Raw genomic sequence first — 72,089 nt, forward strand, 5'->3', positions numbered from 1 at the left:
TGGGCACGGACATAATCTGGAATTTTTCGTGCGGTACTAAAAATCTGGATTTGTGGAAGAGGCTGCACGCATGAGAGACAGGGAGAGAGATGTGAAATAAATTGGCTTTTGTTTTAATTGATTTTGAAGAAGGGTGTTTCAGTATTTTAAGTTTGTTTCACCTAAGCAAGATGCATGTGCTTGTCATGTGTAGTAGCATTCTGTTAAACATAACAACAAAAGTAACATCGGGGTACAAAGTGTGATAGTTTATGGTGCAAAGTATGCGTTCGAATAGTTTAGGAAGTAAAGTGTAACTTAGTGCATAGTTTAGGGTGGTAAAATGTAATTTTCTCCGGAATTTAGCATAAGGGTATTTTTAAAATTGGGATTGATCATGCATTTCAATAGTTTAGAAATGAGAAAGTATAATTTTGCTCTCAAATTAAACTCTGTTTAACAACAAGAGGCAGTGGAGTTTTTTTTTTTTTTTTTGGGAGATTTAAATGGAGTTTTGTATACATTAAACGGTTTGGGTTAATAGAAGCAAGGGAATAGATATTTGAAGAATTAGGGTATTCTTTATTGCTGAGAAATGAGAATGGAGGTGCAATTTACAGAAGATAAAATGAGGCCAGAATGCTTGAACGTTTTGTTTCACTGTGTGCGTCTATAGTCAAATTTACATTTGTACGTACTTTCTATCAACCCTGTATTGTGAAATTTTAATAATCATTTAAGCACTCTAATTGAGGGGATAAATTTCTCCAAAAAAAAAAAAATAAATAAATAAATTGAGGGATTAAACTGAAATTGCAAGACTTTTGGAGTGCAATGGTATCACATATTCTTCAATAGGGTAATCATCCTACTCATTTATTGGCACAATATGCTAGGCATATTATTGGTTATGTAACTTGGATAGAGAAAACTCCTTATATGGTTGAGTCTGCTGTGACTGATGATGTAAAGTTGTTATCTTTGTCTTAATAAAGGTTACCGTCTTCTTATAATTTTTTTTTTAATAATATAAATAGGAATGCAATTTAAGTTTGGTATCTTAGCTAATTTTTAGCCAAAGAGATTAGTACACAAAATTTGCACCAAAAACTATTCTCCAAAGAAGCAGCCAAAAGTTTCATCTTCATCATCAAAAAAAAAAAATGATGAAGAAAAGTGAAACTGGGTTGGGAGGGAGAGAGGGAGCAATGATAGGAACTTACACAAATATTTTTATAGATTTTTATGTGAGAATATTTTTTCAAAAAATCAATTTTCATTTGTTAATTACACACTTAATAGAAATTTTTTAACGAAATTGGACAAAAGACCTTAATTGAATAAGTTTAAAACTCAAAGAACTCAATTAAACGAAAATAAAATTAAAGCACATAAATGAATTTCAGTCAAATTTAGCATGTACCATTTGCATTTCTGCAGCCTCTAAATACACTTGGGTTTGAGTTCAGCCAATTAATGAGATGGGCCTGAGCTTAAAAATACCCTTGTGTGCGCATACTGGGCTATTAGAGATGAGACTCTCCTTCAACTTGTTTTTATCATAAAAAAATTTCGAGCAAAGGAAGGGAAATATTGAGTGATAGGAAGGAGCGAGGGAAGAGAAATTTGAAGAACTAGTGTTTTGTGTTGTGTCGTTTGTTTCTGAGAAGAATGGAAGTGAAAAGCAGGAAACCCTTTTTCTTCAATAAGGCTTTACTTGAACATAGAGAGCAAGTTTTACAACGTCAACGTCCCGCTTTACCCTGCGTTTTGCCTGTCCAAAAATCTCTTCCTTTCATTGGTATCTACATTCTCTCTCTCTCTCTCTCTGTTTTCATTCATTGCACAAATGTTGTAATGCTAATTGAAGGAACTCTATTTGTGGTGGGTAGGATCTCGCAAGCCGTTCTTATATTCAATGGAAGAATTGGCAGATACGACTGACAATTTTAGTGAAAAAAATTTGATTGGAGAAACCTTATTTACCAAACTGTACCGTGGGACAATCGGACAAGACTGGCTTCCTTTTGAAGATTGGGTTGTCACTGTGAAGATTTGGGATTATACTCTACAATCCGACAAGGCTGGCTTCCTTTCATCGTGTTATCTCAACACAAATGAAAGTCTTAAAGTATATATGATTTTTACTTATAATTAAGTTCTTGCAATTATTTTTTTGTGTTTCCTGTTTTCGCATTTGAAAGTGATCATTTTTTACATGATTTGTGACAGGAAGAAGTAATGTTTTTAACACAACCAAGTGCAAAACAACATCCAAATGTGGTAAATTTGTTAGGCTATTGTAATAGACGCTACCTTGAAGCTGTTGTTTATGACCTCAATCCTTTGGATATTGTTCATAACTTGGCTACCACAGGTAATAAGGTATTACTATTGTTGTTCTATTTTTTTGCTATAAGATTGGCTCCATCTAAATGTCTCATTTGTACCCAATTCATTATAGGAGAAGTTCCATTTCAATTAAAATCCTTTGGTATAAAACTAAATATAATTTAGGTGGTGCACTAGACTATTACGATTTCTCGAATTTTGAAATAATAGAAGACGACTCCCAAATTATTGAAAATAGCATATCCTAAAATTACCAATGAGCTCTAGCTCAATTACCACCTCCTCCCTTTACAACTGCTATGTGGAGGGTGAAATTGTGGATTCATGACCCATTGAGTGTGTGAGTAGCTTACCAATTTAAAAAAATTGGCATTTGATATGTACTACAAATCCATTCTAATTTTATATTTTAACTTCTCTCCATGTTCCCGTTTTACTTTAAAATCTATTAATTGTCATTTTTTTCAAGCTTGAATGTGGATTTATATTATGGATGAAGCATCTTGGAAAACATGGGATGATCCAACTGGTGGTGTAAGATTTATTTTTTTTGGGGGGTGGGGGTTCCTTTTTTCAAGAAAAAACCTATTCTTATTTTGAAGTCACAAGTGATTCAGTTGTAATATGGTAAATACATTGGACTTCTGTTGGAACGTAGTGAATTGGTTGTCATTTATCTAGATATATTAAAATTTGATAGTGAAGCTATAATTATGAATCATTACTTTTGTAGATAAATTGTTATTACTGTCATTAAATTCCTTATGTTTGTGTTTAGGTAGTCTTACTTGGCTTCAAAGGATTAAAGTGGCTCTTGGATTTGCTCGTGCACTTGAATTTCTTCATGATCCAAAAAAGCCTTATTTAGTGCGCAACATAACGCGGCTCATATAATTCTTGATCAAGTTCAGTAATTGACTCTTGATAGCTATCAGTAAATCCATCTTTTTCCCTCTTTTTACTCTTTTTTTGCTTTATACTTGACTTTTTAATGTGATGTTTAGGATTGCAACCCAAAGATATTTGAATTTTCAACCATGAGTGGAGGTATTCTTGGTAAGCTGACTCACCTCAAAGAGAAATTGTTGACTGTTGTCTATGATGATCCAGAATCCTTTCCTTAGTTATTGAGGCTTGAAGTTACTTATATGTTTTCAATTCAATGCATGCTTTTAGATTTGCTCATCTAGTATTAGTATTCTATTTTCTTTCCTTTCTTCTCTCTTAATTTTTATGCTGTAGAGGTTGGACAACTTCATTATGGGCCAGGCTGTACACAATGTAAAGCATTCATCATGTTTTGACGAGCTATAACAGCATTATGATAAGAGCCTCTAACGGCTTACACTAATGGATTTACCTAGAAAATTTGTGTTTTTGAGTATTTCTTACTCACTGCAAATTGATTATTGTGCTTATCAGATGGACCAGAGGAAGGTGGATTTGAGGTAACCTACCACGATGTCTTCTCTTTTGGTGTTGTTCTCCTGGGGCTAATAACAAAAAGAATTGTGGACAAGGAAAATATTCTGAAGACTAATACCGTTGGGCCTGGAGGCAGTATAGGCCTAATCGTTATCTTGTGCATGAAAGCCTTGTTGAAGACCCTGGCTTTTATGCTTCTGATGGAATAATGATAACTGAGCTTGCCATGCGCTGCATTCAAAGGGAACTTGATAAGCGTCCTACCATGAAGGATGTTGTCAAGCGTCTGGAGGGGTTACAAGCTGTTCAACTTTACGGCAATGTAGTTGGAATGTGAAATGTGGGGGAGATTGACTTGCTTGTAAGTCGAGGCTAGGCTTTGGGCTAAAGTAGAGTATACTTGTCCTCTACCAAGGTAAAGTTTACTTGTCCTGTAATCAAAGTTTGAATTTGGGATCTTACTACGCTTTAACGGATATAAACTGGGCTGAGATTATTTAAACACCATGAAAGGAAAATGTTTCTTTTGAAAGCCGAATTTCAAAGGATTCCTATCTTTCTTTGTTTGATTTCATTTCATTTTTCTTGGTTTGTTTGTTCTGTATCAAGCACAATTACGAAGTTGATTCCTGGATATGTAAATGTTCTAGTTCTAGTCTAGCGCCAAGTCTGTAAATGTGATGCATATTACATAGGAAGCATTGGTCAAGAAAAAGTTACCACATTTTTGTTCTCATGAGCTTATAGGGTTGGGGGTGCATTTGATTGGATTTGGGTTCAACACTTCAGACAACAAATAGAAGCGTGAAAGAATTCTCCAAAGAAGCAGCCAGAAGTTTCATCTTCATCATCAAAGAAAATTGATGAAAAGTGAAATTGGGTTGAGAGTGAGGGAGTAATGCATTTTAATTAACTTAAGAATTTAAGCTAGATTTCTGTAGTCTAGTCTAGTCTAGCGGGTTTATGTGAGAAGAGTTTCCTAGCTAGCTTGTTATCTTTTTGTAATCTAAATAGAGCTTGAAGGTGAAGCTTAATTTGATGTTTTCAAAGAAAGAAAGAAGATGAAGTTTAGATCTCCCAAACGGTGTGTCGTTTTGCTAATTGAAACAACAGCCCAAAGAGAAAATGTCACCGTTTCTTTCATTACGGGTGTGTTTAGAATCTGCTTATTTTGCTAAAATTGAAATTTTTTTTGCTGAAAGTACTGTAGATAAAGGTAAAAGTTAGCTAAAATAGTACAGTGAGACCTATGAATAATATCAAAAAGTGTAGTAAGACCCATAAAAATAATAACAAAAATAAGTTGAATAGTAAAATAAGTTGACAAAATTAATATTGCCAAACGGACACTACAAGACTTCTTTTCAAGTAATGCATGTGACATGAAAATGACTCTCAACATGCTACCATTTCATTTAATAGCATATGAGAATGGGTTCCAGTCCTAAATTTTTTAAAAATTTGGGTTTTGGTCTGGGACTGAACCAAACCGAACAATAGGTACATATAATTTTTTTTTTAAACCCTAATAAATCCTTAAAACTCTCTTTGGGAATATAAAATATGTAAACCTTATATTACCTACTGAAGAAGACTCAATAAACTGTTTGGAGAAGTGTTTGTATAGTTTTAAAATGCTAAAATATCACATGCAATTCTAATAAAGGTTTTCCTGGTGTGCATGGGTTAGGTTAGGTCGGATTCGGGGGTTTTTCCAACCCAACCCACCATGATGGGTTTAAAAAAAAAAATCCAACCCACATGGATTGGGTTGACTTATGGATTGGACAATTTTTTTTTTAATTACTATTATTATTACTAAATTGAGTATTAAAACAAAATCACATTATTACTTGCTTGTATCTGATAAAGCTCTCTCTTCCAAATACGAAATACTTCCAAATGCAACGTCTAAGGAGAACAAAACTACCAGATGAATTGAGCAAGATGGTACCTCCTCATACCTAAATGCATGGACTGAGGGAAAGGGTGGAATATTTATATAGTAAATTTCTAACATAGTTATAAAAAAAAAAAAAAAAAAAAAAAAAAAAAAAACCCAACCGGAACATAGGTTACACAAGCTCATGCTTCTGCCATCGTGTACACAGGCCACACCGTTGGCGCTACTGAGTTGCTTTTCAACGCCGCCAGCAACCCTTTTAGGCACTAAGGGCCTGTTTGGTATGCAAGCTCAAATAACAATTTTTAGTATTTAAACACTGAAAACTCTAGGCCAAAAGGAAAACTATATTGTAAGAGTTTTTTATCAAGAGTGTTTGAGTTACAGTTCTCAATTTAGGGTATTTAAAACATGTATTCTGAAAACTCACCATCCCAGTTTTTAGTTTTCAAGTAAAGTTGCTGAATGGTCTTTTTGTAAATAAGTTGAAAATTGTGAGACCCATTGACAAGACTAAACTCTTTATTTTTTTTCTATAGGCCCACCATTTTATACTTCTCTCTCTTTTTTTTTCTTTCTTTTTCTTTCTTCTTAAATAAAATAGCATTTTTTCATAACTTAAAAAAAAAAAAAAAAAAAAACACATACACATACCAAATACACAATTATGTTTTTTCATATTTTAAAATATGTTATTGAAACATGGTACCAAACACATTTTTTTTCATTATGAGTACTTCAAATACTTATTTTCACAACACTTTTTAAACTACAGTTTTCACATTATTTTGAACAATAATACTTGAACACCACTAAAAACAGCCCTAAGTGTGCGTTTGGGAAATACGCTTCCCAAACGCACGTTTTGCGTTTCAAAGCTTTTTTTTTTTTTACTTTTTGAGCTGAATTGTTTGACTTTTCTGTGAACAGTGCATGGTAGGCACTGTTCACGGACTCACAAATTTCACTTTTTTAACAACGTTTTCATTAATAATTGGTCCCACGGTACTATTTACACATTTGAAAATTATTTTGCTACAGTGTTTTTTAGTTTTCAATTTTCAATTTTCAGTTGTATCCAAACGGACCATAAATAACTACACTGCTTGGGTCAACACCCAGACTTTAGATATTCACTTTTTGCACCACTAGCAAACTAATGTGTGAATTACCCAAATTGGAACCTGAATCCACACGTGAATATAACAGCTATTGCAAATGAACAGATGTACAAGATTTTAATCTATGAGAAGTATTTCCAAAACATCCTATCCGGCATTGATCCACATCAAGGACCGTTGTAAAATATTCATTGGTCCACCACATGCCGGCAGTCTATTTGGTTCAAGTCAATTAAACAGTTCAATATTCAACAAATCATTGCCAATGAAATATTCATTATAGTTTTTTTATTTTATTATTTTATTTTTTTAAGATTATAGACTTCGTGATAAAATGTTTGAGCTTGAGCCATTATTTGTTCACATTTTCTAGATTTGTTGTCTTTAGAAAGTTTTGTTCTTTGAATCCTTTTTGTCTACTAAAATTTCTTTCATATATAATTTCTGATCTTATGCTACTGCCAAGAAATTCAAGAAAAAATTTTCTTTCAAGTNCCACAAAAAATAGGAGCAACTTTATCACCAAATAATTTTGAGAATAATACCAAATCAATACATTTCAATAGCATGAGAATAGGAGTGGGAGTGGCATTAGAGAGAGAGAATAACATGAGATAAGAAGTAGATTGAAATGAGGAGAACTTGGTTTAGGTTTTATTTAAGAAGAGGGAAAAAATAAGTAATAAAAGCATATAATATATTTTTTATTTAAATATATATTAAATATATGTGAGTTGGGTCAGGTTAAATGGATTTATGAATTTGATGACCCAAATCCAACCTAGTCCACTGTAAAAAAAAAAAAAAAAAAAAAAAAAAATCACAACCCAACCCAAACCAGCGAATCAAGTTGGTTTTGGCAGGTTAATTGCACCTGCCTGTTCTAAGGATACACACTATTTGGTTAGCTCTCTTTAAGAAAATTCGTGCATAACTTCAACTCCAATTTTTGGCATCTCCCCCATTAATCTCCACAGTTAAAAACAATAAAATGGTCTCTTTCATTTTCAATATGAGATTAAACATTTAACTAACTCTTTATTTTCCATATTAACTCATATTTTTACATTTAAGTTATCATATTTATATTTTCTCAAAGAAAATTGTCATATTTATTCATTTTCATTGTGTAATATTAAAATGCTACAACAATCTTAATAAGCTTGTCCTACCCTGATTGTCCAATTTGTGTTGTCCAAGTCATTAGGGTTGTCTAACCTATGTTTCCTCTGAGCACACACTCACTTTTTTGGGCTTTATTTATCAAAATATTTTTTACTTCGCTCACAAATGCATAATTCTCATCACACCTAGGTATTTCTCTAATTGGAAATGTGGCAACTTCGAATTACGATGAATGTAAATCATTAAAAGTATTGAATCTCTCTTTCTTTTAGGTTACAATTTGTTCATTTCTAAAGGAAAGATCAATTCCACCTCCCAAAATTCAGAGATTTGAGTTTGTGTTCTTGCAACTTACTTGAATTTCCAATTTTCCTAAAATCTCAAAATGAATTACAATATTTAAACCTTTCCAATAACAAAATTGAAGGCAAAGTACCTAAATGGTTCTGGAATGTTGGAAAGGAGACATTGCAATTTTGAATCTTTCTTTTAACCATTTTAGTGGTTTTGAACAACCTCTAAACATTCTTCCTTGGAAAAATATGAGATATTTAGACTTGCGTTCCAACATGTTGGATGGATTGCTTCCAACTCCTCCATTGTCTACAAATTATTTTTTTGCCTCAAATAATAATCTAACTGGAAGAATCCCTTAGATGATTTGCATACTAAATGCTCTCCAAGTCCTTGATTTGTCTAACAACCAGTTGATTGGTCAAATTCCACATTGTTTAGCTAACTTCGACAATTCCCTTTCAATATTGAATATGAGAAACAACAACTTTTAAGGAAAGTTGCCAGAATCTTTTACAAAGGAAAGCAATTTGAGGACGCTAGACTTAAGTCTCAACATAATCAATGGGAAGATTCCGCGATCATTGGTAAACTGTGGAATGCTGGAGGTTTTAAATCTTGGAAATAACAACTTGAACGACATCTTCCCCTTTTGGTTGGAGTCTTTGCTAGAGTTGAAGATTCATATCTTGTGAGCAAATGGATTCCATGGTCCTAAATGGGGTCCTCATACCAATTTTGGCTTTCCAAGATGCATGTTATCGATTTCTCTTACAACAATTTCTCTGGTAGGTTACCATCAGAGTATTTCAACACTTGGAACGTAATGCTAATGGCCCCTGGAAAAATTAATTCAAAACCAGAGTACATGGGAGATCACTCTGGTTATTATGAAGACATAATAAGTGTGATGAATAAGGGAGTGGAATGCAGCTAGTAAAGATCTTGACCATCTTCATAGCTATTGATTTCTCTAACAGCAAATTTTATGGAGAAATTCCAAATAACATGGGGAATCTCAAGGATTGATTGTACTCAACTTATCAATTAACAGTTTCATAGGCCCTATCCCATCATCCTTTGGGAACCTAATATTGAGCTCCAATCATTTGATCTCTCCAAAATAAGTTCCAAGGGGAGATCCCTCAGAACTAACAAGTCTCACTTTTCTTGCATATTTAAACTTATCTCAGAACCAACTTACAGGTCCAATTCCTCAAGATAGACAATTTGGGACATTTCAAAATTCCTCATTTGAGGGAACTCAGGATTTTGTGGCTTTCATTGTTCAAGAAATCTGAAAATATCGAGACACCAACTTTGAGCTCAATCAAGAATCATCATATGGAGAAGGATTTAGTTGGAAAGTGGTAGTGATGGGATATGCTAGTGGATTGGTTATTGGATTGGTTATTGGACATGTCATCATCTCAAAGAGGTCAAATAATTGGTTTACAAGAACTCTTGGAGTGAACCTACACATGTGAAGATGATTGTAGTAGACTAGTAAAAGCTCTTTGGTTTTTTATTATAGTAATTGTAATAATTGTATACAAGTGCTCAATAAAATAAACTTGGTTTAGCCAAAAACCTTGTAGTTTAGTAGTATTGTATATTTATTCCAATAATAAGAACTTATTTTTTTGAGAAACAAACACACACACACACACAAGGGAGAGGGAAAGGGGTTCTAACACAAAGACACACCATAGCTCCACTCAAAAGCCAATAATAAGAACTTGATTTCAAATGGCACACACTTCAACTTGGTTCAATGTATCAAAATAATAAAATAATTAAGGTAAGCCTCTTTGTCTATATCTTGTAGTTTATGACACAAAATATTTTGTTCAAAAAGGGAAAATTAACTCTTCACCAATTTAGCTCTGATTCAAAGAAAATTTTCTTCTTCATAAGAAGTACTCAGGAAATTTTCTTTTCCCGTAAGAAGTAAACAACAAAGTTGTATCTTCAAAATACCTTTAGCACATGTATATCATAGCAATTATAAAAAAAGAAAAAAAAAAAAAAGGACAATCTCTTTTGTGAGAATTTTTTAATGAGTCTACATAGGTTAAAATGAATATGAGGAAACTAGTGTCTCTGGAGTGTGTAGATTCTTAACTTGGAGTGTGTCGAATATTCTCAAAATTTCCCACAAATGATTCTTAACTTCACTCTATAGCTAACCCTGTCAGAAAACCTATAATAAAATATGATAAAATATACCCAAACGCACGTTTTGCGTTTCAAAGCTTTTTTTTTTTTTACTTTTTGAGCTGAATTGTTTGACTTTTCTGTGAACAGTGCATGGTAGGCACTGTTCACGGACTCACAAATTTCACTTTTTTAACAACGTTTTCATTAATAATTGGTCCCACGGTACTATTTACACATTTGAAAATTATTTTGCTACAGTGTTTTTTAGTTTTCAATTTTCAATTTTCAGTTGTATCCAAACGGACCATAAATAACTACACTGCTTGGGTCAACACCCAGACTTTAGATATTCACTTTTTGCACCACTAGCAAACTAATGTGTGAATTACCCAAATTGGAACCTGAATCCACACGTGAATATAACAGCTATTGCAAATGAACAGATGTACAAGATTTTAATCTATGAGAAGTATTTCCAAAACATCCTATCCGGCATTGATCCACATCAAGGACCGTTGTAAAATATTCATTGGTCCACCACATGCCGGCAGTCTATTTGGTTCAAGTCAATTAAACAGTTCAATATTCAACAAATCATTGCCAATGAAATATTCATTATAGTTTTTTTATTTTATTATTTTATTTTTTTAAGATTATAGACTTCGTGATAAAATGTTTGAGCTTGAGCCATTATTTGTTCACATTTTCTAGATTTGTTGTCTTTAGAAAGTTTTGTTCTTTGAATCCTTTTTGTCTACTAAAATTTCTTTCATATATAATTTCTGATCTTATGCTACTGCCAAGAAATTCAAGAAAAAATTTTCTTTCAAGTAATAACAGACAAAGTGATGGAAATGGCTTTGTTAGAAGGTATACAAATTTATTTTTATTTTATATGGTAGCTTCTTGATGAAAACGGTGAAGAAGAAACTATGGTGATCACTGATCAATAAGAAAGTCTAGTTGTTTTCTCATTCTCTTTCACTATTGATGGTTTTTTCAGCTGAATTAACATTGTTTTGTGGGTGAAATTGGATTAATTCAATATGAATAGTAAGGACTCTGAGGAATGAAAGACATCCAAGGGAATTGGTCTGATTTTATCTCACTTATTATCTATATAATTTCCTTGAATAAGCGGCAAATTTGGATCTCAATGTGGTAAGTAGTGGTTCAGCGCAGTGACCCTTTAAGATGTCAGTACTCGGTACACTTGATAAATGAGATCTCTTTGTGAATGCCTGTTAAAACACCACGGTTTACCAAGTTGTTAAAATGATTTTGAACCCAAAAGCTTGAAAGAATAGCATATGGGCATGGAATAGAGGCAGTATATGCATGGTTTATCAGCCTATTGTATTTGTTCACCAAAAAAAATAAAAATCAGCCTATTTGTATTTGTACCCTTGCAATTTGCGATTTGCGTTAAAGTCCCACATTGAATATTTAGGAAGGAAGAGAGAGACGCAAGGAGATATAAATATGAAGCACTGACCAACTTTATACCATACTTACCTGGACGGGGTGAATGAGAGATCAAGAAGGTCCATGGCCTAGGATGGTGACCTCCACTGCACTTTAGGAGGGGTGTTAGAGCATCCGTAGCAGTCGTAAAAATTATGTCATTTTGCCACACCAAAAGTCTACTTTATTATCTTACCACATCATTTTACAATATCTCATTTATCAGATGTTCTATATTTTTACCACTTCATTTAAATATTATTTTTTAGTTCTTATTTTATTCTTTCTTTATTCTTTCTTCCCAACGGTAACATTTGTCCTACAATAGTCATATTTTCAAATCTCATTCTTAAAAAAAAAAAAAAAAAAAAAAATCAGAACCTGGGAACTTCAAAAAAAAACCTCAGAACTTGTCACCTTAAAAAAAAATAATAAAAAAAGAAAAGAAAAGAAAAGAAATGTTGAACCTGTCATTGAGTGAGAGCAAATGGGCAAAAGAAGCTGTCTCCAATATCAAAGAATTCAAACTGATCAAAACAAGACCTATCTAGAAACCAAGAACTCAAAAAGATATTGAGTCTGAACAAACCACAAGAGAAAAAAAATGAACAAACACCTGAATTTGAGAAATTCAAGAGAAAAAAAAAATGACAGACTTTGAGAAATTGGGCAGCAGTTTCTTGACATAAACATACACCTAAATTTTACATATTGATGACTTGCTCTGAATAGGAAGGATCACAAATGAACAAACAGCAGACCACAAAGTTCATACAGGTAGATGTTTTACAACTAGATTGGTATTGACACAAATGATTCACATGCACTAGAAGATGGCAAACAAACAAGAAATGTTCAAATAAGCACTCATATCAATAACATGTAGATGCAATAGCTTCCAAAAGGGAGGCTACAAAATGTATCTGGGTTTCCTCATCGATTCTTGAAAATAGAGGCACATGGACAAATAAAGATTTGTGACCCTTCTGTTTCGCAAAACGAAGAGAATGATAATATACATAATTGCACACAAAACGGCCGACATCATCTGAAATTGTCACATCAAAGTCCTTCTTCTTCAAGAACTTCAGGATTTCCTCAATGCAGCAAGAAGTCTTCAACAACCAAATGATGAAAAGTTAAAACACAAACACAGGAAAAAAAATGGAGAGACGGAGCAGAGGCATGACAAACAAAAAGTTGAATGTTTTCAATACTCAACACAATTTTGTGGTAATTATAATTATTAGTGTCTAGTTTGCTACTGAAATGATATAGCCAATTTGACAGTGAAACTTCCTGTAGGAATTGGTAGCGCCCCCTGCTTAGTTCAATTAGCCTAGTACTTATCAAATAGGTCAATTAATCTTTTGCAAATCTACAAACTCAACCATCATAGCCACAACTCTCCAATTCCCATGGGTTGCAAATTGACAGTCTTAAACTACATATGGTCCACCTACTGAGAAAATAAGATAAATATTGAAAATTCTATTCTCTCCAACATTTGGTCCACAAACTACATTTGGTTTGTTGCAAACTCAAGAATACAAACAGTATACTGGAGAACTCATCATTACCATCAACACCTCTACCGATTAAACCTAACATTGATTTCAGCCTTCAACTCCACCAATTAACTGTATATATCTTTTTGTAGTTCATTCCTCTAGCATCATGAGCATACTTTATGGTTAATTAGATTACTAAGACCTCACTGTTTTAATCCAAAAGGCTTAAAACTTGAACAATTCAAACAAACAACCAAACCCTCCCCACCCATTCGAAAAAAACCAAATTCAATCAAATGAGAATTAACCAATAACTATTTCCCAACCCCAAAGTCCATTTTTCGAATAAAACGATCATAATTCACATGATAGCAAACACAGTATTCAACTTTGAAAGAAACCCATCAAAGGTCCCCTAAAATCCAACATGCCCAGAAACCGAAAATCCAACATGCCCAGAATCAGAAATACCCAGAGCTCATTTTTGTTTCTTACAAAGAAACAGACATCAAACGGTCGAAACCATTTAAAAAAAAAAACCAAAAAACGGAGAATCACAAAGAAATTAAAGCAAACAAAAAAACAGGGAAATTAAGTCAAAATAACCTAAAAACCTAATTGGCAGACGGATAACCAAACAAATCACTTCATCATTCAAAACCCACAATTTTTTCAGATTCATTCAAACAAAAGTCCAGCAAATCTAGAGCAAAAATAGAAGCATGCATCAATTTTTCAAATTGAGAAGTAAAAAAATTGGGCTTACATTACTCCCTTTCCAGCGAATCAGCAACTCTGAGAATAGCGATCGGCAACTCGGCGATTCTGAGATAGAACAGAGAGGAAATCGGCGACTCGAAGAAAAATGGAACAGCGAAACGGCAGCGTCAGTGCATTGAACAGAGAGGATAGAGTGAATCGGCGGGGAAAGGGAAGAAGAAAGAGTATGGGAGAGTGGAGATGGAGGCAGTGAATAGCTGAAGGAGAAGAAGAAAGAGATATGTGAGAGAGTGGAGATGGAGGCAGTGAGTTGAAGGAGAAGATGAAAGAGATATGAGAGAGAAAAGAGGAATAAAAAAGAATAAATTCATATGCCACACCGGGTCCGTACTATGGCAAATTTATGAGTGTACTGTAGCATGTTGCAAAAAATATGAGATATGGCACATCTGATAAATGAGGTTAAATGGTGCTTGGTGTGCTAAATGTGCCAAATATTTAACATTTGGCACATATAGCACAGCTGATAAAGATGCTCTTAGCCTAAGGTCTCCCCAAGTGGGAGAGCCTACATCATTATTTGTTGCCTTGGGGGCCTGTGTTCGCGCGGTCCCTGCCTAGTTCAGTTGAAATATTTTCAATGTATTTTGTTCAATGAGTCAGTGTTTAGGCCTAAAAGTCCGGATTAAGGATGGTATTATTTCAGCGTTCCATACGAGTTTGGGGTTGGGTGGTGAAAGGATTATTTTTGGAGAAATGGTAATTTACCCATTACGAGTTGTTTAGGAAAAAAAGTTGTATAAAAAAAAAAGAAAAGAAAAGGGTGTATTTTGACATTTTGGGTGTGTTTCACATATTATGGTTGGGTCCAGCCAAAAAGTGGAGTCCATAAATAGTCTCCAAAAGTGTAGTGAGGTCCATTAATAGTAGCAAAAATACGCTAAATAGTGAAATAATTTTCATTTTTCATTTCCACCCAAACGCACACTTTAACTCATTATACTTATGATTTAATTATTAAAATCTACATCCTTCAAAATTTGAATTTTACCTCTTCTTTAGATTTTACACGTTTTAGAATTTAAATTTTAGCATCTAAAATTTAGGAGTGTTTGAATTTTACACCTCTAAATTTAGAAACTTCAAGGTGTAAAATTCAAATACTTTCAAATTTTAGGAAGTAAAATCTAAATACCTCTAAAATTCAAACGCCTACAATTAAACTTCAGGGATAAAATTTAAATTCTAAAATTTCAGGGTATAAAATTCAAATACCCCTAAACGTTAGGAGTGTAATTTGCAATTTACCTTCTTTTTTTAAATTTTTTTTTTATCCATACTTTTAAGGGTTAAGTTTAAGTTACGTCTAGTACAACTCTAAATAATGTTATACTAACTAGCCTTATCGCACACGCGAATTTGTAGCAACAAAAAAAGTTCTTATTTTATTTTATATATACATATATAAAATTTGTTTTGAAAATTTAATTTATAAGTGAATAAAACAATTTGAAAATCAACAGAAGAGTGACCTTATTTTTTAAGCAATGTTTTAGTAGGAGTTAAAGTTGTTTTTTTACCGAATTGTTTTTTAGTTTTGTCTCTACTTAAACATAAAAATGTAGAGGCATTTTAGAACTATGAAAATGATAAATTCAACGAGGGGAAACCTTTTAAATAGTAGTATAAATGAAATTTTATTAAATTAATATTTCAAAAATTATATCTATTTTATTAATATTTATTATGCTTTTATATTGTTTGTTGGTACCTTTTATAATGGTTTCGATGGAAACAGATGAAGGATTCAAAATCTTCACTCCCAATGACGGGTAAAAAAAATTATTACCCAAAATAAATAAATAAAAAACAGACCAAAATTTTTGAATTCTTAAATATAATTTAGCCAAAAATATTTTGTTGCTTTCGGCTGAAACATGCAACGCACACAAACCCCTCAAGTTCCTCCCTCCCTCACTCTTCCACACTTTCAGAGAGGAGAGAGCTTCTTACTTTCAGCCAACCAAAGACTGAGGAGTTAAGCAACTCTTTCTCCCTTTTGAGTTTAATTGAAGTTATGGGTGGCAAAATCATGTTTAGGATTCATTAATCTAAAAATCCTTAATCTGAAAACTATATGGGCGAAAGGGAATAGAGAATTTGATTATCACCCTTGTGTGAACACTACAAAAAAAAGCGCCTGTGGCCGTGGTTTAAAAACGCGGCTATAGGTCACAAAAACGTGGCCATAAATAGTGTGTATAATCACATTCAACAGTTATAAGATAGCTCATTTTTTTCAGGAAACAAATACCCAATTAATTTGGAAAAAGAAAAAAAGAAACTAACTCTATTGAGGATGATAGAGAAATTAGACTCACCAAGATATATCAGGATTCCAAATCGATGGAGGCTGACGGCGGCGTTCAATGATAGCGAAGGGATCTACAGAATCGAAACGACACCGGTGGTTTGGAAGAGAGGGTCGGAGGGAGGGATCTGGAGGAGGTCGGCGGAGATGGTGGTGGAGGAGACGAGGGAAGCGAAGGAAGATCTGCTGAGTGTGATGGGTTGCGATGTATTGAGCTTCAGATCATGGAGGCTGTGTGTGATAGCTAGGAGCTGAAGCAAGGTTTTTTGTACTTAAGATTATATAAAATAAAAAAAAAAAATAAAAAAAAAAAAAAAAAAAAAAAAACACAAGTCCTATAGCCGCGATTTTAAACGGGGCCATAGCTAAGGGGCTTGGGCCGCGTTTTAAACGCGGCTTTAGACCCATTCTATGGCACCGTTTTTAAAACGCCCAAAAAAACGCGGCCTAATGGGCTCGTGTTTTTTAGTGGAAGAAATGAAACAGATTAGTTTTAAACTATAAAAATTATGTATGTACTATGAGTTGTTGAATTGATTTTGGGTGTAGAGCCAAAAAAACTATAAACTTGAAGAATATCTAGGGGGAAAAAAATCTTTTCTTTCCTTGTGCCCAGTCTTTTTTATTGACTAAATCAATTTGGAGGGTGTTTAATATGGATTTTAATATAGGAATTTGATGATTTAGTTGCAAATGTGAATAATGGGTGTGTTTTGGAGGAGTTAGAGTTTAGTTATGCGTGTTGGGTACAATGGCAGTGTAGGAGGCGAAAATTTTAAGCCAATAATAAAATGCCACATCAAAGTGCCGGTTTGGATAGCACTTCTTCTCACTGAATGTGGCGTTGTGTTTTCCTATTTCACGTTTCGGTACTTTTTTTAAAAATTTTTTTTCAACGCATGAACAGTAAAATCATTATGCAAGAGACATTTATCACTGTTCACATACTGTAGCGCATTGTTCACGCACGCACTGCTGCAGCACTGCTCATGCATTAAAAAATATTAAAAATGGGTCCCATGGTACTATTTACACATTTAAAAATTATTTTGCTACAGTGTTTTTAGCAACAATCAGTTTTCAGCAACAATAAGTTGTATCCAAACGAACCCAAAATTTAGTGGCAAGTTCTAAATTAATGTCATTAAATTAATTAAATTACATGATGACATGTGTCACCCAAATTGATATTACATTGACATATTGAAATTTGCCACATGTCATTGGGCCCACAAGATAAAGATAAATTTCCTATACAAAATTTAGGGATAATTATCTTTATTAAAATAAATAAATAAGATAAAGATAAAATTTTCTATTCAAAATTGATAGATAATTATCTTTATTAAAATAAATTAAATAGAGATAATTATTTATCTTTATTGATTATTATCTTTATCAAAATATGATATTTATCAAAATAGATAAATATAGATAATTATCTCTAAGAAGAATTTGGGCCAATAAAAAATCTACTATATACTTTCAAATATATCAATACAAAATGGAGCTTATCCTTTGAAATCACTATAAATAGAGGGCATCCCCTCTCATTTTTGAGACGAAGTTTTGAAGAGGCCCAAGCTCTGGAGAAATTTCATCTCAAGAAACTTTGAAGAACTTGAAGGACATTCGAAGAACTTGAAGGACATTCGAAGGGCTTAAAGAACTTGAAGGACAATAAATCTCTAATAAGCTCGAAGCTAGAGATTTATTGTGAAGACCGATCAATCCATCTTCCAATTAAAGTCAAGAAGATTCTTGTTCGAGTCAAATTCAATGAAGATAGAATCAGAGGGTATTCTTTTGTAAAAGAATCGAAATAGAGATTATACTCATTATACATCAATACAAATTTATATTTGCAAACCATATTTCTTTTTGATTGTTCGATTTTCTGCAATTGGAAAAATTTGTGTTTACAGGCTGATTGGGGCAAAGAGATGGGCTGACTTTTGGGAGTTGTTATGGGCTAATTTTGAGGATTTTGGAGATGGATTTAAGAATTTTAAGGGCCAGCCAGCCTTGAGTGGAGATATGTGTCGATTCTTTTTTGATAATTCAATAATTACAATAAATGAGAGAAGATTTGAATACTAAATGTCTCTATTGGAAATACTAAAAGGCGTTAGTCAGTCAAGCTACAAAGCTCTTGGTAATTTGAGAAGAAACGTGTTATTCTTGGGTTATATTATCAAATTTTGGTTTAGAATGCTTGATGTTGAGTAAATTAGAGAAGGAAGTGTGAACTAAAAGCTTAGTGGTGAATCTTGTAGCTTAATTAATTGATGTTTTTGGATTGCCAAAGGCTTAATTTGGCAACAAATTAAGTAGCTTAGTAGGAACCAGCTTATTATTGTACCTAAACCCATGACAAATAGGGTCTAATCCTGGTCACCACCTTTAACAGAAAATTTATCACTAAGGGTTTATTTTTTACTTTTTATTTTGTTATTGTTTTAGTATCCTGAGATAGTGTCTAACATTGTGATGTGTTGCTGTGTTTATTGAGGTATCATTGAACTAATCCTTATAGGTTCTAAGTAGTGGTTTCTAGAGCGCACAGTTGTTGGCTACCTAGTGAGACACATAAGGTAAGAGGTATTTGTAATTTTGGGATTTTTTCCCAAAATGGTTTTGGCTATCAAACTTTTGTGTTCATAATGGGAGAGTCATTTATGCATACATATACATGTTTCTCCTCTACTCCTTAAATACTTGCCCAGGATTCAATAAGAAAATCTTTGGATACTTGTTTTATTTGAAAATTTTGTGGGACAAAGTAGATACCTTACGTATCTGATATGTTGTTATTTTCAAAGTTCTATGTGTTTCTCTAGATAATGTGACTCAAGTTACCCATCATGCTTGAGAAAATTTTTTTATCGTTGGTGAATGTGGATAATTTATGAAAATCTTCATGTTCAGATGTTTTCATCTTGAGAGTTTACATGCAGTATAATTACTTATATGATTTTTATAAGGTATTTGGTGTAATAATAATAATAATAATAAGGGATTTGGTGCTTATTTTTACTTACAATGGTTGTAAAGTATCATGATATCAAAGTACATCATTGCAAAGACAGTACTCAAATATTTTAGAAGTGTTGTTTTGAAACATACTCATTGTGAGTTTGAGAAAATGATTTTTAAACACCCTAAGGTAAATCGTAACTAGTGACACAGTATTGTAACTAAATTCCAAAGAGGGTGAACCTAAGGTAATTGTAAAGAGAGAGCTTACTGGTCGTAGGTTTCAAAGAAGGAGCCAAACAGTTTTAGGCTCCAAAGAGGGAGTCGACGGCCACGAGTATCCAAGCCTATGGATTTTTCCTGTGTTTGTGTTCAAACTATTGTGATGTAGTCTAGTCTAGTCTATTCTAGTGGATTCGTGTGAGAAGAGTTTCCTAGCTAGCTTCTTATCTTTTTGTACTCTAAATCGGAGCTTCAAGCTTCTTGATGTTTTAAAAGAAAGAAAGGAAGATGAATTTTAGATCTCCCTACGGTGTTGTTTTTGCAAATTGAAACTAGTGTCTAAGCCAAAAACGTCATTGTTTCTTCGTTACAAGACTTCTTTTTAAGTTATGCACGTAACATGCAAATGACTCCGAATATGCTACCGTTTCATTTTTACTTATTTTTATATATTTTTTTTATTTAAAAAATCCTAATAAGTCCCTAAAACTCTCTTTTTGAAATTTAAAATACGTAAAACTTATATATACCTACTGAAGAGGACTCGATAAAGTGATAAACTGTTTGGAGAAGTGTTTGTATAGTTTTTATTTTTTAATGCTAAAATATAGCATGCAATTCTTATAAAGGTGTTGGGAGTTCCTAGCTATACAGATTACAGACTATTTGGTTAGCATGCCATCGCATAAACTGTTTAGGAGAAGTGTTTGTATGTATAGTTTTTAATGCTAAAAGATCACGTGCAATTCTTATCGCATGCTACACACTAATTGGCTAGCATGCTTTAGCGAAAACGGCCATGGGGCATATAAATGGGGATTTAAGTCCAATGGCAGCTTTCTCCGGCGTGAAGAGTAGCTTCTGCGAGCTCTGGCAGTGAAGAGCTTGACGAGGTCGTCGGTGGACATGTCGAGAAGAGCATCCAAGTCGACGCCTCTGAAGCTGAACTTCTTGAACGTCCTCTTCTTTTGGGGCTGCCCAGCCACCGCCACATCAGCTTCCACATCCGCCTGAAACCAAAAACCCCATTGATCAAAAACAAGCACAGACTAACTGAGAGAGAGAGAGAGGAGAAGTACTCACCATGATTTGGATTGATTAGATGAGATGAGATGAGAAATGCGGCGATTCAGAGAAACCCTAGTTCGCTGCTGCTGCTTGCTCTGGCTAATGTGAGAGACCAGCTATGGGGAGTTGGGTATTTAATACTGGGCCATAGGGTTTGATGGGCCGGATCGGTCAGGCCATCCATTAGGGTTCTCTGATGTGGGCTTGTGGCAATTAGGATTTTTTTATTTTGTTGAGAAGAAGGCAATTAGGGTTTAAGAGTATTTTAAATTACTAGTATCCTATCCTATGCACACTTTTTGATATTTGTGGATTTAATTTTATTACTAAAATCCTAACCATTTTCTCAACCAAAAAAAAAGAAAAAATCCTAACAAAAAACCACTGTGACACAATGGTGTATCCTTTGGATATAAAAAGAAAAGGCTAAAATTCTATACAAAAGAAAAAAGGATGGCTAAAAGTGTAGAATACAAGATTCAATCTCAATTATAGTAATTGGAACTAGGACAAAGTTTAGTACAAAATTGGTTTGGAGCTATCTTCTCAAGCTCACTACATGACAATTTATATAAACTACCCATGTGTATTATTATTTTTTTAAGGACAAAGTTTAGCTACAAAATTGGTTGTAGCCTTAGGTTACAAACTCACTTAATAAAATAAATATTACTGCATATTTTGAAAATCTAACCGTTGAATTATATGTTCTTTATACTCTTAATGCACATGTCAATTTTTGTGTCAATCAGATATCATTTACTATATAATCTATAATATTATATTTTATGCATAATTTTAAATTATAAAAAATTGCAATTTAAAAATTTATTGATGACATAGCAATTGATCTTTAATTTTCTTGAAATTTTGCAAACATGGAAGATATAAGAAGAAGATGAAATCCAATGGTGGATTTGTCAAAATTCACCTCCAATAAAAAGATATTGAGTGAGTTTGTAGCTAAATTTTATCCTTTTTTTAATAATTTAATTGTTATATCTGGAAATGAAGGATTTGAACCCTAGATGTGTTGAAAACACAAGGAAGAGCAAACCAATTGAGATACAAGACTCTTAACTTCATATGTATTACTTAAACAGGTCACACCACTCATTAAAAAAGTTATGTAACTAAAACTACACATGAATAATCTCTTCAATCGTCACATAGTGGGTTGAATGAACACAATTTCAAATTGATTTTGACTTATAAACTTTTTTCTTAAAATTGTACAGAGTATTAGGACAAAGCTTGGTTCCAAAAAATTTTGGAACCTTGGGTTTCAACCACCAATGGGAAGAATTTAGCAAAAAAAAATAAAGATAGCATTTGTCCTTGTCATATTTAATGCACGTGCCTTGCTAACTCAACCAACAAAGTAATTCATATACATGATGAGATACATGTATCTTCCAATTAGTGATAGGAGCTCAAAACTCTAAAATAAGTTTACAAGTATCAAACCACCAAATGAGTGGTATGATGGTTTATTGGTACAAACATTAGGTAATTGGTTCAATTATTTGGTTAATAATATTTTTATTTTTATTATTTAATATAATATTACTATTATTAAAAATTGTATTTAGATATAGATTTAAAATTTTTTTAAAAAATGTCTGCAAAGTCATTTGAATTGATATTTTGACTACTTATTTCAAATTTATAAGTAATAGATACGCATATGGTTCTATTCTTCCTCATGTGACACTAATGGTCCGTTTGGATTGAGGGAGAGGGTGGGGGGTAGAGTAGAGTAAAATAGATTTAGCACAAAATTAGTTTATTTTTAGCCAAGTCTGCTTTACTCCCCTCCGCTCCCCCTCCTTCCCCCCTCCATCCAAACAAGACATAAGTCTCATGGGAAGAGACCTTGTAACAATTAGTGAGGCATCTTTCTTATGAACCCACACTACAAAAAACGCGGGGTTTGGGGCGCGTTTTTTTGGGCCGCGTTTGCAAAAACGCGGCCCCAGACGAACTACAGCCCCGTTTTTCAAAAACGGGGCTGTAGTACAACAACAAAAGCCCCGTTTTTAAAACGGGGCCATAGAAAGGGTCTAAGGCCGCGTTTCAAACGCGGCCCAAGCCTCATCAAAGCCTCTTTTTGGGCAGAATTTTTTTGTTTTGTTTTCTTTGTTCCTTAACACACCCCTCCCGTTCACAGTCATTCTCTCCTCACAGTCACACACCGAAGCTCACTCTTGTCCTCATCGTCCTCACAGTCACACACCGAAGCTCACGCTTGTCCTCATCTGCCATCATCGTCCTCACAGTCACACCGAAGCTCACGCTCCATCGCCGACCCGATTCATCCTCCTCCTCACCCATCTTCGAAGCCCGGTGCCGTTCATCCATCAGCCTCACCCATCCGTTCAATCAGCCATCGCAAGCCACGCCCCATCGCCGATCTGTTACCCAAGACCCATCGCCGATCTTTCTCCACTCTTCTCATTGGTACTTCCTCTCAGCTTTTCCCTTTTTCCCAATTTGCATTTGGGTCTTTCTGTGTGTTTGTTTATGTTGTTGTTGATTCTGATTTGCATTAGTTGAAAATATCCTAAATTTTTTGAAGTTTCATTTGTGATTGGTGATTTTTGATGGTCTGGGTGATTTTTGAAGTTTCATTCTGATTTTGTTTATGTCGTTTTTTGTTTTAGTTTTTCAATTTTGTGTATTGGGGTTTCTTTAATATGTAGGGATTTGAGCCTTTAATATGTAGTTTTTTGTGGACATGTTTGGTGTGCTGTATTGGGTTTTCTTTAATATGTAGTATTTCAATTTTGTGTATTGGGTTTTCCACAGATACACTGGACGTTCAAATAATAAAAACAACTTTGCTTGATGCACCAAAGGCATTAAACCGATGACATAAAAAAAATACCTCAAACCCAACCCGACCCTTTGCATAGAAAATCTTAGCTGTTAAATGAATTCTATTACCCATTTTAGGTAAATGGAGAAGTTTCTATTTTTCCATGCACATTTAGAGATATCAATTAAGAAGGTTGCATATAATAATATCAATTAAATTAGATGTGGATTTGATACAACAACTTCATCCAAGGTTAAATTTTCAAATTATGAAGTAGATCAACTGATTAATTATCTGATGCATACAATACTTTCCATGTATTTGTACCTAACTGAATGATGCTCTTGTCATTTTTCATGTGGTAATTATCCACATATTTTAGATTTGTTCAAATTTAATGGTCGCCTTCAAAAATTGTATAATTTAAGAAGCAAAATTGTTGTCTGAATCCTTTGGCTAGATGGTAGTTAGCCAGTTAGGTTGGCCGGGGTTGAATGAGAATTCATGATGTATTATATGCAAGTATTGGCAAGTTCTTGGTAATGATGAAGAAACGTGCCAATGAGTTATAACTCAATTGGCACTTCCTTCTCCTATAATAATTAGTTGGAAGGTGAGGTCGTGAGTTTAAAACCTACTAGGTACGTCTATAACATACCAATAAAACAAAATGAAACAGGTGAAATGTATTGGTTGTAAATTGTATTATGTGATTGGAACATATATTGGGCTGCTTTGTGAGGATAATTTGTGTTCTAAATGTTTCGTAGATTTGTTTCAATGAATTACTAGCCTGAAAAGTAAAAAGGAATAAGTAAACAAAAATGCAAATAGTAGAGGTGTTTAGGATGGGGGCTTGAAGGTATCAATTCTGCATATACTAATTCAAAGATGCAGTTGAGGAACTGTAGGGTGAAGGATTGGTCTGGGGGAGTTTATTGACACTACAAATGGCAATAATTATTAGTAATTTTTTTTATATAGATATCGTGTTCTAAGTCTACTTTGATTCTATTTGGTCCTATTCGGTCCACATGGTCCTATTGGGTCCATTTTGTTCACTTTGATCCACCACCGACCAATTTGGTCTTATTCAGTCCATTTTGTCTACTTTGATTCTATTTGGTCCTATTCGGTCCACATGGTCCTATTGGGTCCATTTTGTTCACTTTGATGCACCACCGACCAATTTGGTCTTATTCAGTCCATTTTGTCCTCTTTGATTCTATTCGGTCCATTCTACCCACTTTCATTGTACTCAGTCTTATTCGGTCTAGTTTGTCCAGTTCAGTCTTATTCGGTCTAGTTGGTCCAGTTCAGTCCTATTTGGTCCACCTAGTTCCGATTCAGTCTATTTGGTCCAATTTGGTCCATTCGGATCACTTCAGTTCATTTTGGTCTAGTTTGATCTTTTTTTTTTTGTGCACTTATATATAATGGGAAAAGACATGTTTGGGTTGAAAGCACCTAATCTAAATCTAAATTTATTAAAAAATATATATAAAACTCAAACTCGTAAATCTAAAATCTTAAGCATATATTTTTTATTCCTTGTATCGTGGCTTACCTGTCAAACAAGGTGTTAAAACAATACTAAATTTGGCAACCTTTTTTCCCGAGTTGTAACATTTTTCATTTTCTTTTTCGCTTTTAGGCTTGGTCGATATGAAGTTCGAAATATGAACAATTCATGAGTGGGGTACCAACATATTACAAGTGTACATTCAACTCACCATTTCAACTTGATTCTTCTCGTTGGTTTTTTATTAGCTGATGGCCACGGTTGGTTGTATTGTTTTTAGAGCTTTGTTGAGTTGGATTGTTTTGCAAAATTTCACTTTTGTAAAGTGCAAACTAACCCAACTTACACAATATTTTTCAAAAAATACGTCTTTTAAATTTGTTAGATTGATTTATTTGTTATTTGAGTTAAAAAATACATGTTAGGTTTATTTATTTTATTATTTTCAGACTTCATTTTGATAAAATTGAACTATTAGGCTTTATTGTGTAAATGAATATCACTTTTTCTTTTGACTTTTAATGAACTATTTACTAATCAAAAAATAAAAAGATTATTGAATAATGATATTAAATGTTTGAATGAAAACCCACCTTTTTTTTAAGACAATTTAAGGGTGGTCTTACAAAGGCTACTACTCTTCCTCTTGAGTGTTTTTTATTTGAATTTTTATTTTTATTTTTGGTGCCTTGAAATTATTGCAATTGTGTTGTTTGACAATGATTCTGTGAGTAATTTTTGGTCTGTGAGTTGACATTGTAACTGTTTTATTGTGATTTTTAACTTCTCTCATTCAGCCTAATACTATTAACTTTTTATTCTCAACCCCGTGATTATATATATAGACATCATATAATTAAACTATTGATTTGGTTGAAGTTGGTGTGCTCGTGTATTAAGAAAAAAACAAGTAATGTCATGTCATGTGATGCCATTGCCTTTAGTTAATATATAGTTAAATGCACAATCATAATCAGCTGCCCTCTCTTGCTCACATTTGATTTCTAAAGATCTGCACGTATTTTAAAATCTGTGTCTCTCATATGATTGCAATAGAACATAAATTTGAAAATCTAGTTATGAGAGGTCGCATCTTCATGCACTTGGGCAGTAAGATGAACTAGGCTAACATGCTTTTCATGAACTTATTTCATTAAGGAACTGATTAGATATTTTTTTTTTTGGATGTTTCTCTCTTATTTATACTTCCCTTATGCTAATGTTGTGCCTTACATGCTTCACTTTGGCTATGAAAACCTTGATGAAATATGACATTTGCCTTAACCTTTCTACATATTCATCTTTTCTTGTAATGTGGATGATAGGCTATCCAAGGAACCTACCATCTCTGCTGTATACTCTTTTGACTTGAAATGAGCTTCTGAAACCGCACACATAATTGCGACCAGCTGTGGTGGACTAGAGGTATGAATCCAAAAGCAACATTTTTGAAGTTGGATTTCATTTAAGTAGTAAAATAGATATGAGGACTCGTTGGTAGTGGTTTGCATTGCAATAATAATTGCATGTATATTACTTACATTGAATGAACCCTTACTAACAATAATATGTGTGATGGAAATTTTGTGGGATTGTAGGTTGGGAAAGAACTTTATCCTTTGAGTTAGACGAGAACAACCATCTGGTATGAACTACTTTCCTAAGAAAAACTTGCCAACTTATTCTCATTTTTGGGTGTCATTGCATTATTTACTTCTCTTATGACACTGTGTAAAACAGAAAGCAAAGAAAATGAGTCCTTCATTTAGGCATTGTTGATGGATTATGTTCATATAGGTCCTTTTGAAGCACATGTTTGGTATGAAACCAACATCACACTCTTGCATCCACACTGGTTGTTGGGCACATATTCATACAACATCATTACAGTTTAAATTGTCAACCAATCTCTTCTTAACTCGTTTTTGATTAGTGACCCAAGTAATTAAGCATCATGGTATTACAGACTTAATAATTATTACGTATTTAATAATTATTACAATTACATGAATTGAGTATTTGTTAATATACTTTTAAAACAATTATGCTTAATTACTTTGAGAACTTATCACACTGACTTAGTCTAGGATAAGTGTTATATGTTCTAAGATAATTTAAGCATGCTTGGCTATGTTTGTTCTTAACAAATCACTGATGAATGTAATTATGGACATAAATATTACCTTTGTAGTAACAAATCTTGCTGTAGGTAAAATTCTGTAAATATAGTATCACAATGGATAAAAGTTGGATGGACAAGAGGAGGGGTTCAAGGGAATATTTTGAAGGTGTAGCAAAATTCGTGGAATTTGCGTCTCTATCCGCGTGCGATGGGAAGATCTTATGTCCATGTGCAAAATGTGTGAATTTGATGTTACAACCGCTAAATGTGGCAAGTGATCATTGTTGGATTTCGGGGATGCTTAATAATTACAAAATTTGGATATTTCATGGGGAATCGGCGACTGCTACAACGCCTACAGAATGTGGGAGCTCTCATGTGCAAGAAACCCAAAATCTATACGGTGATTTTCATGGGATGTTGCACGATTTGTGCCCCCCCCATGAAATGCCACCCGAACCAATGGAAGAAGGTCCAACTGTGCAACATTCGGTAGAAGGTCCGAATGATGAGGCCAAGAAGTTTTACAAGATGATAGATGATGTAGACAAACCTTTATATGAAGGTTGTACAAAATTTAGCATTTTCTCAGCCATTGTCGTTTTGTTCCAGTTGAAGACTCTGTGTGGTTGGACGAACAAGTCATTTACTATGTTGCTTCAAGTCCTAATGGATATGCTTCCTTCAGACGCTAAGTTGCCAAAGGACCATTATGAGGCTAAGAAGATTGTTCGAGATTTGGGTTTGGGTTATGAGAAGATCCATGCTTGTCCTAATGATTGTATGCTGTTTTGGAAGGAAAATGTTAACCTCGACGCGTGTCCTTGTTGTAACGAATCAAGGTGGAAAACAAATGAGGCATCTGTTGCTAGTAAAAATGCTTCATCCACTAAGGGGAAGAAGAAAGCTGCAAAGATCCTACGGTGGTTCCCTTTAAAGCCAAGATTGCAACGGCTATTTCTTTCACCTGATCTGGCTAGTTCTATGAAATGGCATGTTAATGGTCGTACTGATGATGGGGTTATGCGGCATCCTGCTGACTCAGATGCATGGAAAATGTTTGACAGTAAGCATTTTGAGTTTTCGTCTGACCCTCGTAATGTCAGACTTGGATTAGCTGCGGATGGGTTCAATCCCTTCGGAATTATGAGTAGTACTCATAGTACGTGGCCTGTTATGTTGGTCCCCTACAATCTCCCACCTTGGCTGTGCATGAAACGATCATCTTTGATTCTATCATTACTTATTCCTGGTCCTACCTCGCCAGGGATTGCTATAGATGTGTACTTGCAACCGTTAGTAGAAGAACTAAGAGAGTTATGGGATGTTGGAGTACAGGCATATGATGCATCTTCAAAAGAAATATTCCAATTGCGTGCAGCATTGATGTGGACCGTAAATGATTTTCCTGCGTACGCAGATTTGTCGGGTTGGAGTACCAAAGGTGCTTTGGCATGTCCTTCTTGTGCCGTGTACACCGACTCTCGATATTTGAAAAATGGACACAAATTCTGTTACATGGGACATAGGCGATGGTTGGATTTTGACCACGATTTCCGGAAAGAAGGTATGTTATTTGATGGATCTAATGATACGCGATCGGCTCCTGAACCGCCACTCGCGTTAATCATTATTCTGGACACTGAACATTTAGTTGGACGTTGTCTGGGAAGGAAATGTCAACTTGCTTACAATAAAAGAAAGAGAGGGGAGGCAGACCATAATGGTTGGAAGAAGAGGAGTATATTTTTCACCTTACCTTATTGGGAGGATCAGAAGTTGCGACACAATCTTGATGTGATGCATATAGAGAAGAATGTGATGGACAATATACTTGGCACATTACTGAACTTGAAGGATCAAACAAAGGACAATTACAAAGCACGCCTTGACTTGGCGGACATGGGGATAAGGAGTGAACTCCACCTACAGCGAAAAAGTGCTGATAAGTATACCATACCGCCCGCTTGTTTTCATATGACTTCGTCAGAGAAGGATGGTTTCTTGCAAGTTTTGAAGGACGTAACAGTGCCTGATGGGTATGCTTCCAATATCTCACGCCGTGTGAATATGAAAGAATGCAAGATTTCTGGTTTGAAGAGTCATGATAATCACATCTTGATGCAGCAACTTTTTCCCATAGCGTTACGCGGGTCTTTGCCATCTCATGTTACTAGGCCGTTGATAAAGTTAGCTTGCTTCTTTAGAGAAATTTGTTCCAAAACCCTTAGGGTTTCAGATATTGCGACTCTTGAGGCAGACATTGCAGTGACATTGTGTGAATTGGAAAAGATATTTCCTCCATCCTTCTTTACAGTGATGGTGCATTTAGTCATGCACTTAGCTGTTGAAGCCAAGATTGGTGGTCCAGTGCACTACCGTTGGATGTATCCCATTGAGAGGTAACATGTGTGTAATATTATTGATCAATTATGAGCTGCATGTGCGTCTTCAAATTACCATTGCTGATCATTAATCTTATCATTCCTTTATAGGTACCTCTCACGTCTTAAGTCTTACGTACGAAATAAAGCTGCTCCAGAAGGGTCTATTGCTGAAGGATACATAGTAGAGGAGTGCTTAACATTTTGTTCACGGTATATGGAAGGAGTTGAAACAATATTTAATCGACCAACCAGGACGATTGAGGAGTCAACAGGGGCTGTTTCAATTGTGACACTAAACAATAGAGAGTGGACCCAAGCCCATCGCTATGTTTTATTCAATTCCGAAAACATCAACCACTTTCGTGAGTAAGTAATACGTATACAAATATCATTGCACGTCAATCTAATGTACTTTAGGTCTATTACCCCTAATACAATTGCCTGCACAGGATGCACAAAAGATTGATAGATGATGAACTCCAACAAGGCCACCATCGTTCTTCCGAGGGCATTATAGATAAGCACCATATGGAGAAGTTTTGTACTTGGTTTAGGGGTCATGTATGTATAACATTTTCAACTTATTAAACTTGTAATACTGTCCCAATTATGATTACTTGTGCTGATATGAATAATTTTGTTTGGATATGTTAGGTGATGTCATTGACTGGTGCTGATAGGGAAAGGGAGGGAGTTAGTGATACCCTTGCTGCACTGTCCAAATGGCCATATATTTATGTAAAGCGGCTGAAGCATTATGTCATAAATGGCTTAAAATTTAGGAGTGTAAATGATGAGGCAAATAAGAAAACGCAGAATAGTGGAGTTAGTGTCGCTACGGATGGTGGCATTACGTGGTATGGTGTTCTAAGGGATATAATCGAGTTGAATTATTCTGACAATATCAAACATGTGTTATTCAAGTGTAAATGGGTTGATGACCAAAATAGGAGAGGATATAAGACTGATGAATTTGGGTTTCCTATGGTGAACTTTACACACTTCATACATGGTGGGGATGACATAATAGATGAACCATATGTCTTGGCATCTCAAGCTACGCAAGTTTTTTATGTGGAAGATAAAAGGCACAAGGATTGGTATGTTGTTGTCAAAACTAAAGCTAGGGATGTGTTTGATGCCGGTATTGGTCCCCAACGTGACGAGGATGACACATATAATGAAACTGAGAACATTCCATACAATATAAGTACTAATGAGGTTGCAAGTGACAATCTTAGTTGGGCTCGGGATGATGTAGAGGGAATGACAATTGATGCCTCTATCATTGCTGAACGAGATCTTCATCAAGTAAACAATATAGACAATTGTGAGTTTATTGACGATGACTACGACAATGAAGATGACAACGAGGACGAGTACATCGAGGATGAGTAGTGTAATAGTATAGTGTTGTATTATGCGTTTGGATGTTACAATTATTATTGAAAACATATCCATTCATGAATTAGTTGGAATGCCTTTATGTAGTATTTGATGAATTTGTTAATTCCTCTTAATATTGTACATTTTTTTAATTTGTGCTTCTTATGCATCCAGTTCCTTCCGTAGTTTGTTATTAGAATTGAATTTAATTTCTTACGAAGTTTGGATATATGTTCGTGTGGTGTTAGAGTTTCGTTTCATTGTTGTTGTGTTTGGCAAAGAATAATTGTTTGGATATATGCTTGTATATATTGGTAGATATTAAAATGAGTTATTTAACTTTGTCTTTTTCAATTAAATTGTGTGCAATTGATTGTTGTGTAATATTAACATTTTCTTTGTGTTGTAAACTTGTGGAACGCAGGAATGGGAAAGAAACGCCAATTGCCGCTTGTACAAGTTGGCGAAGGACCCTCATGTTCACGACAGAGGGGGGAGAATGAGTGTGAAGCTGTGTCTAGTGCTGAGCAGGCAACAACGGCTGCAAGTGATGCTAGGACACAGCCTGCAGGTAGTTTACATGTCTTCAAATGTAATGTTTGATATTTATTACTAGACGCATAATTTTTTTGGTGTTGGTCGCAGGAAGGCGAAGGAAAAATCAATTGAGTGTTGTTGAAGTTGGCCAAGGATCGTCACGTGCACAAGAGAGCGTGCAGGCAGAGCTAAGGGCCGCCTTTGTGGCTGACCAGGCAAGAGGGGACGCAAGTGATGATGATGAGACAGAACCCCCTTCTCCAGGTAGTTGACATATCTTCAAATGTAACATTTGAGAAAAGATACTAAATGCATATTTTTTCATTTCTTTAAGGTGGTCATTTCGTCTACTATATATATACAGAATTAGCCGTCAAGTGTCCGAAATTATGTAATTTTGGTAGTTTTGCATTTTGAAAATAATGTCTCTTAAAAAGATACATTTAATAAACGTACAAGTTATCGTATTGACTTAAAAAGACCGTGCAAGTTAGAAGGCTAAATTGAATTTATGACAAAATTAGATGATGTAATTTGTAATTTGTGTCAAAAGTAGGCTTTAAATTCGAGATTTTTGTGAGCCACTTCAAACTTTAATAGAGTTTCATATGTGGAAAATGATCAACATATTTCGGCTAAGGATAAGATGTACTGCATTTACCAACATTCTACGGTACAACAAAGTGTTACCATATTTTCATAACATTGTTTTGAGTTATTGTAGCCGTAGAAGAACTGAAAAAGATGTTTATGTGTGAAGTGTTAGCAAAATTTGGAAATAATATGAAAAATAACTTCTATGTCTAGGGTCATTTTGCTTTTTTAGTGAACAAAATTCCTACAATATTAATATTAATTATTACCATTTTTGCTAATTAATTAATCATTCTCCTGCATATATAAAGGGATTAATTATTAATATTAATCCCTTTATCTGATTAGAATGATTATAAAATTAGATTGAACATGCTTTTTTATATATTCTTGAGAAATACACAATAGGCTGCCCATTGCTTCTTTTAAATTTATGAAAATATGAATGAGTGAATTCACTTATTGTACTGAGTAATAAGTAAATTAACATAAAAAATGGGGAAAAAATATTATTTAAAAGGCAAGTATCAAAATGTCCACATTTACTAACATCACTATCATGTTAGTTGAGCTCTTGAGCTATATACATTAATTTTTTTGTAATTGTAATCTTTGAAACTTCATTCCTAATAGCGATTTACTATATGCAGGAGATTTGGTGCAAGAAACGCCAGTATCCAGTAATGGGCGTGCAGAAGATGTGGTTCAAGAAACCCCATCAGATAGTAATGTGCGTAAAAAGCGTGGGGTAACGCTAATGCAGCGAGTATGGAGTCTGCCACCAAATATGAAAGTTCAATTGGAGGTAAATGTAAAGGGCCAACCGATTGGGGACAGCGGACAAACTTTCAAAAGGTGGTTGGGCACCATTTGCCTCAACCCCATCTTGTGCCCACTTGTGCCAGTTGCTTGGACACGTTTCCCTGATAAGGAAAAAGAAGCTTGCTGGATAGAGATTGAGGTAGTATCAAATTAAGCTACTTTTTTATTGTTATTTACAGTCGTATGTGTGTTAAATGGCATTTTCAATAGGGTGGACTATTGCACTATGCTCACTCAATTTTTACATTTCAGAAAAAATCATTCCCGCTCATATTATCCTACCAGCTAATCAAAAGAATTGGGCACTGCACCTACTTGGGGAATTGAGGAGGAATCGAAGAAGCAAGCTGAAAAAGAAATGTTACCCAAAAGATGCATTGAAAGAAGATGTCATTCAGGCCAAACCATATAATATTGATAGGCTGCAGTACGAGGCGCTAGTTGATTATTGGTTTTCGTCTGCTACGAAGGTTTCGCTATATTCATGCTCTATTATCTTTTAGTGGGGTATTTGAATACATATGATGGGGTATTTGAAGTTACTGAGTACAATTTATTTAACTGATTTTTTTTTTTTTGGTTTAATTTGTTGGCGGCAATGTGTTCGTAGACATTAATTGATACGAACATAAAAAGTCGTGGGTTTCAGAAGGACATAGCAAGGTCAGGGCCTATAAGTTTTGCACAAACTGCTGACAAAATGGTAAGAAATGCTATTTATCCTAACTAGCCAGGGTTTTAGTATTATAATATTTTATGATGAAAATAATTTACGGATGAATTTGAGCATCTTCTGTGAATTAGTATGAAATTTTTGTTATTCTCAGCTGACAATGTACCTAGCTTTTGAGGCAGATCACTTGTCTTGCTTTGGTTCTAGCACCATGAAATTGTTATTCTCACTACTTTCTTCAAATATTTGTTTTGAACTAATTAACTTCGTTACTATTTCTGACTTTGGGAACGAAACATGATTTTGAACTGACTCTGCTAATTTAGTGATAAAATAAGCAGTGCTTATGATAGTAGAGTTACTCTATATAGGCGTGTCCATTTGGTTTGGTGATTTTGGAGATTAAACATACGCTTTGAAAACCCCAATGGGAATTACAATTTGGATATGAAAAAAAACTAGTATTATTTTAATTTCGTTAGGATAGACATTAGGTCTTATTGGAATAAATAGGGATAGTATTTTACAGAGAGAGAGAGAGAGGGAGAGAGAGTTGTCCGTATTGTTGGTCATAGTAAAGATCATTACCATTTTTTCATGTATACAAGAAAGAAGAAACTAGTAGTCGTAGTATTTGAACTATAAGAAAAGTAGGAAATTTTATGGGTTCATATCAAAACTTTTTTAGGGTGTGTGACAATTTAGAGGATAGTTTGCCTATATATATCTGTTATTACTTTGTGATTAAGTGTGTGTGTGTGTGTGTATGTTAAAATGCTTAAAATAGCTTATAGTATATAATTATGTGTACAGTATGCTTTAGCTTTATAGGGACAAAAAACCAAAAAAAAAGAAAACAGAATATGTTCCGAAAGTTGAAGAATTTTTATTGACGGGAACATTTCATGTTTATTGTGCTTATTTAAATCACGTTAGTGTTGACGTTGTGACAGCAAAAACAAGATGATTGCAAAAAAAAATTAACACTCTTACAGTAAAGACAAGTGAGAGAGAGGAAATGTGAGGAAGTTGACTGATGGAAAATGGGTTGGGGAGTAACTTTGGGATGGGGCTAGGTAGGGACTATTGTAGCCACTATCACAACTAAAGAAAACAACTCACTTGTCTTTTTGAACGTAATAAATTGTGTTTTTTATATTGTTTTATGTAGTTCTAAAGATTTAAAATATATGTATTTAGAACTCTAATTTGTATTGTTGGCAAACCATGATCAAAAAGGTTGTTTAGTCTTGTTTAGGCTTGCTCAAAGTATGTTTATTTGTAAAACTGGAATCGAGTGAGTGCAGATTTATTGGACTAAAATCTGTAAGGCTCGATCGATCGAAAAGTTATACTCGATCGATCGAACACGTACAGATTTATTTTCTGCAGAGTTCCAGTTTCAACCAAACTCTATTTAACGTCTTGGGGTTCAAGTAAAACACTTCTATATATAAGGAAAACCCTAGAACGTTTTGGGACTCAGAGAGAGAGATTAGAGTGCCTCTTGTGCCTCCTTTTTATTTTAGGGTTTGTACCCAAACCTCTCTAAGTCTTTGTTGCTCATATTTGCTGTTTATGTGAATCTCTTGTGAGATCTTAGAGGAGCTTTTCTTCACATAAACTTAGGGTTTTCAAGGTAGAGATATTTTCTCACTTGAGATCAACAGGTTGCTGCCATTGAAGATTAAAAGAAAAGCAAGCGGGGAGCTTGTAGCTGATTGAAGAATTCAAGAAAGAAGTAGTCCGTGGATTCGGAGCCCTGCGCGTGGTCGTGTCAGGAAGTTCTACTGGTGGGTAGCATTAGGAAGTCGAGCGGGGAGCTTGTAGTCCTTTTGTATGAACTTCAATTCTTTCATAGTGAATTCAGGTTAGCCTTGAGGATCGGTGGGTCAAATCCTCCCCAGGTTTTTACCGTGTGGTTTCCTGGGTGATCATATCTTGTGTTATTTATTTTCCACTGCATTATTATTCTTGATATGATTGTTTGATTGTTTTAACCTAGAATTGCTTAATTTGACTAAGTAACAACTTGGCTAATTAATCTAGGCTACGCAATCTGTGTGTTTAAGGGATCTAAAACCGTTCACATTATGTTGCATGTTATATCCCAAATTCCATTTGCTATGTTTGGTTGTCAATTGCCGCTTCATATCACTTACATAAATTTTCACTATTGTAATGAGGTTGTTGAATATGACGTAGGCAAAAGAATGTGCGCATGCAGTGGAGCGTGCTGTTGTTTTTGCAAAAGTATACAGCACCAAAGATGGGCAGCCTATTAGTACTGAAGTGGGAGATAAGATTGTAAGCCCTATATTGTAACTTATTTCTTTTGTATTTTGTGCGTGAATAGTACTATATCAAGTAATATGGTATTTGGTTCTTGTGTGAAAACAGGATAAAATGGCTGACATTTTAAGGAAGGGGGGCTCACTACAAGGAGAGCCTCATGAAGGAATACTATGGGCAAAAGATGATGCATTTGCTCAAGTGATGGGGGTAGAACGGCATGGATGTGTACGTGGGGTTGGTTTTGGACCAACCCCATCAGGAAGAAGTGGGTCCAACCTACCATGTTATACATCGACTCCACTGGTGTCCAGGGAAACAGCTCATCGGATAACTGAATTGGAAACTTCACACTAGACTTTAAGGGATGAACTTGCCCAGTCAAAGCAGACGCATCAGGAGCAAATCGCCGAAATGCAGGCGAAGCATAAGGAGGAAATCGCCGAAATACGTGAGCAGAATAAGCAGCAAATTGACGAAGCACTGGCTGAAGCAAAGCGGCAATCAGATGCACAGCATAAGATACAAATTGATGAAATGATGGCGGGCGTAAGAAGCATGTTCGATTCAATGAGGTCATTTCCAAATGCGTCACAGCTTCCTGTGGTATAAAAATGTTGCATTTAATTTAATGAAAATTGTGTGTTTATTGCAATGCGTTGTTTATGTGCTACTAATACGATGTGTTTAATATATTCAGGGTAGCACTGCATCACAATGAGGACTCGTTGTGGATATTTTGTTATTGTAGGTTGTATTACTTTTTGGATGTTCATGAAGGAATATTGTACACATGAATATTATTTTGATATTATACATATCCAATCACCAACTCTATGTAAAGACAATTATCCACATCCTTCTAGACAAGCGAAGAAACCACAAAAGCGTACCGCATTGAGCTGAACTCCAATGCACCTGCAATCACATTGAAAGCACGCAATACACAACCATAAATTCAATTTTCACATTGCATTTTAAAGTCAAGAACAAAACCACAAAAGTTCAAAATCTTTCAAGCGAATAACAAAGCATGCGTATAATATTGTGAATAGATACCTGATCGGGGGGAGAATAATGGAAAAATTGAATTCTGTCTATAATATCAAAATAATATTCATGCACAATATGGACATATGAAACTCTCTATACAATTGTATGATGCAACAAGCAAGAAGAGTCAGACATAGACACTTTACATGGGGGAGGATGAGAAAGACATTCAACAAATAAGTATTTCCTTCAACAAATGAATAAATACTTAAATTCTATCTCAATCAATCCACTTGCTTCAACAAAGGTTCATGGCTGCCAAGGTTCCCAATATTTCCAAGGCTAAGTTCCTGAAGCACAAAACTAAATCATTTTCACACGAAAGAATTTTTCAAAGACTCTAAAAATACAAATGAGTAGAAATTAAGACCAGTGAGTCTTTTTGTTTCCACTCTTAAGATTTTTCTTTGGCATAAAACATTGCTTGCTTACTTCCCCCTGCAGAAAAACTTAAGGCATTCACATTATCTTGTATTTCTTTAGTTTTTTGCTAGGACGTGCACATAATAATTCAAACCCACTCGCTCATAATCTACAATGAAAATAAAAAAAGCAATCCAAACTCACCAACCCTAATGTAAAGACAATTATCCACATCCACTTCTAGACAAGCGAAGAGAACCACAAAAGCGTACCGCATTGAGCTGAACTCCCAATGCACCTGCAATCACATTGAAAGCACGCAATACACAACCATAAATTCAATTTTCACATTGCATTTCAACGTCAAGAACAAAAACCACAAAAGTTCAAAATCTTTCAAGCGAATAACAAAGCATGCGTATAATATTGTGAATAGATACCTGATCGGGGGAGAATAATAGAAAACTTGAATTCTGTCTATTATATCAAAATAATATTCATGCACAATATGGACATATGAAACTCTCTATACAATTGTATGATGCAACAAGCAAGAAGAGTCAGACATAGACACTTTACATGGGGGAGGATGAGAAAGACATTCAACAAATAAGTATTTTCTTTCAACAAATGAATAAATACTTAAATTCTATCTCAATCAATCCACTTGCTTCAACAAAGGTTCATGGTTGCCAAGGTTCCCAATATTTCCAAGGCTGAGTTCCTGAAGCACAAAACTAAATCATTTTCACACGAAAGAATTTTTCAAAACCTCTAAAAATACAAATGAGTAGAAATTAAGATCAGTGAGTCTTTTTGTTTCCACTCTTAAGATTTTTCTTTGGCATAAAACATTGCTTGCTTACTTTCCCCCTGCAGAAAAACTTAAGGCATTCACATTATCTTGTTTTTCTTTAGTTTTTTGCTAGGACATGCACATAATAATTCAGACCCACTCGCTCATAATCTACAATGAAAAATAAAAAAAGCAATCCAAACTCACCAACCCTAATGTAAAGACAATTATCCACATCCACTTCTAGACAAGCGAAGAGAACCACAAAAGCGTACCGCATTGAGCTGAACTCCCAATGCACCTGCAATCACATTGAAAGCACGCAATACATAACCATAAATTCAATTTTCACATTGCATTTCAAAGTCAAGAACAAAAACCACAAAAGTTCAAAATCTTTCAAGCGAATAACAAAGCATGCGTATAATAGAAATAGAATAGATACCTGATCGGGGGAGAATAATAGAAAAATTAAATTCTGTCTNCCATAGTTTTTTTTTTTTTTTTTTTTCCTGCCCTTTTCCTTTACAGTAGATGGTGAATACACAAACGCTGCTATAAGTTTTACAAACGCTACTATTTCAAGTTGGAATATCAAAAGAATATCAAGCTAAAATTTTCTTAAACTTATCACAATATTTTAAACTTGTCACAATTTAAAGTTATACCTCAACTTGTCACATTATACACATGATTGTCCATTATACACATGACTGTCCATAATACACATTATACACATGACTTCCTATGGCTATCCCATCTCCAAGCTTTTGTCCATAATGCCACTGCAAGAAAGGAACCAAACACAAGAAGTCAAGAATGTAACTTTTTTCCTAAGTACAAGAATTTTAAAAATAAATGAGTAGCAAACTTCCACAATATACTCTTTTAAAAAGATTATCATTTAAATAGATATTATAACCAAAATCTTCCTAAAACTAAACGTTTCTTCATTCCTAAAATATTCAGCCAAAATATCACCACAAGCACCAATCACAATGGAGTTGATCATAAAAATTAAAGGAATTTCTTTGAGCTGAAAGGTTGTTACCTTTTCAATAAGCTGGAGAAGTATGAAACAAACAAAATATTTACGTGCATATCTGTAGAAGACACTGCCCCGACAGTCATTCCAAGGTATGATTAATAACTTGAGCAGCATCACTAAATTCACAATATGGACATATGAAACTCTCTATACAATTGTATGATGCAACAAGCAAGAAGAGTCAGACATAGACACTTTACATGGGGGAGGATGAGAAAGACATTCAACAAATAAGTATTTCTCTTCAACAAATGATAAATACTTAAATTCTATCTCAATCAATCCACTTGCTTCAACAAAGGTTCATGGTGCCAAGGTTCCCAATATTTCCAAGGCTAGTTCCTGAAGCACAAAACTAAATCATTTTCACACGAAAGAATTTTTCAAAACCTCTAAAAATACAAATGAGTAGAAATTAAGAACAGTGAGTCTTTTTGTTTCCACTCTTAAGATTTTTCTTTGGCATAAAAATTGCTTGCTTACTTTCCCCCTGCAGAAAAACTTAAGGCATTAAAAAAAAAAAAAAAAAAAACTATGGCCGCGTTTTTAAAACATGGCTATAGACAGATTAAAGAAATATTAAAGGGGTTGTAGCCGCGTTCAAAACGCGGCTATAGAGGGATCTGTGGCCGCATTTTACAAACGCGGCCTAAGACGCTGTCTATGGCCGCATTTGACAAACGCGGCCTAAGACTGGGCCTTAGGCCGCATTTAAAAAATGCGGCCATAGACCCCGTTTTAGGCCGCGTTTGTAAAGTGCGGCCATAGACCTCAGTCTTAGGCCGCGTTTGAAAAGTGCGGCCATAGACCCCCTCTGGCCTATAGTCACGGGGTTTGGGCCGCATTTGAAAACGCAGCCTAAAAAAATGCGGCCATAGGCCAAATGGGCCTATGGCCACGTTTTTTGGACTTAAGGCCACGTTTTACAAACGTGGCCTAAAGCCGTTTTTTTTTTTGTAGTGATTTGTGACGGCAAAATAAGCCTATCGAAAATGCCTATTATTTTTGTCGAAAATATGATTTTTTTGGAGAGAAGTGTTCCCGCCTTACATTTTGTGACAAAATAAAAATATTCGTCTCTAATAAAGTATTATTTATGACGATTGAAGAAAAACCGTCGGAACTATTAACACTTGTGAAGGCTTTCATGTGTCGAAAATACCAAAAATATTTTTTTTTTGGTGTTAGTATTTGTGACAAACATTCTTCCATCGTAAATATAAAAGAGAATATTAGCAATAGACATAAAGCCATCGAAAATGGTAAAATATTTTGGAGGTAAAATTCCCCCCCTTAGTTTTCACATTTGTGATGACATTTATCCATCACAATTATTATTTTTTATTTTTCTAATTGACTTTGTATTTGCGACAAACATGTTGACTGTTGTAAATAGTTAATTTGTTTTAAAAGAAAGAATGTATTAGTAATGGACTTGGATCCCTCGCAATAAATAAGATTTGCGACGGACCTAAGCCGTCGACGTAATTTTTTTCCAAGGGGGAATTCATGCCCTTATTTTTCATGTTTAACGGTTTTTTTTTTTCTATCACTATATATTGCAATTGTTATTTGCGATGAACATGTTGGTTATCGTTAATAGTTAAAATTTTCTTAAGAAAAAAAGTATTAGTGATGGTAAGGTAAATCCCTCACAATAAAGGTGATTTCCAACATACATATGGCCATAACAAATGGTTATCTTCTTTGAATGGTGAATTTTCCTCAATCTTAATTTTAAAAGCTACACAAAAACATCTTTCAAGACCCTCCAAGTACTTAAGGGCTATTTTGGTCATTTTAGAGGTAAAAGGTATTTTGATCATCTTAAAGTTTTGAGGGCCACTTTAGTCATTTTGTAGGTTTTGGGTTGTGTTTTGGTTATTTTAGAAGTTTATGAGTATTTTGGTCATCTCCTAGTTTTGGTGGCGTATTTCAGCCATTTTGGATGGTCGTATTGTGTCAACAAGGTTAATCAAAGTTTCCCATTAGGTGGGTACAACAATATGCGTCCATCATGCAACCGAATAGAGATCCAAAATTTGACTGCTGGATTGGAAGAATGTGGTGAAATATTTGCGTTTGTAAATTACAGTGACAATCAAACTATCAGATTGTGAGAACAGAGTAGTCAAATCTTGCAAAAATTCATTAAAGTCTATTAAACTTGTTCAATCTTTGGTCAAACTTCAAAGTTGGTTCCAGAACCACTAGACTTGATCAAATTAGGTTGATCAAGGAGGTTTTAAGTGGGTTTTGGGTATTAGTCAGTGTTTTAAGGTTTTCTTGATTTTCATGTTCTTATCAGTTTCAAGTTTTAAAATAGCAAACCAAGGTAGTCAAAAGTCACATACAAATCCATTATGGTCATTTTGTAGATTTTGGGTTGTGTTTTTTAGATCATTTTCTCAATTCTTAGTAATGTTTATATAGTATATAACTCTCCTGAAAGAGTATTGAATATTTTGAGTGATTGAAGTTTCATGATAGGTGGATACAACAACACGCTTCCATCTTATGCCATAATCTGATTTAAAGTTTGACCATTGGATTGAAAGAGCGTGATAAAATATTTGTTTGGATGAACTTTGAGCTGAATCAAACAGTTGGATTGTGAGAACGTGACCAATCAAAATTTCTTGATGTGTTGGTACAATGACACATGTCCATAATATTCTAGACTTAAATCCAAAATCTAACCATTGGATTGGAAGAATCTGGTGATATATGGGTGTTTGTAAAGTATGACAAAAATCAGATGGTTGGATTGTGACAAATGAGTAGTCAAAGTTTACAAAACTTGGTCAAACATAGTCAACATTGAAGTTGGGTCTATGACCCATTGTAAAACAAAAAAATTGTGGGTACATAGTAAGTAATCCCTTCACTACATCCACATCTTCATTTCTTAAATCATCCACAAGTCACATTCACATTCAAGCTTTGGCCAATGTGAGGAATGTCTCTCATCTCTCTTTCCTATTTTAAATTGAGATATTGCATAAATAAACAATCAATCTTCTTTTATCAAAAAAGAAAACTTGATGTAAGAAAAAAAAAATTGCAAGAAGTGAGATTTCATACTGTTTCTATCTTTTATTAATAATAATAATTAATAAAAAGTGAAATTTCAAAGTGACAACAACAACAACAACAAAAAAGTGGCGTGGTTGTCATAAATGAAATACATAGTTTTTTTTATAAAAATAAATAAATAAATAAAGTTACATTGATTTAAAACAAACCCAGCCATGCCTTATTATTATTATTATTTTATAAAAAAGAAAACTCCACAATATCTTTGGGAACCTTGGCAGCCATGAACCTTTGTTGAAGCAAGTGGATTGATTGAGATAGAATTTAAGTATTTACTCATTTGTTGAAAGGAAATACTTATTTGTTGAATGTCTTTCTCATCCTCCCCCATGTAAAGTGTCTATGTCTGACTCTTCTTGCTTGTTGCATCATACAATTGTATAGAGAGTTTCATATGTCCATATTGTGAATTTAGTGATGCTGCTCAAGTTATTAATCATACCTTGGAATGACTGTCGGGGCAGTGTCTTCTACAGATATGCACGTAAATATTTGGCTGAATAGTTTTAGGAATGAAGAAACGTTTTAGTTTTAGGAAGAAGAAACGTTATAATATCTATTTAAATGATAATCTTTTTAAAAGAGTATATTGTGGAAGTTTGCTACTCATTTATTTTTAAAATTCTTGTACTTAGGAAAAAAGTTCCATTTTTGACTTCTTGTGTTTGGTTCCTTTCTTGCAGTGGCATTATGGACAAAAAGCTTGGAGATGGGATAGCCATAGGAAGTCATGTGTATAATGTGACAAGTTGAGGTATAACTTTAAATTGTGACAAGTTTAAAATATTGTGATAAGTTTAAGAAAATTTCAGCTTGATATTCTTTTGATATTCAAACTTGAAATAGTAGCGTTTGTAAAACTTATAGCAGCGTTTGTGTATTCACCATCTACTGTAAAGGGCAAGAAGGAAAAAAAAAAAAAAAAAAAAACTATGGCCGCGTTTTTAAAACGTGGCTATAAACAGATTGAAGAAATATTAAAAGGGTTGTAGCCGCGTTCAAAACGCGGCTATAGAGGGATTTGTGGCCGCATTTTACAAATGCGGCCTAAGACACCGTCTATGGCCGCACTTACAAACGCGGCCTAAGACACTATCTATGGCTGCATTTGATAAACGCAGCCTAAGACAATGTCTATGGCCACACTTTTCAAACGCGGCCTAAGACTGGGCCTTAGGCCGCATTTAAAAAACACGGCCATAGACCCCGTTTTAGGCCGCGTTTGTAAAGTGCGGCCATAGACCCCATGCTTAGGCCGCATTTGAAAAGTGCGGCGATAGACCTCAGTCTTAGGCCGCGTTTGAAAAGTGCGGCCATAGACCCCGTCTGGCCTATAGTCACGAGGTTTGGGCCGCATTTGAAAACGCGGCCTAAAAAAACGCGGCCATAGGCCAAATGGGCCTATGGCCGCATTTTTTGGACTTAAGGCCACGTTTTACAAACGTGGCCTAAAGCCGTTTTTTTTGTAGTATTGCCCACGGTATGCCATTGCTAATATGAATTCTTTTTAGGCTTTTGTTTTGCTTGACGTATTAATGCACATTTTCAGGTTCTTGAACTCAATTTGCACATAATGCATTAGTGATTTTAAACTGCAAAAAGAATGGATGAGGTATGGCCTTCATTTGATTAAAGGTCTTTTTACTTTCTCCAAGTGAAAAGTGAAAAATAAATTCTATAGGACTTGAGTGTTAAAATTTTCAATTTCAAAGCAAAAGCTGTATGTGTGAAGTTCTTTTACATGGATACAACTATGAATCATAAAAAACTGTGGTTTATACATGAGAATTTGTGTTTGCACACATGTCGAGTTTAAGAAGTTCTTGTTTGTGTGTGTATATATATATTTCTGAAACAGGTTATCCAGTACCATATTTTTTCCTCATAAGGTTCTCAGAGAATATTTGATTCTTTTGTTTAAAGAGAAAACAGGTTAGTACTTCTTTTTTAAAATCCACAAAGTTCAATTGCCAATCTTGTTTCCTCTTGGATTAGCAACTAGGATGGTCATTAAATATTAATACATTTATATTATTGTTGATGTACATGGTGAAGATGTTGGATAGAGCGAAAAGAATGAAAACAATGAACAAGGAAAATGTGAGAATGCACCTAATCAGCATGTTGAGGCCAAGAAGAGAGAAAACAAACAGAAGAAAATTAACTCATAGGAGCTTGATGGGATATTCCCATCCTCCTTTGATGGCAACGATGAAGTTGGAATCTTTTCTCCTAGTTTGGTTGATGAAGTAATCTTTTCTTCCTATATAGTTTTTGGTTTTCTGAGTCTTTGATACAGTTAAAGACATAGATATGGATTGAAGAAATATAAAACATAAAGGGTTGAGATAAAAGTAGTATCAGAGGAGAAGTTATTTGGGTAGAGACAGAAAAAGTATTTAAATTTTTTATTTTTTTAAGATAAATTTCTCTCTCCAACCGCCATTGAGGAGTTCTTCAACGAGGAGCCAGATCCAAGAGGTGGAGTAAATGGACTTTGACCTGGAGATGGAATAACAAAGAAATGAAATTGAATGTCAACCACTTTGCTTGCTTGGAGGACAGCTGATTTTATTCTTATCATTCTTTTTTATCTCTTAACTAGCTGCAAATCCATGCAATGTGTGGAAATGTATAAATATTATGTAATGGAGTATAGTATGTAAAAAGTAATAATTACTTCAAGTATTATCTATTTTTCAAAAATGATTTTTATAAGTATTTTTTATCTTTTTAAATAACTCAAATTCGTCTAAACAAAATCACATTGTGGTTACTTGTGAATCCCATCATTGGATTAGTACCCCTTACTTTCCTAAGGTAATATGCGTGACGATATTGAAATCTAAAAGATCTAGACGTGGGACTGATGCAGCACGTGTTAAAGTTCCCCATATCATAAAAAGGTGGGGGATTCATGTAGAATGCACATGTTGCCCTACGAAATCTGGTATTACTTGCTTCCCCTTTCCGAGCTCTAGGCATGGTGGTTGTTCTTCCTCGGTCACTTATGACACTAACTCCCTGCCTTTTCAATCTTTTTTCCCCACTTCTTGTGGCTTGAATATGTATCATGATATTTCCAACAATGAAGGAGTTTAGTGGCTTTCAATGTACTATGGCCGCGTTTTTAAAACGTGGCTATAGACAGATTGAAGAAATATTAAAAGGGTTGTAGCCGCGTTCAAAACGCGGCTATAGAGGGATCTGTGGCCGCATTTTACAAATGCGGCCTAAGACACCGTCTATGGCCGCACTTACAAACGCGGCCTAAGACACTATCTATGGCCGCATTTGATAAACGCAGCCTAAGACAATGTCTATGGCCACACTTTTCAAACGCGGCCTAAGACTGGGCCTTAGGCCGCATTTGAAAAACGCGGCCATAGACCCCGTTTTAGGCCGCGTTTGTAAAGTGCGGCCATAGACCCCATGCTTAGGCCGCATTTGAAAAGTGCGGCCATAGACCTTAGTCTTAGGCCGCGTTTGAAAAGTGCGGCCATAGACCCCGTCTGGGCTATAGTCACGGGGTTTGGGCCCCATTTGAAAATGCGGCCTAAAAAAACGCGGCCATAGGCCAAATGGGCCTATGGCCGCGTTTTTTGGACTTAAGGCCACGTTTTACAAACGTGGCCTAAAGCCGTTTTTTTTGTAGTGTTAATCAAGGCATCTACAAGGAACATAAAATTTATAAACTGAAATCAAAGATATGTTGACAATGAGCTCAGATTTGAAGTCTACTTCGGCAGACTTTCCCCATTCTGTGGCAAAAAATAAAAAATAAAAACATGCAAATTTTTCTTCTTGGATACATGAAAACATCCACTTATTTAGCTAATACCAGCTTCCTATGATGAGGATGTTGCCTGGTTTCGTGCACTTAATGCTAGACATTGGTTCTCCCAGTACTGCTTTGCTTGTTGAATTCTCTCTACTCTTTCTCTCTGATGTCTCTGCTCCCAGTATTCATGGCAACTATTCAAATAGGCATTGATAGCAATAAGGAACTTTAAAGGGGCCAAAAAGAAAAGAAAAAAGAGAAACATATATTTATTCATCTTTTTTATTGTTTCTAACTTTTTATTAATTTTTTGATTTCTATGTTTTCAATTTACACCCTCACTACCACCCAACCTTGTATGGTAAAATAGATAGGAATAAAGAACGTAGAATGATATGAAGCTAAGTTTTCTCAAACAAAAGGATATAACTTGAGTAAAAATAACCCTATAGAAAAATATACCTTTGGCTTAAAAGAATATTGAGCTCATCCAAGTGTACAGCACCATCAAAGACTCCCACCTAAAATCAACACAAAAGAATTCATAGAGTCAATATTTCCAACTGCAGAGGCGCATTACAAATCATGGTCCCATTAAACTTAAGCCTCAAGCGCACCCAAAACTTTGACGATAGCTCAGAAATTCATCCAACTCCCTAATCTGCAATATGGGACTAAGCCCATAGAACCTAAAGATTTTCATTCCCTTTTTGCTAATAATGAAAAGCTTACTGAATAATCATACAAATAATTTGATTGGTATGATTTGAATTTAATTAATACCTCCACAATCCCACCCCATGCTTTTGTTAAGTGCTGGAACAATGGGTGATAAAGAAATTAATATACCTCTCGGCATAGAGGGCATTTTCCTTTTGGCTCTGCCGCCTTGAGTCCATCTATGATAGTCACTGATGCAGCTGAGCAAGCACACATGTAGCAGAATATATGGCCACAAGTGAGGGAAACTGGATCAAAGACTGTCTCCTTTTGGAAAAAAAATAAAATCAACTGATTAGTGGTGTCACTTGAGCACCTTGATGAGTGAGCCTTTTCTTCTCCATAAATTCTACTTTTAGTGATCATGGATGTTCATGAGATAGGGAAGAAGATGCTATTGGTGTTATGATGTAATCCTAAATCACAGAACTAAATGCTTTATGTATTTATATTGATTAAATATGGTTCATAATACTATAGGCGAGAGTTGATTCTTGGCACCGATAAGGAAATATGACTTCTATAAATGGGAACTTACCAAGCATATAGAACAAGTCAAGTCAATATCAAGTTTGATGATGGATTCAAAGATTTCACAGGTGAGTGATGGTTTGCCGTCATTAAATATGAGGTTGCAGCCTTCAAATGCTGGTGCCTTCTCTGACTTGACCTTGCTTTCCCTGGAATTGATGAGGAAAGCCATAAGCTCACAGAGCCAGGGACTCTGAAGAATTTCAATACGCATACTTTGGGCCTGGGACTTGAAGGTCTGTCCTTGCTTAGAGTCATGAATCTGTGATCAACATGAAGTTCAAATTATACAATGAAAATCAACCACAGCCAGAATGTATTTCACTTTGCTAAAGTTTCCAAATAATATGTATTGGCGTTTGCTTCATAATCTTTATTGTCAAAATTTACATTTATAATATCTTCATCTACTCCTCTTTTTCTCCCTAATTAGTTAGCAAAAAAATAAAAGGGGCAAAATTCAAAAGCAGGCCATGGACAGACCTTATCATATTTCTTCAGTATTTTTCGAATTGCAATGGCGTTTATCAATGCATAAGAAACAAGGTCTTTCCCTTTCTGAATTAAGGCAGTATGGTCGCTCTGTCGGTTGCCTCTTAACCAAAGGAAGTACTTCTGAAAGCCAGAAGCAAGATGTAGCTCAAGCAATTTCTGTGCTTGCTCATTGAAGGAACCTACTACTGAGGACATGTCCTTGAGAAGAGAAGGGAAGATGGTTCCATCGCACACTAGTCTCCAACAAAACCACAGAAACACTAAGTTCTTTCGCCTTATATACATTTTGTACATAAGATCTTGTAAAGGTAACTATGTATCTATCAACATCATATACTATAGTATCAGTGCATTGCATTTGGCTCCATCCTTTCAATAATATAACTTAGAAAAGAAGAAAATATGACTTTAAAATGGGAAACTCCATGGTGACTTGGTTTTTATTTTCATTTAATTTTTAAGTTATTGCATAATTCACTAAAACAATCTTATATTTCAGTTAACAACTACTTTCATTCTTGTTCATGGATAGGATGTGTATTGTTTACTGATTTTTTTTCTTTGGGCTCGAAGGGCATCTAACTAATCCCAGGTGTGTCTCAAGGATTCAGGTATTTATTGCAGATGTGTTGTACGACTAACAATCACGTCATTACCCATCAGAGTATAGTAAAAAATACTCTACAAAGATAATTCTCCGTTGCATGAAATGAACTATTTCTTAAAGGGAAATTAAGTGTAATGGGCAATCTTAGAGATATCATGGCTCAATCTTATTTGTAGTTCAACTATCGTTAGTCTAAGATTTAGTCTATTATAAATACCAATTAACTCATTGTAAATCACATAACTTAATTGTGATGATGTAACAATAATGGGCTTTCCCATGTTGATGTACACTTAATAAGGCCAAGATTGTGTGGTGTTTATTAATAATCCATATCTACTGCACTAACTGACTGCCTGTTGGCTCATCCTTATCTACTCTGTGTGGTGGACGTCGTTAAGGTTCTCTCTTAACATTGTGCCAGCCACTTTGTAGGCCCATTCTAATCTATTTCATGTTATAGACAACATCCTAACATTCTCATATGTGTCTTTCTCACATATGGTATCTTATGACAAGAAGATCTTGGCAAATTCAATTACATTTATTGGGCATGTGCATCTTTCATGAATCATGTTGATTATTGATAGCCTCCTTTATCAGTTTTCTTTTTGGTCATGTGTCTCTAACATCTTTAAAGACCACATTACTCAAACCATTTCTCTTAATGAATAACCTTTATTGACTTGATGTTAGAGATATCAAGGGCCAATCCTAGTCAAGGCTCAAGTCTATTATCTCTTTTTAATTTAAGTTTATTGTATCTAATACTACTTAGAATACAAACAAAGTATTTCTAGTTAGTCTTGCTTATAGAGTTATCTAATGCTACTTACAGAAGTATTTCTAGTAAGTCTAGGATTCAGACTACTATAAATACAATAACCAAAGAGAGAAGAATAAATCAAACAAATAATATGTCAACAAACATTTGTAATTCTTTCTTAGATTTACCTGGGCAATGATCCGGGCAGGTTTGGCTGTTATGGAACCCATCAATGTTTTTCTTACACCGAAAGTCTCTCCTGCACTTCTTCATGATCTTCTTCAGCTTCTTGAAGCCAAGTACAGGGAGCGTTTCCTCTTTGCCCTGCATGTACTGCCTGTATTCCTTGCAGAACTTCATCCTGACCCAAAAAAAATGAAAAACTTCAAATCCTTCTCTAGTTTTTCTCAAGAAAGTTTCTTGTGACTAACGAAGGAAAAAAGCTTAGTTATATGATAAAAAAAGCTTAGTTTTTCTTTAGGTTTTTTGTGTGATGGTGAGGCTTTTGTTTTTTGTCTGAATGAGTCAATCTCTCAGCTTCTATTTATCCTCTCAGCGATGTAAACTATTTGGACTGTTGTTAAAGATTGTGATAATTAAAGACCTATTTATATATAGTAAGGACAACTCGGGAAGTTCACTGCGAGAATATAAGTCCAATCGATTATGGAGAAAATCGTCCCCTTCTGACAAATTACACAGTTTAAACTATGTTTAAATTAAGTCTCAAATCTTTGATTTGGTAAATTAAATTGTTTCAACTTGAGTTCATCTTCATTATTCATTTTATAAGAATCTAATACTATCAGAGAAGAAGAAAACAGAGAGCAAGAGAGCAAGAAAGATGAGAAATTTCTGATTGTATTAGCATAAATGATTATGTACGTCAAGATCGTATTTATACAAGAAAACTAAGCTAACTAACTTGCTAAGCACTAACTAACTGAGCACATTATAAGGAACTCGTGTAAGAGATAGTTACAGTTGGTTATGGCACGTGTGAACACTAAGAAGATAAATAAAGGAACAAAACGACTTGCAGCTCTGTTTTATGCACAAAATCCTTTTCTGTCGTATAGCCTATGTTTAGTTCTTCTTATATGATGCTTGTAGCTGGTTCTTCTTCTTGCTTTTGGGTGCTGAACTTTGTTAGTCCTCCTCAAGATGAGAACTAGAACTATGAATATTAACTATGTTCATCTTGGTAAGTAAGTATTTGAGTTGTTGACCACTTAAAGCTTTAGTGAGCAAATTTGCCAATTGTGGATGTGTGGGAGTATAGAACAATCTAACAACTTTATCTTGCACTTCATCTCTAACCAAGTGACAGTCAACTTCAATATGCTTGGGTCTTTTATGAAAAACAGGATTTTCTCCGATGTGAATGGCTGCTTGATTATCACAGAAAAGTAGAGCAGGTTGTGGGTGATAAATTTCCAAATCCTTCAACACAACAAGTAACCATGTCATCTCACACACTGTCACTACCATGGCTTTATATTTAGCTTTAGCAGAAGATCTGGACACTATAGACTGCTTTTTAGACTTCCATGATATCAAGGAATCTCCCAAAAATACACAGTATCAGTAGTGGACCTTTTTGTATCTACACAAGAGGCCCAATCAGCATCTATGTAAGCCTTCAAATGTAGATCAGACCTAGTTGATAACAAAATGCCTTGGCTAGGACACCCTTTGATGTATTGAAGGACTTTATAAGCTGCATCTAAGTATGGTTTCCTAAGCTTAGAGACAAATTGGCTGAGTTTATTCACTACATAACCTATATCTGGTCTAGTGATGATAAGATTTAATGTTCACGCTCTTATCTATTTTTTCCTAATATTGAAGAGAAAAAACATTTTACTTCACATTCAACCATGCACACACCTCTTTCACATTATATATAGGGGTAATTATAGGTTTAGATTGTACTATCAATATAAATCTTATATTGTCTACTAAAGAAATATGTAAAATATAATGTAAAATTCTTAGTTTACATGTAAAATATATTGTCAACCTTAGATTGTTAATACAATGTAAACTAAGAATTTTCTTTATATGTAAAATATGAAGTTGTGTCGTTGTAAACATCCTTTCACACATTTTAACAAATGTGAGCACGGTTGGATGTCAAGTACTACTAAATTACAATATTAAAAATCTTATTGCCCTTTTAAGAAGGGGTCATACTAACAGGTGCCCCAAAGCAATGGTTAACAGTTCATTTTAGAAAAATTTTGACATAATTTTTATGGGAAATAAAAAAAACTGTCAAAATATTAATTTTTTTCCTATAAAAAACTTTTTTTAACTAGATTATTAACCATTATTCTAAGAACATCCGTTAGCATTTACCTTTTAGAAAACAAAAAGAAATCATAGCCACTTTTTCCACGCACATACAGAAAAAAAAAAAAAAAAAAAAAAAAAAAAAGAAAAGAAAAGAAAAGAAAGAAAAAGAGGCCCACACATGACACAACAAAGCATGGGCGCTCAAGACGGCGAGAAAAGTCAACTTGGTGACGTTGATGCATATCTAGCTTGCTTTATTTCAAATATTTGTGGTAAACGTTAATGAATCTTAATGGTATTGATTTAAGAAATAATTTAAAATTTTTTATGAAAAAAATAACTGATTTTGTTTTATATTTTATGTAAAAATTGTATCAAAACTTTTTTTAAATAATCATTAACAAATGTAATTAACCAGACTCGTAATTTATATGCCGTTAAAGTCAATTTCGTGCAACAATGTGGATTGTCGCATGCAAGTGCGCAATGTAGACAAGAAGGTGCAAATTAATATTTGGTCAATTAAATTATTAAAAAAATGGTCAATTATTAAATTTTAGTAGTTTAATACAGTGTATAAATATAAAATATTACGTCCAATATATTCATATCTAAGGTCTAACCGAACTGGTAGTTGAGATTGCACTATTCTAATTTATTGAAATTATGCTTGCGTTTGCGTGCAAATGAATGTTAGCATTTGTGCGTTTGCATTTTTGGCTAGGTTCCATGTTACTGTTCATGACCCAGTCAAAAACTCAGCTAAAACATAGATAAGCGACACTGTTCACAACCCACGACACTATTCATCATTAAATTAAGTACTTTTTTTTTTTTACATTTCATCTTTCTTTATTAAAATATCATATCTGTCCTTTTTTTTGTTTTATTTTATTTTTATTTATGGAAAGTTTAATGTATATCCAAGACATTGATTTTTACTACATATATAGAAGAATATATCAATTATTAGTAATTTTGAATCTCAAAATTAGAGAAGAATTACTAAAAATAAACATATTATGATATAATAAAAATTAGGCAAAAATGCAAAACTGACCCTCTAACTTTTACATTTTTTCATTTCAGTCCTCTAACTTTCAGTTTTGTCATTTCAATTTTTTAACTTACAATTTTTGTCAATGCAGAACTCTGTTACAACTCAGTTAGTGGCTGTCGTTAGAACTCCTGAAAACGATGCCGTTTTGCATTTTTTCTTTTAATAAAAAATTTGGAATCAAAAGAAAATAAGAAAAATCTAAAAAAAGAAGAAGAAAACATTAAGGGGAACGACCCCTTCCCCTTCCACTGACTCACGTTTGCACGTGAATGTGTCTATTTGGGATTAAAATCCCTAAAATCGGAGGAGCAGCTAGCACTTGGTCCAGAAAGAAAGGGTAAGGCTATGAGGTTTCAGCGGCAAGGATCAATGACAAGGTCCAACGGCGAGATCCAGCTTTGTTCCGGTCAGTTTTGGACCTCTTTATCTTGCGATCTCTCTCTTGCGATCTCTCTCTCTGTCTCAGCTGAACTAAAATTGATCAGAGACTTTAATTTCATGGTTTAATTTCTTGGGTTTTGGTTGTTTTGGATGTTGCTCTATTCTGGTCACTATTCCCCTCAATGTTTTTATTTTTTATTTTTATTTTTTTAAAAGATTTTTCTTATTTTCTTTTAATTCTGAATTTAAAAAAAAAATGCAAAATGGAGTTGTTTCAGGAGTTCTAACGGCAGTCACTAACTGAGTTGTAACAGAATCCTGCATTGACAAAAATTGAAAGTTAGAGGACTAAAATGACAAAACTGAAAGTTAGTGAGCTGAAATGAAAAAAATGTGAAAGTTAAAGGGCCAGTTTTTCATTTTTGCCTAAAAATTACTTCCTCTGTCCCACTTTTTTTGTCCTGTTTGAAAAGTTAAATTTTTTAAGGGAACATCATTTATTGTCTTGTCTACCTTTTAAAAATGTATAAGTTTCCAAAACTACCCTTAAAAAAATTTATCAAAAAATTGAATTAGTAAATTAATAGGGGTATAATATGAATATTAGTAAATTAATGACTTTTATTTTTAGAAACTACAATATTTTGAGACATCTTAAAATGGAATAGAGGACAAAAAAAGTGAAACGGAGGGAGTATTATTTAACTAATAAAAAGGTCTAAAATTTATTTTTCACTGTAGACCCCAAAATGCACGAAATTGGCCTGTCATAGTGTTGGCAAGGAGGGTCAAATGTGTTGAGCCTATAAAAAATGTCATAAAACATGAATTGGAGTTTCCACTTGATCACACTTTGGGCATTGATTTTCATTTTCACTGTTAGATGAAAACACTATTGGTGCACTTGGATGGCATGGTTTGGGTATTTATATTTAGAGTGATTAAATTCTAGATATATTGTTTGAACAATTTAAAAAACGTTAAGAATTTAAAATCAAGACATTTCAAATCTATTCATTTAAAATTCAAATCAAAACAAAAATTTCCAAATGCAACCTACAGTTTTTATTGCTATCCTATTATGAAGTATGAACACATTTACAAAGAAAAAATTTTTGTTATTCCTTTAAAAAAAAAAAAAAAGAAAGGAAGAAGAAATATGTTTTGTATTATATATCTTGGATTTGTAATCAACGTTGGCCTATTATCTATACATAACATGCTTGTCTACCTTGTTTAGATTGGATGAGCTTATATTTCCTCTACACTTTGCTAGTATTAGCTATGTAGTGCATGTTGTGTGAGAGTTGTTTATAATTTTTGATCACATGACCTTTATTTTGAAGTCACATGCTTTTGATTATTAGGACTAAAACCTAATGAGAAAGTCATAAATAACCATCTCACCACTGTTTACTAACCAATTATGAATGCCTTAGTGCATATCATAAGATTTTGTGCTCAAGAAAGTGTAGCACATGCACAAAAAGAACATAAGGTGTAGCCTTGGATTAATAATAAAATTGGTGTGTACATTATTGGGCTATAATTAAGATGACATAAAGAAATAAAACTAGTGTGTACATTATTTGGCTAATATAACAATTTCACAATGAAATAAAAATGGAGTGTACATTATGAGACAAAATAAAATTTTACATGATTGCAATCTTGTTTTTTAGGAGATGTAAGAGTTATATAATGTAACTCTTTAGGTGATATTTTCTTTCAAACTTATGTGATGAATAATGTAGAAATTGTGATTGATTACTATTTACATATCATCTCACATGTATCTCATGCCATTACTAGTTGCACACACTACACAAGTTATTTTCTACAAAACTTAATACATGATATTGTGTGTGAATTTGTTTTGGTCATCCAAGATTATATGTTCCTTGATTTTGATGCAAAATATGTTTAATGTTTCAGTTTTGGGGACAAAAAGGTTGAAAATCTTGTTTTTGGAAGATCTGGGTTGAATTCATGTGTTTTTGAAAAACTTTTAAACTCACACTCATGCATTTCACTCATGATATATGTTGGTTTGAGTGGTTTCTGCATAAAATTTGCTCTGTTTTTCAAAATTTTCAAAATTCCAGATTTTTGATCGATCAAAGCTATTGCTTAACCGATCAAAATTGTGATTAAAATTTTGGTTTGAATATGCCTGGCTCGATTGGTGCTCGATTGATACTCAATCAATCGAATCTATTTTATCGATCGATCTAAGATCAATTTCAGCCGATAGAAATTCGAAAGTTGAGTGTTTTAAAAAGAGTTTTCTCACATGTTCTTCATTATTTTCAAAACTTTTCGAACATCTTTCTCACTTTCTCTCTTCGACTAAGGATTTTTTGTCGTTTTCTTCCACAAATCACTCCAAGGTTTTTGTCCTCAAGCACTAGTAAGACTGTTATAACCTTTCTCTTTCCATTTAATCACTTGTTTCATGCATTTTCTTTGAAAAATTCGAACATAGCATCTTAGGGATTTTTGTTCATTTCATTTGTTTTTAATCATTTTTAATCAATGGGTTTTTGTTCCTAGATTATATAAACATGATCCTCATGCATTAATTTGATCAATTTTGTGATTTGAGAAAAATTGAAATTTCTAAGGCTTGGAACTTCGTGAATTTGGGGATTTTGTTCAAATGGGCTTAATTTGGTAAAATTTGACTTGTGTTTTTGATAGATTAATTCATTATATGATGTTTTCTAACTAGTATAATGGTTAATTGTTCAATTTGGTTGAATTTTTGAAATTGGTTTTTCAAATTTGGGGTTTTTTGGACTAAAGTTCTTTGTTCAAGTCAATTGATGGTTTATAATGTATAATTGAACAAATTTCAATGCATTAGAGCATGCATCATATATGCATTCATTACATCCATCATATAGATTGTTATTTATTAAGATTTTTGTGCTCTAACCCTCTCTAATGCAGTCTGCCCTTGGTTTTCTTTCTTTGTTTCCATCTTTCCTTTATTTAAACCCTTAGCGTTATCGTTAGGAAGACTAGAGCCAAGAAAACCACCACCCCTTCCACTCCTGAGTTCCAGAGTGATAGGTTTAGGACTTTGAAAAACCAAGAAACCTATGAAAAGTTGAATATCTTTAGGTCTGTTTAGGATGAGCGTAAGGTCATTTTAGATGAGCTTGATCCAGAGATATGTAGGAATTTTGAGCATAGGGGCTGGTTACCACTTTTAGAGGTCGAGCATCCTCTTTCGGCTGCTTTGATTATAGAGTTCTATTCAAACCTCTCTATCCACTCCGATGAAGTTGGATAAAGGTGAAAAGTATATCATTACTCATGCTGTAATGGCCTCTGCTCTTGGTGTACCTTTGGTACAGTAGCCTATGTATCCAAACACTAAGACCCCTCACCTCGATGACATCATGTCACTCATCACTGGTACAACCATTAGTTGGGATACGGATCCTCATCACTGGTATTTGTTTTTTCGGATTTCTTGTCATAGTATTTGGCCTATCTTTCACCTTTGTACTATTTCTGTTGAGAGATGTGTGTTTTTGTACACTATCGTCATTGATGCTCCTATGAGTTTTCCTTCTCTTTTCATTTGCTCTCTTGTTGAGGTTCATAGGAGTAGTGCAAAATCTCATGGTTTACTCTTTCCGGTTTTTATTCATAGGATTTTGTTTGACTTAGGTTTAAAGGACTTTCTTGCATCCGAGCCTGTTCATATCATAGCTCCTATAGGTGCCACCTTTTTTAGGCAAAAAGCAACTCAGTTGAAAGCTAGCTCTAAGCACCCTAGAGTCGAGTCTGCTACAGGTGATGCATCTAAGCCTCTTCATTCTTGTGCAGTGGCAGCTCCAGAAATTTTGTTTAGGGGTTCATTAAAATTTTTTACTAAAAAGAGATCTTAAATATGTCGAGTTATCGACAAAAAATAATAATAATTATAATATGTGAAGTTTTATAATTTTATTCTACAAGTTTTAAAATTTTGAATGTTACATGATAATTCATTACGAGTCTCTATTGCCAACGTGGATAGTTATGAGCCTATGACCATTTTATTTTGCTAAGTTTGTCTAACATTTTTTTATACAATTGTTATTATCTATTTAACTTTGTTTTTATAAAAATATTTTAGACTAAATGATTAATCTCAACTCATTGGCTCCATATTAATTATTAATGCACACAATCACACTTATTCAAACATAAAATTATACACTACGTGCCTACTTTACCAATCAAATGCTTGAACAATCACTAACTTTACAATTTTTTTCTTGAATTTTACTTACTTTATAACAAAAGTTATTATAATACGATAACAATACTACATGTAAAAAAAGTCTCTCTATTATAAAGTTATATTATATTTATATTGTACACATAAAACCACATACATTATAACACAAAGTAATGTACACAATCAATATTAGACTCACTCACACATATATAATATATATTTATAAAAAAGAATTACACTTACAATTCACAATCACGTACTCTTTACTCTTAAGAGTTGAAAATATTTGTAATAAGAATATGCAAGATTTAAGTTAGGGTGTGCAAAAAAATATTTTTAAGAATAAATTAAAGTATTAAACTAACAATTTTTTTTTTTTTTTACATATATAAATTTTTTTTTTTTGAAATCAGGGGTATGTAGACCCTACTGCTGTTATGGATCCTCCACCTTCTTCATCGAGTGACTCGTCCTTACGGAGCATGTTGAATACAGTTATGACCGTTCAAGCGATGCATGGAAAGATTTTGTTAGATGTGCTCACTAAGTTTCAGGCTTTACAAGCAAATTTGGCAAGTGCTAGAGGTTCTACTCCACAGGCTCCACCTTTTGATGATGATTCTTGATTGTATCTAGGAGCTTCATGATGTATTTTTTATTTTGCTTCATGATGTATTTTTCTTTTTGGCTTTGATGTATTTCTTTTTTTTGGGTTGTATATGTTAGGGGGAGACATTATGCATTATGCTTTGTGTTTAGTTGTTTTATTGTTTCTTGTTTCACATATGGTACATTTGATTATTGATTTATATTTATGAGGTTATTCATGATATATGTCTTTTATTTTATGTTTTGTGAAATCAAGAAGTTTAAGCTTGGTTTACTTGTATTTTCCACACATGCGTTTATGTGTTTGTTAAGTGTTTCAGGAATCTACAGGTTAATTCAGTTGTGGTTGCTATCTACTTTAGCAACTGATAGATAGTAGTTAGGTTGAATTGTATTTAGGACATTTTATATTTGAATGGACTGTTTATAATTTTGAGCATTTTTTTGTGATGTGATTTATCACGGATTGCCAAATGGAGAGTTTGTTAGGTTCTAAGACTTTAGGAACTAATGTATTAAAACTTCAATTTGTAATGTGTTGGCAAACCATGATCAAAACACAGATTCTAGGTTTAGGCTTACTCAAAGTTTGTTTACTTATAAAATTGGAATCGAGTGATTGTAGAAATTATTGGACTAAATTTGCAAGGCTCGATTGATCGAAAATTAGACTTGATCGATCAAACCACGTGCAGATTTATTTTTCTGCAGAAATTTCAATTCAGCTCAAGCCTGTTTGACATGCAGGGTTTTGTGTTTTACTCCAAGTATAAAAGGAAGAATCCTAGCTACGTTTTAGAAGTCTTTAGAGAGTTGTGTGTTGAATCTTTTGTGAGATCTAAAGGTGTTTACCTTCATTCACACACGTAGAGGTGTCAAGATCAAGATTCGTGTCAAGAACTTGATTATCTCTTTAGTTGCTGCATAAAGAATTTTAAAGAAGATTTAAAACTTTTGAGTGGAGTCTCAAAGTCACAAGTAAGAGTTGTCACATGGTCGTGGTAGTAAGTTTTCTACTTGAGGTAGCAATAGAATGTTAGTGGTCTAAGTTCTATTGTACAAACTTCAATTCTTTCATAGTAGATCTGTTTTACCTTGAGGATAGCTAGGTTAAATCCTCCCCAAGTTTTTTACCGGTTAGGTTTTCCTAGATTATCATATCGTTATAATCTTTATATTTCCGCATTATTTACATGATATGATTTTATTGTGTTAATCTAGAACTGAAGAATTTATCTAAGTAATTACTTGACTAAATAACTAGGTTAAGCAACTTGTGTTAAAGGATCTAAAAACGTACACTTTGCTCCAGAAAGGATGTATGATTGAGATTTGAGGGATGTATACTTACAACAACTGCAATTGATATAAACATTAATGGATGTTCTAAAGGCATTTAGTAAATATTTTTTTAAACTTTTTGTGAAAAAAGAAAATGGTGTAATTTTTTTTAAAAAATTGTTTATTAACAATTTCCTTAAGAGCTTCTGTTAACAGCACCCTTAAAACATATAACAAAAGTGTGACACTAGAACTGGGTGCACTTAACAAATGATCAGGTTGATTGGGATTGGGATTGGAATTAAAACAAGTTTTTAATTTATTACCCTTACTCAGATTTTTTTTTTTTTTTTTTAGGGACTTGTATTTTTTTTCACATGCCACAAAAAAAAAATAATAAATTAAAACAAACTTAATAATATTGTAAGTATAAAACACATTTATAGAAAGTTTAAAAAAAAAGAAAAAAAAAAAAAAAAAAGCCAATCCCTCCTTTTTTTATAAAACTTTGTCTCACAACATCAAATGGCAAGGTGCAATTATGTGCGCGTGTATATTGATGATGAAGTACGTAGCCTAGTTTGTCCGTAAGGATCTTCTATGCTTACCAACACCTAAGATGAACCCTAAAGGAGAAATTACAGAAACTACAAAGGATGGGCATTTGACAATCCGATATACTCGTCTATACTAGATTGGGGTACAGACGATAATAAACACTTAGAAAAATATGAAATATTTTGATCGCTCATCATGGGTAACTAAATTTCAATTTCCTAAATGTGGGATGAACTCCTCGAAGTTCTCTCCCACATTTTGTTGAGTCCACTTGTCTCTCATGCAACACTCCATGAATTCCATGCATCTTCCATGATGTTAATGGAACCACACAAGTGGATCCACTCCAAGATCTCTATAAAAGTGATCCACCCTTAACAATCTAAGGTAAGGCTTTTACCACATATCCATTCTCAAAAACTATTCTTTTCAGGTCACAAAGCAACTGTCACAACCCGGCTCATTCAACCTACTGATTTTTCAACCTTATCAGTTGGCGCCGTTTGTGGGGAACACTACTCCTGATTTGGTTAATTCTACGTGTTAGCCATACTGTTTCCTAAGACAAAAGGTTACATGGTCCGAACTAGGTCAATGGCTGCAAGTCCAAAACACCATGAAAGTGGAAATGCTTCCAATTATCCTAACCGTGCACCAGCACTAGCACCAATGAATTACCAATAATAAATGCAGTCCATGGTGGCTATCATGGCGTATTTAACACAGAAGAATCAAGAGCTGACAAGGGAAGTCAGTAAGAGGAAACAATGTTGATAGAGGCGTACAGATGAACTGGGACAAAACTCAGGAGTAAGGGCAGAGAATAGTACTAAAGGAGATCAATCAGGAGGCATTGTTACTTGAAGAGTGCCTCACTTGGAGAAGGAAATGAATCAGATGAAAAAAGCCATGGAAGAGATGAAGGATTCCATGAGAAAAACTCATCATATGGACGATCTCATCCATAGGATCAATTCACCTTTCACGACATCTATCATAAGTCATCCTTTGCCCTCAAAGGTCAAGATGGCAACTATTGATTCTTATGATGTAATGCGAGATCCTTGTGATCACATTGTCACATTCAAGACAACCATGCACCTACAAGGTGTTCTAGATGAGATCATATGTAGGGCCTTCCCTGCCACTTTGAAGGGTTCAATTAGAGTTTGGTTTAACAAGTTAGCACCAAACACCATAGCTTCATTCCAAGAGCTGAGTAAGTTGTTCATCAACAACTTTATAGGAGGACAGTGGTATAAATGATCTTCATCTAGCCTGTTGAATATAAAGCAAGGAGATAATGAAAGCCTATGGAATTTCATTAGTCGTTTCAACAGGGAAGCCTTGCTTGTAGACGAGATGGATGATAAAATTTGTTGGTAGCCTTCTACAATGGGGTTACCTAGGATTTGTTCATCCATAAGCTATATGATCAAGAGCCACAAACGATGGTTGAACTCATACATTCAGCTTAGAGTTTTATGAATGCGGAGGACGTGATCATCGCAAAGAAGAAGAAGAAAGCAGAACGAGTAGACACTGGATACACTCATCATCCAAAGCAAGGTCTTCATCTAAAGAAGGCTAAGACAAGAGATAAGAGAGACTGTGATGGAAGAAAGGCAAGTTCATCCTTAGGGTATTATTCAAATTGTACACCTTCAAACACTTCACTTAATCAAGTGTTGATGCAGATTAAGAATGACTTGTCATTAAAGTGACTCGATAAGATGAAGGGAGATCCTAGAAAGAGGAATAAAAGTAAATATTGTCGTTTTAACTGAGACCATGGTCACGATACAGACGAGTGATATGATTTGAAGCAGCTGATTGAAATTCTCATTAAGTAGGGGAAGTTGAGGAACTTTATTGGACAAGATTGCCCATGAAGGGCAAAATCGAAGAACCAGCTCATCCGCCTTTGGAAGAGATAAGGGTCATTGTAGGGGGTACTTTAGCTGCTAGTTTGTCAAGATCTAGGAAGACCTACCTTCGGGTGGTGCAAAACGTCAAACTTACAGGTCGTACACCAAGGGCCCCTAGAATAAACGAGCCATCAATCACCTTCATAGACAAAGACGCAAGAAGGCTACATTATCGCCATGATGATGCAATTGTCATCACTTTGATGATTGCAGACTATACGACGAGGAGAGTGCTGGTAGATAATAGAAGTTTAAGAGACATCCTTTATTACTTAGCTTTTCAACATATGAAGGTTGATAAAGAATTGCTTCGCCCAACCAACATTCCTTTAATTGGTTTTGGAGGAATGAAAGTCCTACCAGTGGGCATTATTTCTCTACCAGTAGTGGTTGGTACTTATCCTCGACAAATTACCAAAGAAGTCAATTTCCTCATCATTGATTACTCGTCCTCAGAAAATGCTATTATAGGGCGACCAACCTTGAATAGTTGGAGAGTTGCAACATCCACTTACCATTTGTCCATTAAGTTTTTAATGGAGTATGGGATAGAAGAAGTACAAGGTGATCGATTAGCAGCTAGGGAATACTACTTATCCATGCTACATATGGACAAGCTACCAACAATGAATATTGAAGAAAAAAGAACAACTGTGGAGCCAACTGAGGTTTTTGAGGATGTTCCATTAGACGAATCCAATCCAGAGAGGTTCACTAGAATCGGGACTGGAATGGGAGAGAAGACAAAGCAGGAACTCATCCAATTTCTCAAAAAGAGCGCAGATGTGTTTGCTTGGAGTCATGAAGATATGCCAGGAATTGATCCAAATGTAATCACTCATCATCTGAAGGTGTCCTCGTCTTACAAGCCTATTCATCAAAAGGAGAGAGTATTTGCTCCAAAAAGAGATAAAGCAAAAAAACAAGAAGTCTAGAAGTTAGAAGCAGCTAAGTTCATCCAAGAAGTCTACTATCCATATTGGTTGGCCAACGTGGTTATAATCAAGAAATCTAATGGCAAATGGAGGATGTGTGTGGATTTCACAAATTTAAACAAAGCATGCCTTAAGGATAGCTACTTACCTCCACGAATTGATCAATTGGTAGACTTAATGGCTGGCCATCAGTTACTTAGTTTCATGGATGCATTCTCGAGATATAATCAGATTAAGATGGATAAGGCAGATCAGGAGAAGACGTCTTTTGTCAGCAGCCAAGGTTTATTTTGTTATAAGGTAATGCCTTTTGCTTAAAGAATGCAGGAGGCACTTATCAAAGGCTGGTCATTCAAATGTTTTGTCCACAAATAGGATGAAATGTTGAAGTTTATATGGACGACATGTTAGTCAAGAGTGCAAGGGAAGGAACACATCTGGATGACCTTGAAGAGACATTTGAGACACTTCGGCGATACAATATGAAGCTGAATCCTAGCAAGTGTGCCTTTGGTGTCTTGTTGGGAAAGTTCCTCGAATTTATGGTTTCATAAAGGGGAATTGAAACAAATCCCAATAAGATCCAAGCAATACTGAACATGGAGCCACCCAGGAATGTCAAAGAAGTGCAAAGTCTCACTGGCTGAGTAGCAGCACTTAATATATTTGTCTCAAAAGTAACTGACAAGTGTTTAGCATTCTTTAAAGTGTGAAAGAAGACATTTGAATGGATGAATAAATGCTAATGAGCATTTGAAGATCTTAAGTTGTATCTTACTTCAACACCTTTGCTAAGTCCATCCAAATCGAGGGAAGAATTATATCTCTACTTGGCTATTTCTCCTCACACAGTGAGTTCAACTTTAGTTAGAGAAGAAGGGAAAATACAAAGGCCTATTTATTATACCAGCAAGGAGTTCCAAGAAGAGTAAGGACGATATCCACCAATAGAAAAATTGGCATTTTCTTTGGTAACAGTAGCAAGGAAACTCAAACCCTATTTTCAGGCTCATGTCATCAATGTCATGATGGATCATCCACTCAAGAAGGCCATGAATAAGTTGGAAGCAGCTAGACGACTGATTCAATGGACTATAGAGCTTAGTGAATTTGACGTAAAGTATAAGCCACAAGAATCGATAAAAGCTCAAGTACTTGCAGATTTTATTGCTGAGTTCACTCCAACTAATGATTAGCAGAATAACAAGGGGGCACCACAATGGATCGTCCATGTAGAGGGATCATCTACATAACATGCAGGAGGAATTAGAATAATCTTAAGGTCACCAGAAGGAGATTTTCTAGAATATGCAGCTCGTCTACAGTTTCAAGTGACTAATGATGAAGCTGAATATGAAGCTCTCATCATGGGCTTAAATTTGGCTAAAGCATTGGGAGTTGACTTGGTAGTCATCCAAAGTGATTCACAGCTAGTCATAGGCCAAGTGAATGGAAACTGTGAAACAAAGGAAGAGTGTACGAAGAAGTATTTGAACAAAGTCAAGAAGTGTATAACTGCATTCACGAAGGTAGAGTTTATCCAAGTTCTGAGAGGGGAAAATACGGAAGCAAATAGTCTTGCTAGAGCTTCCTCTACAAAAGACATTATGGATGGGAAGATAGAGATTAGATATATTCCCTGTGTAGATATTCTTGAAGTACAACAGGTTGATGGAGAAACCAATTGGACGACAGCAATTGTATCTTATCTTGAGGATGGATTGCCCGGAAGTTAAGGATTAGGGCCACAAGATTTGTTCTCATGGATAAAGTGTTATATTAGAGAGGTTTCTCTCAACCTCACTTGAGGTGCTTAACTCTAGATGAATCTAACTATGTCTTAAGGGATATACACGAAGGAGTATGTGGAAATCATTCAGGAGCAAGAGCACTCGTCCATAAAAGTTTTTGAGCAGGTTATTATTGGCCGTCAATGCAAGCTGATGCAAATCTTATGTCTAGGCATGTGACAAATGCCAACATTTTAGTAATGTGCCATGACGACTGTAGGAGTATCTCACCCAATGATGGCTCTTTGCCCCTTTGCTCAATGGGGATTAGACATCCTTGGTTATTTCCCAACGGGGACCAGGCAAATGAAGTTCTTAGTGGTGGGCATTGATTATTTCACTAAATGGGTGGAAGCTGAACCCTTAGCCAAAATCACTGAGCAAAATATAAGAAGTTTCAACTAGAAGAATATTATTTGTCATTTTGGGATTCCTAGATTGCTTGTTTCAAACGATGGACCACAATTTGACAATACTCCTGTAGAGGCCTCGCGGCTCATGCCAACCACCCATCACGGCGACGCTCATATGCATTCTGTATCTCTCGGTGTGAGAATAATATGGAGGTGTATCGTACCTTGGGTGTGTGACTAGAATCTGACTTGATTTTAAGGAAATTACCAAGGGTAAGTGAGGTAGCCACCAGTCGTTGGGTTTTTTCTAGGGATGGCAATTTAGATTCGACTCGCGGATACCTAGTCCGGCCCAATAAATAATAGGGTCAGGTATGGGTTTTTTTTTTAAAAAAAAAATCTGAATTAGGTCCTTATCGGGTCTAGATTTTATTAAAAAAACCCGGCCCGAAACCCGACCTAGATATAACCCGGTTATATATATATATATAGTTATAATCCTAAATTTTTTGCCTCACCTCACACTCACAATCTCTTCAACTTAGTCTCGCCACTCTCACTCACTCACTCACTCACATCATCGTCGTCGTAGCTCACTGTCGGTCCCTCTCGCTACCGTCCCAAGCTCACTCACTCACAATCTCACTTACTCTCAATCTCACTGCCGGCCCAACTGCGTATCCTCTCACAGTCGTTGTAGCTCTCATCGCTGGTCCCTCTCGTCGCCGTCCCAAGCTCTCTCCGCTGGTCTCTATCTATTTTGTTCTCTAATTTTCTTCAATTTTTTTTTTTTTTTTTTGATATTGATGTACTCGGTCTATTCTGTTTTGTAGCTAAATCAAACATCTTTGTGTATATATATAAATGATAAAAGAAGAGTTGAATGTGGTTGTAGTGGATTTGTGTTTTTGGGGTTGTTGTGAATGGTTGGTGCAATTTGTGTTTTTGTTCAAGTTTGTTCCTTTTTGGTTTAGCTAGATTAGCTTAGGAGCTGGAGAGCTCAGTGAAAGAAATGGAATATGTACATTTTGAAGCTCAAGGTTTTCCCATTTTGTTTACTTTAGAGTTTTAGTAAAAGGATCCGCTTTGTATATGAGGTTCACAGTTTTGAAATTTGGATTTCGTTGTTCTTGTTACAGTCTCAAGCCAAAGTATCTAAGAGGGGTTTTGTGAGTCTCTTTGCATTTTTTTTTTTCACAGTTGGGCCATGATTTGGGCCGCAAATTGGGCCCAAATTTGGCTGGGCTAAACGGGGTCCGCAAGGCCTGGCGGGGCGGGTCTGGGCCCCAGGAAAAAAACCCGTTTAGTAAATAGGCTAGGTTCGGGCCACGGGTCTTGGCCCGCGGGTCGGGTCTGGGTATAGAAAAACCCGGCCCAAACCCGACCTGTTGCCGTTCCTAGTTTTTTCTAAGGTGTGATTGGTCACCTGACTATATTTTATTTTATTACCAATCCTAGGCTAAGAAAAAGGTTGTTTTTCCTAATCTAATGTGGATGGGTAAAAAATCATGATTTTTAAGTTTGGAAGTTTGGTTACGTGTGAGGAAGGTGTTAGGCACCCCACAACATCTGTCCGTTAACAGTCCTTTATTTTGGTAAAATCATAATTTTTAGGCGTGTTAATGCACTTTTTACAGTTTTTTGGATATCTCAACCGTTTTAACTTCAATTTCAACCCATGAATAGTCATTGGAAAGAAAATTTGATAATCTTTGTAATGGTGTTGGTCCCAACCCATTTTGACAGTCGAATTAAAATTAGGGTTTCTAGTCCCCTAAGAGTCAACCTTAGGTCAAACTTGGTGAAATTGATTAAAAATCACTAAGTAGCTTGGGTTTGAAAACATGAAAATATTGTTTTGGAATGATTTTGACCCAACTTTGACTTTCAGTCAACCTAAGGTTAATTAGGGGCATTTTCCTCAATTTGGCCTAAAATCGCACTTCGGGTGCTCCTATGCCCAAACAGGTTATGCCACATCAATTTAGATGTTTTCGCGGCCCCATGGAGAAAATATAATATTTTTGAAAATTTTTTAGTCCTAGACGCAAATCGAGGGAGGGCAAAATACGGTGTCTACAACTGCCCCTTCTTTATCTGACATCTCAAGTGCAATGAGAGGTGTCAGATAAAGAACATAATTTCACATTTTGTTGCCCCAAAATTGCATGTGAAAATTGCACTATTCATGGATTAAGACCAATTTTACCTAACACGGTTGAGTTGCTGTAGCTGATCTAGAAAAATTTTCTCTAACTTGGTCCTTGAAACTGGGCAAGAAACTCAGTTTTTTTTTTTTTTTTTTGGTTAAAGGTTACCCGTTCAACGCTGACTAGCGGTCCTTGTAGGTGCCCCCAGCAGACTTGACGACCCTTCAAGGTGCGCTGGGTAGCCTAACTTGTACAGGCCCCTATAAAGTGGTCCTAAAGCCTCATTTTGACCATTCTAAATTCATTTCTCTAAAATCTCACTCTTAAAAGTTCTCTGGAGCAAGTTGTGGTCTAGTGGGTCCAGCTTTCAGCTTTAGTCCACAACTTTAGTCCCCAGTTCTGCACTTGAGGTTAGAGAACTTTTTTTTTTTTTTTTTTTTTTTTTTTTTTTTTTTTTTTTTTACCTTCAAGTATTTCAATAGCAAAGCAATTAAGAAAGCATGCTAGTATTTATTTTATTTTTGGTATTTTTTGCATATATGTTTTTTATTTATTTATCATTTATGCCATGATTATGCTGTTGGAAAATATGTTTGTTCACATGTTTAAGTAACATAGAACAACTTGCATATGTTGGATGCTATGAAAACATGTGAAACTCTAACAAAATTAAAAGAAAAGCTAGGTAAAAATGAGAGACTATGCATGGTAAGAATGAAAAAATCTACGGGTATTGGAAATGTGAAAACAAAGCAATTTTAAAATGAGAGTTTAGAGTAGGATTAAATGAGCATGGTTGAACCGAATCATAAAGGAGAGGTATCTTGGAAATCTTGGCATTTCGAAATAAAAGGAGACAGGATTAGACGAGCTTGGTCGAATGAAACCCACTGGGAGAAGTATCTTGGAAATCTTGACATTTTGAAATAAAAGGAGATAGTATTAAATGAGTATGACCAAATCAAACCCTGTGTGAGATTAAACGAGCATGGCTGAATCAAACCTCGAAAAGATGGATAGGATTAAATGGGCATGGCCGAATCAAACCCCGTGTGAGATTAAATGAGCATGGTGAAATCAAACCTCGAAAAGATGGATAGGATTATATAGGCATGACCGAATCAAACCCTATGTGAGATTAAACAAGCATAGTTGAATAAAACCTCGAAAAGATGGATAGGATTAAATGGGCATGGCCGAATCAAACACTGCATGAGATTAAACGAGCATGGCCGAATCAAATGTCGAGGAGATAGAGAGGATTAAATGAGCATGGCTGAATTAAACCCTATGTAAGAACAAATGAGCATGGTCAAATCAAACCTTGAAAAGATGGATAGGATTAAAAAGGCATGGCCAAATCAAACCCTATGTGAGATTAAACGAGCATGGCTGAATCAAACCTTGAGAGAGAAGTATTTTGAAAATCTTGACATTTTGAGATAAAAATCGATAGGATTAAATGAGCATGGTTGAATCAAACCTTAAGAGAGATGTATTTTGAAAACCTTGACATTTTGAAATAAAAAGCGATAGGATTAAACGAGCATGGTTGAATCAAGCCCTGTGTGAGATTAAACGAGTATGGCCAAATCAAACCTCGAAAAGATAGATAAGATTAAAAAAGCATGGCTGAATTAAACCCTAAGAGAGACGTATTTTAAAAACCTTGATATTTTGAGAAAAGATGACATTTTGGTATGATCATGTATGGCATGTGTTAGGCAGTAGGGTTAGACATACTTACCTGTTTATTTGCATCACTAATTGCTTTTTGGCTTACTAACCAATCTTGAATTTTTCTTCTGCAGGTATGTCTCAATGGACAAGTGCCTTTAGATTGTGCAGTGACGACGATTGCATATTAAAAGTTTGTTGCTTAGAACTATTTGATCATTTTTGGCAAAAGCACTTTAGCCATCAGATGCTCTTGCGATTCAAGATGCTTTAAAACAATTGGGCTCTAGATGATATAGAGGCATTTACCCTACTTGGTATATACTATTGGATACAAGTTTCTGTATTGGTTAACAGCTTTAGGATGTTCACTATAAAAAATAAAAAACATTTTGTGTAACAGGTTACAATCTTTGCACTGTACCATTAGGACCCAAATATTGAAAAGAAGCTTCTTATGGAGTTTATCTTTTAATGCCTCAATCCAGCCTTAAAAATTGCAGATTTTCTTACACATAGTAACCCATTTGTGCTACCAGTAATTGGAAAGAGGAAGCTAATGAAAAAGATCCTTTACTAGTGATTCTTGCAGGTTGATTATTAAGTTGATCCATACTAATCCTTTTTCTGCCATTCGCAGGTTTTTTTTTAATGATTAACCTTAATTCTATTACTAATTTTAAACTTGTGCACACATTCTTTATGTAACGACCACAGAGCACTTCTTAAACTTTGTAAGGATGAAAATATGCAAAGCGTAATGGAAGGGAAAGAGCATTCTGTTGGGAAAACTTTTTTAATTATATCCAATTAACTTGCAAAAGATGGAGGATATGAGAATGCAATTTGTAGATCTATTATCCAACATTGTATTTGTAGATTTTCTATTTTTCTATTTTCTAGTGTAAGTATTCCTTCCCCTTTCTCAGTATTTTTTTTTTCTTTTTTCTTCTTTTTTAATAACACTTTATAATGCCATTTTATTCGAGAGAAATCTAATTGAGTTTGTGGTTGGTGCAACTTTTCTTCTTTATTTCCTTCCTAATTTAACCATTTGAATAATTGTATAATATATCTATCCAAAGTAGGATTTACTCTTTATGATATGTGCATAGGTTTACAACCAAAACATCCATGATTAGGAGCAGTTCTATGCAATCCTTTGTACACTACCCAAATGTAGTGCAGTGCAAAAGAAGACTAAAGAAAACATCATTCTACACTAAACAAGTTGGGAAAGTTGACATTCATCATGAATCCTTCAATGGAACAGTTTATCTCTTTCCTCTACCATAGATTGTTTTATTAGAAAGGTGAAAACAACCCTTTTTTTATGCAAACAAAAGTGCAAGATAACATAGATTATATTACTGGTGAATAGCAGATTTAATTGCAGTTGAGCATTGTGTGAAGTCATCACCGTAGCATTTTTTTTTTTTTAAGCCAAGTTATAGTAGCAAAATAAATATATTTATTTTTTATTTAACTATCCCATGCATCACATGGGTTAGCGACTTTTTCTTGACCACTTATCATTGCGCCACGTGGCTATATAGGTTAGTGCCACATGCCTTCATTTAAAAACGCCAACCAATTGTGCATTTTCATTTTGTCTGTACGTAACCCCCAAAACAATGTAAAATTGTGAATAAATTCAAACCCAGCATTCGTTTTTCAAAAGTCATTTCATTCTTGACGTTAGGCGATCTCAAACTCGCATGTTCGATTCTCACATTTTCACCCAAAAGAACTAAAATAATAAAACTTATAAGCATTTCTCAAGAAAAGCAAAAAACAAAAAAAGGAAGCCAAAGGAAATCATAAAGAAATATTCCCTCGTTTTCTTTTAGAGAAACCAAACACAAAGACTAAATACATTTCAATTCACTAGATCTATTCCTGTGGAACCAAGAACCTTCTAGAACCCGAAAATAGAAAACAAACTCCAAAACTATTTTTGTCTTTTTTTTTTTTCTTCTTTTTAGGAATGGTAGATTAAATACAAATAGATTAAATAAAAAAAACACATACAAAAAAAAAGAGGCAAGACAGAAACAAAGTGATAAGGATGAGAGTTTGGATCGTGAGGAGAAAGCACTTCAAAATGAGATTCTTTCATTTGGATTAGGAATTAGGAGAGAGAGAGAGAGAGAGAGAGAGAGAGAGAGAGTAATTTTGGAGAAGACCCACAGGTTTCTTGTGTTTTTAAGAAAGATAAAAGAGAAAAAGTTACCAAATGAATATAAACAACTATTTATACCCAAAGGATTATGGCCCTTAATAGGTACCTTTTTATTAAATTGGCACATTTTTGGTAAATAGACATATTTTCATTCAATAGGTACCTTTTTGGTCAATAAGCATTTTTCATTCAATAGACATCTTTAATATATATCCAATATAGACATCTTTAATATATATCCAATATAAAGGGTTATGAAGTTTCATTAGATATTTTTTAGTATATCTAATATGAAGAGTTATGACATTTCAAAATGCATATTTTGAAATGCATATTTTGGTATATCCAATTTGAAAGGTTATGACCTTTCAATATGCACCTTTTGGTGTGTATATGTGTGTGTGTTTGTGTGTCTTGTATATATCTATATATGTGATATTTTATCTCTTATTCCTTCCCACAAAAAACTAATAAATAAAACAATATTGTTTTCTTCTACTTAACTAATAAAACTTTGTACTATTTATTTCAATATCAATTTTTTTTTTCATCCATTTTTGCTTACTATTCCAACTAAAGAATAATGGTTTTTTCCCCCCTTAAGACTCATCCAATAGCTATTCTCGTGCATCGCACAAATTAGCGACTAGTAATATAAATATAATCAATATATACAAAGAAAAAAAAAATTTGTTTGGCCCCCCCAAAGATAAATTCCTGGCGGAGCTCCTGTGCTTGTTAAACCATCTTGGAATAACATAGCTTCTTTTTTTTCCTCCTCGTTTGTTTTAGTGTCCATTATTTGCCTTCAAGAATCCAGATCAAAGAGACTTGGTAAGAGAGAAAAAATATTCTCGAATTGGGAAATTCTTTTATTCCTATCAATTTCCAGCTGAATGAGATATGTAGCATTTAAAAACCCCATATAAACAACACAAAATGAAGTAAATGCCACGTTACACAAATTTAGCTAAAAAACCAAAGGAATTTGGAGGATTTAGATGGGAGAGAATCTTCCCTTAAATTGGATCATATACCTTCATGGTCAAAATTTTCAAAATTCCTCAGAAATTTCTTCGTTGTCAAAACTCTTTAGCCTAATGAGAATCATATTTTTCATGTTGGAACTAGTCACCGAAATAATAAACTTTCTAGTCCTTCCTGTAGCAAGCCTTGGGCAACATGGAGATGGAAATTAATGGTGCTTTGTTGTGATTGCTTGTTGTTTACCAAGAATGCAGAAACCCTTGAATGTGTGCTAACACTAGCACACACCCTCGTAGAACCTTGTGTTGGAGAAACTAACAGAGATCATAGAACCCTTGGGCTTTAGCGCATGTTTTAAGATTGAGGGGAGATCATTGTCAAACAAAGAGGAAAAAAGATTTTAAAAAAATGAAAAAGACAGACATTGTTGCTTTTGGTCTCAATCATGGACGTGTCCAACTGCACATGATTTTGAAGTAATGATGTGCTAGATACGTCCTTATATATTGTGCTTATAGCACTATTAATTGAACCGGATTTCTTGCTCTTAAGTCTTAAGCCTG

General features: G+C 34.5%; 3 protein-coding genes and 3 long non-coding RNA genes across 8 annotated transcripts; 5 read left to right on the forward strand and 1 right to left on the reverse strand.

Moving 5' to 3' along the window:
- Positions 1-1,897: 1,897 nt before the first annotated feature.
- Positions 1,898-4,093, forward strand: LOC111994649 (serine/threonine-protein kinase PBS1). The gene is made up of 6 exons (XM_024026540.2): positions 1,898-2,110; positions 2,212-2,356; positions 3,110-3,198; positions 3,336-3,387; positions 3,754-3,779; positions 3,893-4,093. Exons 1-6 carry the CDS (start codon positions 1,898-1,900, stop codon positions 4,091-4,093), a joined length of 726 nt encoding a protein of 241 aa, XP_023882308.2.
- Positions 4,094-22,882: 18,789 nt separating this feature from the next.
- LOC136062765 (uncharacterized) lies at positions 22,883-31,656 on the forward strand. Of its 2 annotated transcripts, XR_010624487.1 has the most exons (5): positions 22,883-23,151; positions 26,357-26,456; positions 26,630-26,676; positions 31,351-31,497; positions 31,572-31,656. It is a non-coding gene; the product is annotated as an uncharacterized LOC136062765 (long non-coding RNA). The 2 variants fall into 2 exon arrangements; XR_010624486.1 differs by lacking the exons at positions 31,351-31,497; positions 31,572-31,656 and having other exon boundaries at positions 26,630-26,943.
- LOC136062768 (uncharacterized) lies at positions 29,648-30,938 on the forward strand. Its single transcript, XM_065762296.1, has 3 exons — positions 29,648-29,906; positions 29,990-30,101; positions 30,195-30,938. The coding sequence occupies exons 1-3, from the start codon at positions 29,755-29,757 to the stop codon at positions 30,936-30,938; spliced, it is 1,008 nt and encodes a 335-aa protein (XP_065618368.1). The 5' UTR covers positions 29,648-29,754.
- A 1,047-nt stretch (positions 31,657-32,703) lies between the features above and the next one.
- LOC136062767 (uncharacterized) lies at positions 32,704-33,778 on the forward strand. The gene is made up of 3 exons (XR_010624489.1): positions 32,704-33,018; positions 33,165-33,349; positions 33,490-33,778. It is a non-coding gene; the product is annotated as an uncharacterized LOC136062767 (long non-coding RNA).
- A 1,954-nt stretch (positions 33,779-35,732) lies between these two features.
- On the forward strand, positions 35,733-36,655 carry LOC136062766 (uncharacterized). Its single transcript, XR_010624488.1, has 3 exons — positions 35,733-35,859; positions 35,953-36,450; positions 36,545-36,655. It is a non-coding gene; the product is annotated as an uncharacterized LOC136062766 (long non-coding RNA).
- Positions 36,656-45,865: 9,210 nt separating this feature from the next.
- LOC112008491 (probable E3 ubiquitin-protein ligase BAH1-like 1) lies at positions 45,866-49,641 on the reverse strand. 2 transcript variants are annotated; one of them, XM_065762295.1, is made up of 6 exons: positions 49,289-49,641; positions 47,716-47,960; positions 47,240-47,494; positions 46,831-46,965; positions 46,444-46,502; positions 45,866-46,175 (listed from the first exon to the last, which is right to left on the reverse strand). In XM_065762295.1, exons 1-6 carry the CDS (start codon positions 49,458-49,460, stop codon positions 46,049-46,051), a joined length of 993 nt encoding a protein of 330 aa, XP_065618367.1. In that variant the 5' UTR covers positions 49,461-49,641; the 3' UTR covers positions 45,866-46,048. The 2 variants fall into 2 exon arrangements, with proteins under 2 accessions (XP_065618367.1, XP_065618365.1); XM_065762293.1 differs by having other exon boundaries at positions 46,831-46,968; positions 49,289-49,639.
- Between the last annotated feature and the right edge of the window lie 22,448 nt (positions 49,642-72,089).

This window comes from Quercus suber, unplaced genomic scaffold, assembly GCF_002906115.3.
Source record: "Quercus suber isolate HL8 unplaced genomic scaffold, Cork oak 2.0 scaffold_450, whole genome shotgun sequence".
Taxonomy (NCBI): Eukaryota; Viridiplantae; Streptophyta; class Magnoliopsida; order Fagales; family Fagaceae; genus Quercus; species Quercus suber.

Coding starts and splice junctions, on each gene's coding strand:
- LOC136062768 (XM_065762296.1), top strand. CDS start 29,755: ATGGAAGGAGTTGAAACAATATTTAATCGACCAACCAGGACGATTGAG. Junction 29,907..29,989: donor AACATCAACCACTTTCGTGA/GTAAGTAATACG, acceptor TTGCCTGCACAG/GATGCACAAAAGATTGATAG. Junction 30,102..30,194: donor GTACTTGGTTTAGGGGTCAT/GTATGTATAACA, acceptor TGGATATGTTAG/GTGATGTCATTGACTGGTGC.
- LOC111994649 (XM_024026540.2), top strand. CDS start 1,898: ATGGAAGAATTGGCAGATACGACTGACAATTTTAGTGAAAAAAATTTG. Junction 2,111..2,211: donor ACACAAATGAAAGTCTTAAA/GTATATATGATT, acceptor GATTTGTGACAG/GAAGAAGTAATGTTTTTAAC. Junction 2,357..3,109: donor TCATAACTTGGCTACCACAG/GTAATAAGGTAT, acceptor GTTTGTGTTTAG/GTAGTCTTACTTGGCTTCAA.
- LOC112008491 (XM_065762293.1), bottom strand. CDS start 49,460: ATGAAGTTCTGCAAGGAATACAGGCAGTACATGCAGGGCAAAGAGGAA. Junction 46,969..47,239: donor TGACTTGTTCTATATGCTTG/GTAAGTTCCCAT, acceptor TTTTTCCAAAAG/GAGACAGTCTTTGATCCAGT. Junction 46,503..46,830: donor AATGCCCTCTATGCCGAGAG/GTATATTAATTT, acceptor TGTTGATTTTAG/GTGGGAGTCTTTGATGGTGC.